This window comes from Nicotiana attenuata, unplaced genomic scaffold (genome assembly GCF_001879085.1).
Source record: "Nicotiana attenuata strain UT unplaced genomic scaffold, NIATTr2, whole genome shotgun sequence".
Classification (NCBI taxonomy): domain Eukaryota; kingdom Viridiplantae; phylum Streptophyta; class Magnoliopsida; order Solanales; family Solanaceae; genus Nicotiana; species Nicotiana attenuata.
This window is the reverse complement of record NW_017670241.1, coordinates 1,667,082-1,739,170: the sequence shown is the minus strand read 5'-3', so window position 1 is coordinate 1,739,170 and position 72,089 is coordinate 1,667,082. Positions and strand designations below refer to the sequence as shown.

The following is a 72,089-nucleotide window of genomic DNA, read 5'->3' as shown; positions in this document are numbered from 1 at the left end:
GGCTCAATGTCTAGTAGAGAAGGTGAATTGCCCAAGTACTTTCTTACGTGTTTCTTGTCACTTGAGGAAAGGTCCTCTCACCAATCTAGTAGAAATGGTGGAATGTTGCTGACCATACCGAATCTAGGGACCTCGTTCCTCATTTTCTGCAAAACAAAAGGGTTTGTCCCTTGTCCCCCACCAAACTCGACTATTTGTACATTCATGATTAGTATATTGGCATTTAGTTCTCCAAATTAAAGCACAGAACGTGGTTGTGTCCGTTGGGATTACGAAAACCCCGGTGGACTTTTGGATAAGGCTTGTCTTAAAGGACTATTATGTGGACAACATATTAATCCGGCTAGTTTTGACCATGATGCATGCACAATTTTAATCAGAGTAAGGTTACTATGGGTGTCTAGACTGGTACCCTCAAGTTGTCCACTTGAGGGGGAAAGGCATGGAACCGTCGACTGCACCGCTGATCGACTAGTTTTACCGCAAATAAGCCTTTCCGAATTTAAGGGTAATAAATTGGAAGAGCGCAACCACTCATCAAGCGTTGCTATATGATTTGATACGCACGAGTTGAATATGATGTGGAGTATGATATATGCAACAATAACAACATGTTGTCAAGTATTTGCACGTAAGAAAATAATAAATGCAGTATTTAAATAATTGAAAGACGGTTAAAGAAGAAAACAAAGAGACAAGTTAGTTTCAAGAAAAAAAAGAAATCATAAATGCTAAAAGATAAACAGTTAAATTCAAATAAGGGGAAAGGGTACGTGGGATAGAGCATGCTTGGACTAATTCATAAAAAAAAGGTTCGTTATGGTAAGAGCCTAAAATATCCCCAGCTGAGTAGACATGCTGTCGCGCCCCCTTTTTCCCTCCTCGCGGAGAACGTCCGGATTTCGATATTTCATGGGGGATCGACTCGTTTCCTTTTGGGAATTGGGTATTTGAAGAGTCGCCACCTAACGAATTATGGTGCGTCAGGGAACCTTGAGCAATTAACTCATGGACTAGTTTGCATTACCAGAAATTTAGGGTAAGGGCTCGAAATAACCTTGAGGGGAAGGTGTTAGGCACCCCTCGCGGTCCCCAACGGTGGGTCCCGGCCGAACTCATATGAATCAGTCATTTTGAACAAGTAAACAGTTTGACCACGTACTTGCATGTAAGGGCATGTTTTGACATTTTAAGCACATGTGTGATTCAAGTAATGAAACAAGGGAAAGAGTTTGAACAAGTTGCACATATATGAAGAAAAGTAAATTCATTTAAACAACGGGAGTTGGGAAAAGGATCCTAGGTTGCTTAGCCTACAGGATCATACCCATACAATGCCTGGCAATCACTCCTCAATGAGGGGCTACACGTGGAATTAGCGTGTAGTCATCATATCCTAACTACCCAATTCCCTCCCCTTGGTCATAGCGTAAAGCGTTCTAGCAATCTTGAAAGATACCCTATGCGTGCACTACCCGTCCCTTCTTTGTGGCCTTGGAGGTATTTAGGACCTCTAATTTGGGTAGTTCTAGACCATCCTAAGGTATTTAAAGGAGAAAAGTCTAAGCGTCAACCAAAACAATTAGGACTGCATTTAAAGGGGGGAAACAATTAAAGGCTCACATTTTACCTCCGCAAGCGGAAACAAATAAGTGCACGTCTCAAACAACTATTTAAGAGAAAAACCTTAGAACATGATATCTAGGTGAGCTGAGAGTATACAGTATTAAATTATGACCAAAGTGCCAAAAATCTATTCAGCTTGCCTACTGATTTTAGACCTATTGAATATGAACAATCACGGATAACAGAACATGATTTCACAGTTGCAGAATTTTAATTGCCCTATAGGCTTTCCTAGGCGTATCACAATGATGTCCTATGAACATGATATCTATTATTGAGCAGGGATGCAGTAAAACTGTAAACAGTTTCAAACGGGCGATTTGAATCCTATAGGCATGCTTTCTACTGACATTGATTGAGAAACGAGTAGGTTAGTTAATCTGATTCAGAACTTACAGGCGCGAGTTAAAGTTAGGCTGATTTTAGATCCTATAGGCATGATTTCTATTAAAGCCGTTTTAATCCTGTAAACATGATTTCTAAGGAGATGAATTTGACTACATGCTGTAAGGGAAACTGAACTTCAATCTATAGGCATGATATCCAATTATAGAGCTGATTTAGATCCTATAGGCATGGTTTCTAATTGTGTGAAAGCAAAGTATGCAGAATTCACCAAAGCAAGTCCTATAGGATATTATCTAACAAACACATTTTTTGAATTGAAACAGACCTTATAGGCATGTATTAGCTACCCGATTTTACCCACAATATGCAACTACCCACCCGTTTTCACTAATCACCCCAAATGTTTGTTTACAATAATTATTACAGAACAAGAACTGAATATAAATTACATAAATAAAATAGAAGCTAAGCTATCGGGAGCCTGCAGTAGGCCCAAATGATTTCCAAGCCTCCAGTAGTCTCAAATATCGAAGTTCCATAGCCAATTTCATGTCCAGATGTGTCAGAGTTCCCTAAGGGCCTCAAGGATCCTGGGCAGTGCTTACACCCAGACTTTCTCAAATAGTAACTGATTATTGTGCAGTGTGGAAGTGCCAGCCCTAATATGCCAAAGTTCAGAGAGATCTCAAGGGTCTCAAGGCAGTACACATATCAGAGGGGCAGAACCTAGTAATCTAAGAGTAAAGTGAGAGTGCTTGACATAGTTTTGAAAATAGTACAGAGATGACTCTAGGAGTGAATAGATTTTCTTAAACAGGAAATAGTTTGGTGGTAAAAGACAGTTTGAGAAGAGTACCAAAACTCTTTTGAAAACAGCAGATAATCCGTTGGTCATAAAACATCCAGATTCAAAAACACTCAACAAACAAATCTCACATGGGGATAAAGGGATTGGGGCACATAAGAGTCATATTGGCGGTACATGTGTAGGGTATAGAGGAAACATATAGTCAACAACTGCATAAAACACTTAGGGTCTTAGAGACTTAGCAGGCTAGTCATGGTCAGTAAATAGTTAAGACAGATATCACAGATGTAATATAGAAAACCTAACATATCTTGAGCAGGATTAAATATACAGGCAGGGTCGATCATATACATCAAATAACCAACATGATCACATAATTAAGGGATTAAACAGATATTCACAAACAGGCTGGTGAAGTATCAGATAACTAGGTGAAGTGTAGGCATGCTAATCATATATTGAAGAGGACAGAGTTTAGACATGCTAGGCAAATAAGTAAGACGGAAGACAGGTTGAATTCATAGCTGATGAACTAGTGCAGGAATGAAACACACGGGGTTTGGGTTTCAAAATTTAACTAGAGACATACCAGTTGAAGAAAAGAGTGCAGAATATAAAGAAGATGTAGTTCCAATATCTAGCCTTTGCTTTCAGCCGGCTAGACCAGTGGATACCACAAGTAGAAGAGAAGAAAAGAGAGTTTTAGAGTGTAATTGTGTTTCGTGAACTAATGTTCGTGTCTGAAGTGAGAATAGGAGGGAGTTTATATAGTAATATAGAGTTAAAAAAAATAAGATAAAGAATCAATCATGTAGTAATTAGAGAAATTCAGGGAATCAATCACATGTAAAATCAGTAAGTCCTCCCTTTAATCAAGGGATAATCAATGGTAAAAGCAAGACAGATAATTAAGGAAGGAAATCGAGTACGGAGTAGGTAATTAGGGGCGAATGCACATGGGTTTCAATTAAGGAAACAATCAGTAAGAATCAGCAAAAATAACAAATAAGGCAAGGGACAATTAATTAAGGTAAGCAGTTCAATTAAACCGAGTAGAGAGGTAAGAATCAAAAGTTTTGTTAATGAAAATTGTTCAAATCAAACCAGGAAACAAGGACTTCAGAATAATCAAGGGTTCAATCAAAGAGAAAATCACGAAAAGAGTCAGCAAGTATCACAAACAGCTTAAATAAAGCAAGAAATAAGAGTCAGAATTGAACATATACATATAGGATCAGTAGAAAAGTTGAACCAAGAAATTAGTAGAGGCATATTAGGATAAGATAATCACGAGACATTTAAATGGCTAAAGAGAAATCACAAAATCAAGGGCAAGAACACAGTCAGCACGCTAGTACTCAGAAACCAAACAATAAATGTCAAAAATTAGGGTTTTTAGTATAGACGAGTTAAGGTTGTAGCAAACTTACGAAATCAGTCAAAACATATAAGGAGCAGAAGATCAAATACTCAAAATTACCAAATGTTTTGGAAAAAGAAATTTCAGGAAACCCTAGTTTAGAGAAAGATGAAAAATCACTCGAAAATCATACGATTCTTGTAAAGAATCACAAGGTCATTGTAAAACTCATATGAAATAAGTCCAAATCATCTCAGATCTGTACAGATCTAAGAGGTTCAGAAGAAAAATTAGGGTTTCGAGGAGAACAACACAGAGGTGAAGAAACATGCTTAGTAACCCATAGATCATAGTCGATGTAGGACGATCTTACTCGGAATCACACTGGAACAGCCTGAAATAGGCGAGAAAGGGGCTATAGATGCAAGCCAACTAACCCTGGTCCCTTAAGGACCATGGAGATGTCAATACCAACGTGAGAGAGGTTACTAGAGGCCTGGGGGGTGGTGAGAAACCACCATAGATAGCCATAGCTGAGTGACGGTGAGGTTCGATTAGGGTTAAGCTTGAGTGTATTTGAGAGAGTTGAGGGATTTCAGGGCGGAAGGTGGGAAATGAAAGGGTTTGGGGGGGGGGGGTCGTTTAGGACTAAAAAAGGAAGGGTTGTTTGTGGCCGTTGATCTCTATGATCAACGGCTGAGATTGAAAGGGTTTTGGGGCTGGATCGGGTATTAGGGTTTGGGCTGGGTAAATTTAAATTGAAATTGGGCTGGTATTGGGTTGAAATAAAACTAAAATTGAAATAAAAATAGGCCAGATTTTAAATTGCCACTTTTAATAACTACATAATTTATAAAAACAATATATGAGTTCCAAGAAATATTTTCGTGTACTAAAAATGATCTAAAATAGTTATTTTATCATTTTAAAAATACAAAAGACCATTTTATGCATCAATAATGTAAATAAAATTGCAAAAAAGTGCACTTAAAATATTTAAACACTGTGTTGGCGTAAATAAAGAATTTAGATGACTAAATCATCACAAAAGTAATTTGAAGGATAATTATTGGATATTTATATAAATAAAGAGTAGAAATAAATTGATTTGGAGCTTTTAAGTTATAGAAAAATTATAAAAAATGTTTATGCATGCTTATAACTGCATATGTAATACTTTTGAAAGTATATATATATGTTAAAAAATATGTGAGGGAAAAATTGGGTATCAACACACTTCATCAAGGATTGCCATCTCCTAAAGCAAGATCACTACAAAAACAACTTTGACAAAGCAGCAAAGAGGAACTCGGTTCCTGATAAATGCTTCAATAGGAAAAATGTCGCTGACAACGTTGTAAAGCAAGCTCTTGCTGCATGGGGAGACTCCTCTAGCGAATCTGAAGAAGAAAACGATCATGGTGATAGTTCAATGATGGCATTGGAAAGTGAAGCAACTGAGTATGATTCGATCTTTGCCTTGATGGCTCAGTCTGATGATGAGTCGATGATAAGGTAAATTTTCTGGATGTTCAGAGAAATCTCAAATCTTATTCTCCTAAAAAAACTCATATCATTGGCAAATGTGTTAATTGATGCTTATCACAGTCTTATAAATGATAAAGATATTTTAACTGTAGAGTTAGGAGAAGGAGAACATACCAGAGATGACCTAGTAGTCGCTGTAGTTGATCTAAAGGAAACAATTGAGAACCTGAAGAAAGATAAGGATGCCTTAGATGAAAAAATTGCAAATGTAGAACAAGAAAGAGATGATCTAATGGTTGTTGTGGTAGACCTAAAAGAGACCATTGAGAGTGTAAGTAGGGAAAAAGAAGTCTTAATTGAGAGAGTTGCTAGCATTGAGTATGAGAGAGATGACCTACTGGTGGTGGTAGTGGATTTGAAGGAAGTAATTGGGAAAATTAAAATGGAGAGTAGGCCTGAAAATTGTCACGACCTAAACCTATGGGCCGCAACAGGCATCGGTGCCTTACTGAACCGAGAACTAACATACATATCTTTCTAATCGTACTCTTATTGGCAAATGGGCCAAACGGGCCGTCATGGGCTAACCGGAATAAACATAAGGGAATACTCAATATAGGGCAACCCAACCTGATATAGAAACTTATACATGTGAAATAGGCTGACAAGGCCATACAAGTATCTGTATACATGACATCTGTCTACAAGCCTCTAAGAGTACATAAATATCATAAAGGTCGGGATAGGCCCCGCCGTACCAATCAATACATGTACTAATCATACTGACCAAATAAGCAACTCTGAAGCAATGGAGCGCACCAACACCTTCCCCTGAGCTGATAGCCTATTTGGAGGACTCTCAACCTATCTATCAGGATCTGCGGGCATAAAACGCAGCGTCCCTAGGCAAAAGGGACGTCAATACAAATAACGTATCGAGTATGTAAGGAATAAAATCAGTAAATAATAGACATGAGAGAAACATAGAGTAAAAGACTCGACATGTAAGTCTGAATAACTCTGTGAATCATTTGATCTTTATAATGTCATGCATATGCGTATAAATGTCATATCATGCATGGGTAGATGTGTTCATAACATCATCAAGCCTCTAAGGGCATCCCATCATATCATCTCGGCCACTGTGGGCAAATCATCCACGTATACCAGTTGATCAGGTGGTGGTACGTATATAACGCCGTAACCTTTTCCTATATCCCATATACATTTACATACATATATACGCGTATATAATGCCATCTGGTCATGGGTCAATGTGCATGTATAAATGAATGCAATGTATTAGCATTACGTCAATAAAATCTTTCGGAACATCATACGACCATTATGCCTCTAATTAATATCATGAAATAAACTTTATCAACTTAGGTATTTTTTGAGACCCATGAACAAATGATAGAATAAGTGGAGGGGAATCAAGAACATAGGCATCTCTAGTATTTCTATGAATAGAGTCGTTTATGGAAATTGTGCATTTGCTCGTTTTGTTTGTGTCATATAGATCCTGCCAAAAAGAAAGAAGGGATAGCCTTAACATACCTGAGCCGATTCTCTTGGCAATACCTTTAACACACGACAATTGCGACAAAACTCGTAATGGCGAGATCGAAGTAGGGGAAAATCCGCATGATATTCTTGAGAAAGGTTGCACCGTGCTCCTTTAGAATTTGGAATTCACATTGCACTTCTAGGGGTTTATAAGAATTCCCTTGAGAATTCCATCCATTCCAGCAAGCCTAAGTATTTCCTTCTTAAATGATATATGACCATCTCTTAATTTTACGTGCATAGTAAATAAGAGAATAAATTACTAACAAACCTTCAAACTAATAAGAAGTCATAAAAGGTCATGAAGTAGTCATATGACCCTTGCTTAAGTTACCACTCTCCAAATTTTCCACCTTGTATGTGACTTTAAGAGTCACCATTCCTTAATGCAAGGCTGCCACGTTGATTGTTATCCATTCCCAACAATTAACCACCAATCATCTTAATTAAGTGTTAATCTCCCACTAAAATTAATAATTACCCGATTATCCACATAATTAAGAATTATCTTAAATTACTTATAATACTACTCACTTTTAACACACCTTATACATCTTACTATCATGGTCATGTGGTACCTTGTATGACACTAGTCCATGAATACGGGATATTATAGCTTGGACATTATTTTATCCCCCAAATTGCCAAACTTCAACAGAACTCATTTTCTTCGATTTGCTTACCCTCTCACCTTCACGAATTAACTTACCACTTGTTTGAAATAGGGTAATGCTTATTAACACAAAACAATCTCATCCCCGAACTTATGTCGATTAACTTACGCGAAACTTTAACATACGAAAATACGGGCTGTAACATCTTATTTCCGAGCTTCCATCAATTTACTTATGGCGTACTTTTACGTACGAAAACATGGGGTGTAACATCATTCCCCCCTTTGGAACATTCGTCCTCGGTTGACTGATGCACTTATCATTTTCATAACCTATGTCTTCCGAATACTTTAGTACTCCTCTTCCCATCTAGGCAACTGTTCTGTGAATGAATCCCAAAGGCCAGAGCATTCCCCCCCTTTAGGCCTCTTTCTCACACCCCGACTCATTGTCGGAATCCTTCCAATCTTTTAACTGTTACTACCTTTTACAATGCAGCCTGTACGACTATGACTTTGTAAGTGCGCCTATGCGACTCTTCTCTCCTTTTTCCTCCAGCTTTTAATCAATTTCTAGGCCTCACTTGGTAAACGTATACAGAGCTTAATAAGATGTCCCTTTCGGCATCTATAGGTATACTAAAGTTCTTCGCTCGGTACTTGTCGAACTTACGAATATTGTTATATCTTATTTCATAGGCCTGGTTATTCTTCCGTATGACTTTACTGCATCTTGATAGGTCATAATATACCATAACTCTTACCTTGGTTTTATTATTATCGAGTTCTGCTACCCAATTCCAGGTTACTCTCTCGCTTCATATCATAGATGTATAAATCCAAGTCCTTCAATGCTTCCTTATTATTATTCATCTAAAGGATGGAATCCTTATCTCCTCTCATATGCGGAACTTTATCTATCTATTGTCGAATTACCTTAACATTGATCCATAGTCTACCACTGATAACCTGGCCTCTTATGTAACACTGCCGCTAGGGGTCACGTCTCATCGTGGACATCTGGAGTAATTAGATTGATCCACCTAGGGGCGATACTATACTTCCATAACCGTATTTCATAGCATCCCAATGTGATTCACTTATGTGGTATTTTAATCCTGACAACTCTTGAAATACTTTTTTTCTTTTTTTCTTCTTCAAATGATTACTTAATTGAAAGCCCAAACGTCATCTTTTATTTGTCACAATTACACCCTCATTCTATTACCAGGGCAACATTCCATCTCTTCTAAATGCTACTAGTCTTAGACTCCTTTGAGTTCATTTAGGGTATTTCTATAGCTTAAAGAAACCATCAGCTCTCTTGTTTTCAATCCTGACGACTTATCCATTCTCATCACCTTCTCACTCGCCCTTTCTTATCCTTACTCCTGTCTTTTAGAACCTTGTCGCTTTACCATACAATAGCTTGTGACCTACACATATCTATCTATACTACTCGCAACTTTGTTCCATAGCCTGTGGCTATTTACAACTAGCCAATTAAGAAGTCTCAGATGCACTAGCACTGCATCTTTTATGCCGTCATTGATTCTCCCGAGAGGTCACAATTGCCGCGAGCAAACATATTAATGACGAGGAAGGCTTTTTTGTTATGCTACTAACCAAGGGATGGACAACGAAGTGTATCGATCCTCCCCGACCTCTTATCTTTTTAGTGGGTGAGGAGCTCTATAGTCCAAGTGCACTTCTTCGTAGAATTCCTAGCATCTCTCGGCGTATCACTAGTATCTCCTTCCGTTGATTCATCAATTGCATCTATGAGGCCTATTGCCAGTATCTCTTACCTGTTCGGGTCATTCTCCCATTCTTCGATATCTAGATCGAGTTGATAGCTTCTTGTCTACCAGTCCTGGATGTAGATTCTCGACGAATATAGATTTCCTTGTGTTATTCTGGAACATTAAGTGGGACATCACATCGTCTGTAACTCTTCTCTACTCTCTTAACTAGACCTCTTAGTACCTAGAAACTATAGGCCGGAATATGCCACTGATGACGCCGCTCTCATTCATGGATACCGAATTCCCGCACTTCTAGCCTTTTATCCGAAGTATGGACCACTCCCAACCTTCTGCATCTGAGTATCTCGTATGTTGTTCACTTTTACCTTTCTTAACTTAAAATCTCGTATCACATCTTTTATCTCTTTCATGACCTCCTTTCCACATAGGTATAATTCATATTCACAACTTGAAGCTTTATTATAATACTTGCACCTCTGGTGTATATACAATTCGGTGAGAGCTTCATATTGACTTCTTATAAGGCCGGTACTTTTTCTAACTGGCTTTCTTGTAGAGCCAATATAGAATATGGCTGTTGTATTATCTCTCGTACACCTCTGATATTAAGAGTGATTATGGCATGTTCTCAAGCACAATTTCTATAATTTTCTAGGTCCAATGATCAAACTCATGATTTACTTCGTTGATGTAACTCTTTAGTTTCCTCTTCCTTTTGATCAACCTTTATGTAGGCTTAAGCTATCTTCCGATCTGTGGCTCATGGTATTAGTCATTACTTTAGCCTTACATGGACGCTATGGAATATCCATGATACAATCTTCTAACAATTCAATCCTTTATCTATGACCTGGGCTCAATTTTTTCTTTTAACTTATACCGGAATCTTCTACGATTGTATGATTGTCAACATATATGCTGCATGGATAATATTCCGAACTCTTAAAGTGCGTTCATAACGTAACTAACTCTGGATCATTAATCGAATAATTCTTTTCATTCCTTCTCAGCTTTCTTTAAATGTAAGCAATTACTTTTCTTGGTCTTCCTGCCCCTTGTTGCGTGCATACTTAGCTTAATTTAGTGCCCACACACATTGGAATTCCATACAACTCATATGATCTTGCATATCATTTCTTATTTTACTCCCCGTTCATTAGCCACGGTAGGTGCCACTTTCTTATTGAGTGTATGCAATGTTGTTGTGAGACTGTTATTATAAGACCATTCCCTCTTTGGTTCACTGGGCATAAGTTGAAGCCTTCTTCCTTACTTCCTCAGCTAGTGTTTCATTGTAGTACTTAGGGAGGACCCTCTGACTCTTGTAAAGCTGTGAGCTTATTACGTCGTATACTCGACGGACCTTTTGATGTCCTTCCTTGCTTATAATTATCCGTAGTTACTTACCTCCATGCCATTGTGCTTGTAGGGTTGCTTCTTTACTGATATTTTGACTGTCTTCCCAGTGGAACTCTCTTTTATTCCCGTAACATTCATACGGTATCTTTAACTACCCCAACTCCTATCTGAATATACCTCAAGGGTCATGATGTCATATCTATGAGGTTGAATTCACTCTATTGGGTTTTACTATGTTTATCTTGCACGATCTGTTGCTTCGTCTGTATCCTCTTGTCTAGCTATAACTAGGTTCTTCCTGTATTGACTACTAACTACTCTTTGGCCCATTCTCATATCAATATTTTGCGTAATCTTTCTTGCGTTATTTCGTTTGTCTTAACTTATCTCTCGCACTAGCTCTTTATTTATCAATAACATCTCGAGCAGGAGCCCTTACTTCCTCTCCTTGACATCGTGTTTGCATAATGTTCTGGAATCGTGGCATATCTGTAGGATTTGAATATGTGCAATCTCATCCCTTTCTCATTTTTATCGCATTCTTCCTTTACCATCCCATAGTTACTAGAACCACTTAATTCTAACTTAATGTCGCATCACTCTGTATTCCCCTTTAAGGGGAGTACTATGATTTAGCGCTACGATGATCTACCTATAGATGTTTTACCTTTTCATCTTTGGCGTCTTCTCACATCATTGATGAACCTTACTTTCCTTGCGGTAATTCTTCTGTTCCAAGGATAACAAAATTCCTTACTCGCGAGGGTGACACTTAGTATAACTGGAACATACAGTCCCTTAAGCTTAACCATTGCTTGCTTTAGGGAAGCGTCTTCCTGAATGACCATTCTCTGAATTTCTCATGAATCTTCTTCTGTTGTCTACTCTATTATCTCCAGAACGAAATGTGAAATTCTCATGATGTCGACCATTATCAAATCACTCAATCCCTAATTCATGTTTAGTTTATCTTGTTCACCAATCCATATTGATTTCTAATACTCTGGGTCTAACTTTTCCTTCTGGTAATCGCATTGGAGTCACAAACTTATTTCTCGAAATGAGGATATGACTTTATGGCCTATACTCTTTTGTTATCTCAAGGCCTGCCAACTCTCGTCTTTTCCTTCATTTGACTATAGACTCTGTAATACTGTCATCTTTTTTTTTTTTTGATCTACTGTTGTCATCCATGTACCACATTTTACTCATAATGCTTCATTAATTCTCTTCTTATTTTCCTGCTAACATTTATGTCTATCACTTTATTCTGAAAACATCAACAAGATATTCTTTTGCTTTGAGCTCCCCCTTGCTCCATCCATTGGTTCTTCGGATTGCCTAACATTCTCTCTCTACTAGGGACGGGAGCCACACTAAGATAATATTTATACATTTCAGGCTTCCAGTGCTTATCTTTGTAGTACTTATATCTAGCTGTACTATATTAGAGTGCACCATCTGGGTGTCACATAAGGAGATCTATTAGCATATTTGCAATATCCTTAAGAAATGTCAACTAACGCAATCAATCCATCCACCATTTTGGGTTATTCTAACCCCAGCCGGATCCTGATATCCCGTCCTGTCTTAAACCATATTTGCTAGCTCCCATAGGGCATAACTGAGATCGGTGTGGCCAATTGTACATACCTCTATTACTGTTGAAGTTAACTCAAAAGGCTTATATTCCTCTGCCTGAATTGTAAATACTGATAATCTTCATTAACTGGGCGCCTCGTATTCTTCTTCATCTTGCTTCTTTTACTCTATCTTCTGAATCTCTCATTACCTTTCACCATAGGGGTGGATAGATATTATTGCCTTAAGGATCCTTATCAAGAAGCTTATACACACATGATCTACTGAAGACCTTACATTTACTCATCATATGCATGATGCAAAAATCGAGTTCCTCTGACTCAACTCTTCCACAGCTATATCTCTTACCAATCGTATGGATGTAGACATCGTCGTATTATGAATAAGATAGAGTTTTAGGAAATTGAGTTCTTACAACTGAGCTCTGGCACACGATCTAGAATAGGAAGAAAGAGTGACACTCCTAAATGCCCTATAGTCTCTTGCTTATAAGTGTGGTGCACAACACACCCATAAACAAGATTCTACTAGAAACGACTTGTAGACTCCCTAGGACAGAACTGCTCTGATACCACTTCTGTCACGACCCAAACCTATGGGCCGCAACGGGTGCCCGGTGCCTTACTCAACCAACATACATATATTTCTTATCGTACTCTCATTGGCAAATGGGCAAACGGGCCGTCATGGGCTAACCAGAATAAACATAAGGGAAAACTCAAAATAGGGCGACCCAACCTGATATAGAAATATATACATATGACATACAGGTCTATAAGGCCAACGTGATCCTTTCCACACTCAAAACATAGGCCAACAAGGCCATACAAGTATTTGTATACACGACATTTGTCTACAAGCCTCTTAGAGTACATAAATATCATAAAGGTTGGGATAGGCCCACCGTACCAATCAATACATGTACTAATCATATTGACCAAATAAGCAACTCCAGAGCAATGGAGCGCACCAACACCTTCCGCTGAGCTGATAGCCTATTTGGAGGACTCTTAACCTATCTATCAGGACCTGCGGGCATGAAACGCAGTGTCCCCAGGCAAAAGGGACGTCAGTACAAATAATGTACCGAGTATGTAAGGAATGAAAATCAGTGAATATTAGACATGAGAGAAACATGGAGTAAAAGACTCGACATGTAAGTCTAAATAACTTTGTGAATCATTTGATATTTATAATGTCATGCATATGCGTATAAATGTCATATCATGCATGGGTAGATGCGTTCATAACATCATCAAGCCTCTAAGGGCATCCCATCATATCATCTCGGCCACTGTGAGGAAATCATCCACGTATACCAGCTGACCAGGTGGTGGTGCGTATATAACGCCGTAACCTTTTCCTATATCCCACATACATATACATACATATATACGCGTATATAGCGCCATCTGGTCATGGGTCAATGTACATGTATAAATGAATGCAATGCATGAGTAGTACGTCAATAAAATCTTTTGGAACGTCATACGACCATTATGCCTCTAATTAATATCATGAAATAAACTTTATCAACTTACGTATTTTTTGTGACCCATGAACAGATGATAGAATAAATGAACATATGGGGAATCAAGAACATAGGCATCTCTAGTATTTCTATGAATAGAGTCGTTTATGCAAATTGCGCATTTGCTCGTTCCGTTTGTGTCATATAGATCATGTCAAAAAGAATGATGGGATAGCCTTAACATACCTAAGCCGATTCTCTTGATAATCCCTTTAACACGTGTCAATTGCGACAAAACACGTAATGGCAAGATCGAAGTAGGGGAAAATTCGCATGATATTCTTGAGAAAGGTTGCACCGTGCTCCCTTAGAATTTGGAATTCACGTTGCACTTGTAGGGGTTTATGAGAATTCCCCTTAGAATTCCATCTGTTCCAGCAAGCCTAAGTATTTCCTTCTTAAATGATATCTGACCATCTCTTATCTTTACAAGCATAGTAAGCAAGAGAATAAATTACTAACAACCCTTCAAACTAATAAGAAGTCTTAAAAGGTCATGAAGTAGTCTTATGACCCTTTCTAATGTTACCACTCTACAAATTTGCCACCTTGTATGTGACTTTAAGAGTCACCATTCCTTAATGCAAGGCTGCCACGTTGATTGTTATCCATTTCCAATAATTAACCACCAATCATCTTAATTAAGTGTTAATCTCCCACTAAAATTAATAATTACCCGATTATCCATATAATTAGGTATTATCTCAAATTACTTATAATACTACTCACTTTTAACACACCTTATACATCTTACTATCACGGTCATGTGGTACCTTGTGTAGCAGTAGTCCATGAATACGGGGTATTATAGCTTGGACCGTATTTTATCCCCCAAATTGCCAAACTTCGACGGAACTCATTTTCTTCGATTTGGTTACCCTCTCACCTTCACGAATTAACTTATCACTTATTTGAAATAACATAATGCTTATAATCTCAAAACAATCTCATCCCCGAACTTATGTCGATTAACTTACGCTGAAACTTTAACATACAAAAATGCGGGATGTAACATCTTATTTCCGAGCTTCCATCAATTTACTTACGGCGTACTTTCACGTACGAAAACATGGGTTGTAACAAAAATTCTCAAAAAGGAAATGAAGTTGCAAGCGAGATACACATTAAGCTTTAAAGTGAGTTAAATTCAGTGAAGTCTAGTCTGTGTGCTGAGCTTGAGAAAAACAAACAACAGCAGGAAGAACTAGGTAGAGTGAGGAGTGATCTTGAAAGATCACTTCATTGGACCCGGTCCTCTGATGCTATCACTGCCATGTACACCAACAATGGGGGAAACAGGCAGGGGATCGGGTTTCAAAGGGAAAAGATTCCCTACAACCCTCATAGCAACTACGTTACTGTACTTGACAATTGGCTTTGCACTCATTGCGGTATCAATGGGCACTTTAAAGAAAAATGCAAGGCTAGATTTCAGTCACAGCAGAAAAACAAATCATTTGCTGAAAAAGTAACTACTGGTAGAGAACCCGGTCCTTCATATAAAAAACGTATGATGCCTGCTTGGACCAGAAGATCTCTTATTCACCCCTTTCCTCATTACAAGGGACCCAAATTAGTTTGGGTTCCTAAAGCTAACTCTTGATTTTCTTGTACAGGGAATGGCGAAAGGATGTAGCCTACAATGGTACATGAATAGTGGCTACTAAGAGCATATGACTGGAAATACAAATGATTTCCTTTCACTTAAGATCCTGCAAGGAGGGAGTGTATCCTTTGGAAATGGCAAGAAAGGATACATTTCGGGAGTTGGAAGGATTGGGAAGTCTCTCTCTCACTCTAATGTGTACTACATGAACGGGTTGAAGTACAGCTTGCTAAGTGTTTCCCAAATCTGTGACAAGGGAAACAAGGTGGAATTTGTGTCAAAAATCTATACGGTCACAAACCTGGTAACTGGTGAGGTGGTGCTAGTGGCAAAAAGATACAAGAATATCTTTGTTGCTGATTTTGAGTCTCCGAAGAATGGTAATCTATGTTGTCTAAGTGCTATTGATGATGATGCTGAATTATGGCACAGGAGGCTGGGTCATGCAAGTTTCACGTTGCTGAACAAGTTAGTCAGGAAGGACCTGGTTCGTGGTCTGCCAAAGTCAAGCTTCAAGGATCACAAAGTATGTGATGTGTCTACCATGAAAATGGTAATAACAATTAAATTTGTTGATGGGACTCTAAAAATATGTGATCTATTTTTATGCTAGTTGTTTAAGCAGATAATGTTATATGAATGAAGTTTAGAGACGAAATGCGAGCTAAAATAGAGTTATAATTAAACCGATGAGCTAGCCAATCGGGGCCTTGGACTGACCGATACGGGGCCTCGAGGTTGATTCCTGGGCTCAGGCTCGAGCTATTAAGGGCAATCGGGGAAGGGCTAACAGTTGTCAAATAATCAACGAAGGCTCTTTATAACCAATGATAAGCAAGAATTGAAGAACAAGTATGAAGATAATAGATATGAGCAACCATATCGAGAGAGTATGTTACAGAGAAAAAAGAAACTTGTATATTTCGTATGAAGTAGTTGGAGATACCGCCCCTTTACATAATGGCAGGGATCCCCTTTATATAGGAGGGGAAATCCCTGTTCAGTACAAAATACATCAGTTACATAAATATGGGAATGGGACGGCTGACTGACGCCCTGATTTGAGTTTAGAGTAGGTCGGCTAGGCTCTGTCAGACTTAGCCGTGTGTCTTGGGAACTCCCTGTCTTTACCCTTGCCACAGTCAATATTGCCTCTAGGCCGGGTGTCGACGAGCCTCGAGGGAGGGAACTCGGTCACAACTTTGCGGCCTCGAGGCTTCGAGATGATCTTCTGGAATGCCTTAATGACGGGAAATTGGACCCTGCGATTTCACCGTATACAGATAGTCTTCGCGTTTCCTAGAACGAAGCGATGGGAAACGATTTTGACATCCGACCCTTCGGGCTTTCCGCGACGACGTCATACCGGTGACGCAACCTTTGATGTGGGCCTTCACAATAACCGGGACACCCCATGGACTTGTCTTTTCAGCGTCATTCAATGCACTGTCGATTCCCATTCTTCAAAGTGGCAGTACCGCCGTCGATTTAGTTTTTAAAGAACGTATTGATTGCGCCTTCCGATCCGTCTTTCAAAGGCATTTATGGCTGTGTTATCACCCCCTATAAATGGGGGCATTCCGGCACTATCTCTTTATCCAAGTGCCTTTCTCTATTCATTCACCCCTTTCTTCTCACTATCTTCCTCCATATCTAACCACCATGTTTGGGGTTTACGGCTTTAAGGTTGTATGTCATCATTTTCATCGGCTGTGTGGTGGCCTTCTGCCTGAGCTTCCCCTTGTCGAGCGAGATCATACCGTCTCGTCGCTATTGTTGTTGTTGTTACGCTTGTTACTTCTGTCGTTATTGGCTCGAGGTGATGATACAAGGGCGGGCAACTTTTTCCAATCTAGAAGGACGTTTGGACTCTACACCGCCGCTCGGGAGAGTGTTCGGACTATACACCGCTGCTCACTCTCCTACCCTGTCCTGGTGTGGCACTTCATTCTTTGGGTTTTTTCCTAAGGGATAAAATGGCACAACCGGCCGCTGAGGCTGGTGCCCGCCGAATCTTCAACCTTTGGCTTCGGCGGGCTATGTCTCTTTTTTTTGCCTCTTCTACATCCTTCCCCTTTCCTCTTCTTCATCTTCTCCCTCGGTGATATTATTCCGTGGGATCGAGCTGGGAACCTAGAAGAGGTGGCGGTCGAAGGGATCACCTTCGAGGATGCAAGTTCGAGGAGGTGGCGCTCGAAGATGCTTCTATCGGAAATGGACCTTCGAGGGCTCTCAGGCTTTTACTGTGGGTGTGCACCCCTTCGCTTCTTTATTTCTGTGTAAGGACCCCTTATGGGCTCTTGTAATCATATATAAGGACCCCTCGTGGGCTGTTTTAACCAAATGTTTATGAATATAAAGATATTTTCCCGACTTTCGTCTTTGATGCTTGCCATATTCTTTTTACATTTGTGGAGACTTCTGAATGTATGCCTCTGCTGACTATTGTCCATATCTAACCCGAATGCGAGTATTCTTTTTGGTCTTCGGTTGATAAAAATGTCACCTCTCGGAGCCCTCTGTTGTTCCTCAGGCCAAGCTTGAATTGATCCGATAGATTCGGACCGTCGGGACCTTAGGTCATACGAAAATAGTACCTCGAGCCTGGAAATTTTCGAGAGCGATCTCCGAGTGAGGGTTAGCTTTAGGCACCTGGAAACTCGCTTTGAACATGATGTAAATAGCCTTTAAGGCGTTGTATATAGGTCCCAAATGAGGGGTCGCCAGACTTTAGGCGATACCCTAAGGTCGAACCCTTATGGACGGAGCTCGAAGTGCTTATTTTTCTTCTTGAGAGGAGCCTTTAAGACAGGGTACCATCTCAAATCATGCAATGGTGCTAAATGCTTCCTGGAGTCTAACTTCTTATTGATGGAGGTCCTCGAGCTCGGGTACTACCTCGAGACTGGAGATGATGTCGTTGGCTTCTTAAAGCCTGGCTTCTTTTTGATGGAGGTCCTCGAAGTCGGATACCACCTCGAGACTGGGGATGATGTCGTTGGCTTCTTTTTGATGGAGATCCTCGTGGTCGGGTACCACCTCGGGATTGGCAAAGATGCCGCTTCTTCATATATATATATATATATATATATATATGTATATATAGGGTCGCTTCCGCTTATTTAGGGATCTCCCCATTTTAGATAGTTATCCTCTCGTTTCGGCATTGAGCCCTTCATTACCTTAGCGCTAAAGTATTTGTGCAGGTTCCTGCTTCAGTTCTTCTAGTCTCGCCATAGCCATGACTGTTACATCGAGGCCTGTTCGGCAGAGAGGGGAGAGCTCCACTCCCGATGCTCAGGATCAAAGAGAGTCTTCCTTGAAGATTATTTCTTCGATATGAGAGATTGCGGATGGGGGGAGAGAGTAGTGTTACAGACTCTTTCCCCGGATGAGGGATCTCGGATCATGTTGATGGATTCCTGAACGTGTACATGTATCTTTTCACACTGGGCCCCCTCGATAGGGTTGTGCTCGACTTCTGTTTAAGGTATCAGTTTACCTTGGCGCAGATACATCCGTCGTTTCGGCCAGTAGTGTTGATGATGAGGTTCTTTGCGGAGAAGGCGGGGCTTGAATTTACGCTCACTCATCTCATTAGGGTGTATCAGCCCTTTCACCATCGAGGTCTGCCAACCTTGCGGTGTCGGTCGACCACGCCCTTCATTCTTGACGTTGAGGAAGATGGAGATCGGGGGTGGATGAGTCGGTTCGTCCGGGTTCGGACGACTGACGTTATCCCCGTGGAACTTATGCCATTCCCCGAGGAATGGAAAAATGCACGTAAGTGGTACATCCCGTGCCTTCTCAGATTTGTTTATGGTGAAGGCTAGTTTGTAACCGTGTTTTTTCCTTTTCTATAGCAATTTCATGGGCGCCGGGCAACGTTCCTGATCTGCCTGGTTGGGTCCGGATGTTGGCGACCCACTCGACTTGTGATGAGCGTAGGTGGCGAGACGTGTCTCGGGGCAGATGGGAAGTAAAACATCACGGTATGTGTGTGTAGTACTTTTTCCTTACCCTTTGTTCATTCGGAGAGACATTTTCCCTTTTTGCGTATTAATCTTGCTGCTGTAGGTATCGGAGAGCCTTTAGAGGCGAGGTCGTGCTCCTTCGGAGAGGGGGAGGGGTTGCCAGCTTCCGGGCTAAAGAATGAAAATAATAAGCGGGAATTGCATTCGCAGGGCGATGACGCTCAGAGTAAGGCGAAATGGGGTTGGGGCTTCGAGACGGAAACACCGTTTGAGCCTGCCGCGCCCGTAGTTCCTGATTCCGGAAAGATTGTTTCTACGAGCGACCGTGCCTCGACCGGAGTCACTTCTTCCGGGGCTGAGGGGACTAGATTAACAGATTTGCCCTCGGTCTTCGAGGATGTCCGCCGGCTTCACTTTGCGGTGAGTTTCGACATGCCTTTTGAATCCCGCGTCTTGCTTTCCTTATCGAGTTTTCTTCTGCAGGCCTTTGACAAGCTTAGGTCTGAGCTGCTCCATCATGGAGCTAGGTTTCGGAAATCTCTGGATGAGGATAGATACCTTAGGCTCCTTTGCGAGGAAAAGGAAGTCGAGCTAGGACACTTGCGATATGAGGCGTGTCAGAGCTTGAATTACGAGAGCTACTTGATGGAGCAGGTAATTTTCCGTCCCGGGTACGTATGCATTCCGCCTTTTAGCTACTGAGGCTAGCACTTCGTTTATTCCAGTTGCAAAAAAGGACGGAGGCCCTGGAAAGTCTTCTGGATGAAGCCGACCGAATCAAGAATGACTGTGACGAGCTAAGAGCTCGGGCGGAGGTTCAGGCTTCAGAGGAGAAGGATGCCTTGGCTAAAGTTCCTGCCTTCGAGGTTCAACTCCGCTTAGCTTGTGATAATGCTTTAGTTCAAGCAGATATGATCACGAAGCTCGAATTCGAGCTTTCGAAGGTCAGGACTGAGATCGTTGATGCTCGGACCGGAGCAGTACTGAGCCAAACTATGGCTGATCAAGAGATGGCGATTTATTTGAAGGACGGTACCGATGCTCAAGACGAGTTGAAGAGGTTCCTCGATTGTGAAGATAGGATCAAAGAATATTCTCGTAGCAAGTCTCGAAGAAAGATTCTCGAGGAGATCCACGCCGGGGGTTTTGTCCTCTCGGAAGAGTTGGCGCAAGCGAGGGCGGACAAGCGAGGGCGGACGAGCGAGGGCGGACGAGCGTGATGCTCGGTTAATCCTGTCCGACATCGAGGATAGTGAGGATGAGGCCGTTAGGCCGTAGCTCCCAGGGGTAGGATGTAGATTTTGCCATTTTGTACTTAGCATTTCCAAAGCATGTTTGTAGATGGAGAATGTGCTTTTTCGTGTATGTGTATAAAAGAAAACCTTGTGGCTTTACTTCTTCTGTACCCCTATCTGTCTCTCATTTGGCTAGGTGAACTGGTCTTAGAGTCGGTGAGAATCCTTAGATTTGTGATATGGCCATGGGGTCATTAGGCTGGCCCGGGGGCTCTTACGCGGTAGGTCGATGCGACCTATAGTATAAGCTGGCGTTCGAGCTCTTATGCTTTTGCTCAACTGTTTTGGGTTTAGTCTTCGATTCGGGTTTCGACTCGAGATCGTTTGACCCTCAAGTTTTTATGTTTGCATGGGCTGGCGACAATGGCTCTTACGCCTTTGATCGAAGCGATCTTTTATGTGCGTGGCCCTGAGGCTCATTAGGCTGGCGACAATGGCTCTTACGCTTTGCCCTGAGGCATATGTAGTTAACTATTTTGGGTTCTGTCTCTAAATCGGGTTATGACTCGAGCTCATTTGACCCTCAAGTTTTCATGTTTGTGTGAGCTGGCGACAATGGCTCTTACGCTTTGGGTCGAAGAGACCTTTTAATGTAGGCTTTATTTTCTTCTCGTTAAGGACTTTTGAAATGATTTTGCCTGTCCCGTCGTCGGTTCGGGAAGAACCTCAATTTCAAGTCGTTTGCGGCGATGATTGAGCACCTCGGGAGGTTTGGCTCGGAGGCTGAGTAGCTCGAAGCCTGTGATTTGGAGCTGACATGGTCGAAGCTCTTTTTGCGTATGTCGAGGGTAGCCTGTTTAACCAGTTCTTTTCAAAGTAGATTCGAAGTAATGGCCTATGATTTTGTAGCGACGGTCGGGCATCCCCGAGTCGCGTTAGTTTGGCTAGTACAGCCGTATGACCGTAGTCATTTGTGTTTGGCGGGAGCCAATTTTTGTCCCGAGTGTAGTAGTTTAGGTGTCTATATCAAGGGTATGCCTTTTCAGGGATCTTACAAGTTCGATATATAACTTAAACTTCGGGATCGAGTTTATGCCTATAGTAAGGTCTTAAAAAATTTTCATGCCTTTGAGGTCTTACAGTTTTGTTGATACTTGGTACAAGAATGATTCATGCCTTGCTTGAGGTCTTACAGTTTTGTTGATACTCGGTACAAGTGTGATTCATGCCTTGCTTGAGGTCTTACAGTTTTGTTGATACTCGGTACAAGTGTGATTCATGCCTTGCTTGAGGTCTTACAGTTTTGTCGATACTTGGTACAAGTATGATTCATGCCTTGCTTGAGGTCTTATAGTTTTGTCGATACTTGGTACAGGTATGATTCATGCCTTGCTTGAGGTCTTACAGTTTTGTCGATACTTGGTACAAGTATGATTCATGCCTTGCTTGAGGTCTTACAGTTTTTGTTGTTTCCTTATATAGGTCTTACGAGACCGAGTCTGCCCGCTCGGGGTCTTATGGCCTCGGGTTTTTTACTGAATGGTGATTGGCGACAGTCTCCGAGTCGTCGAGGTTGTTTTGGCTCGGGAGTCGTTACTCTGCAGCTCGATATTGCCTCTTTGAGGGCTTACAATTTCGGAGATTCTGACCCTGAGGTCGTGCGATTTTTGAGTTTTCGACGCCATTCCCCGAGTGTTCGGGGCACTTTTGGCCTTGGAGGTGTTTCATGATTTTCACGCTGCCTCGTAGAGGGCATATGAGTTTTGAGTTTCGACCCTGAGGTCATACGGATGCCGAATCGTTGACGCCAGTCTCCGAGTATTCGGGACGTTTTTGATGGAGGAATCGTTTTGGCGAAAATGTTGAGTTTCCTTTGGAGTATGAGATGCTTTGACAAAAGGTATTCTTTGATTGCTTGGCACAAGTACATGTTTCTTCGCCCTCGGGGGCCCGGCTATGCAGACAGGGTTCATTCGACCGTTTGGCCCGGTACATCATTTTCATATTGGGACCCCATTTGGCATTTTTTGGCTTTTCCGAGGGGATGATCTTCCGGGGGGATGCCCTCCAGTGTTCGAGGTTGATTGCAAAAGAAGCCTTGAACATTTGTCTGGATCTTCCTTAGGTAGCATATAGATGTTGCCTCGTTAAAAACCTTGACGGTAAAACCCTTCTTGGGATGAAATACGGCTGAAGGAAAAGAGTACAACACATGCTTTCGAAACCTAAGTCCTTCAGGTTGGGAAGAGCTCTGGTTGTTTCGATCGGGTGCCTGCATGAGGGTTACTATGAAATATAAAATGAAAAGGGAGATGATTATACCTTAGCGTGGGATGTGCCAGTGATGTTCCGAGGTCTAGTATGTCCCTGTCGCTTGTAATGAAGGACGCGGTGCGGTCCTTCACTATGTTTAATTGGGCTTAGCCGATTATGTAGTTTGCTTGCCCTTTGGTTCTTTCGTGAGTGGAGATATTGGTGTCGGTGCCACGTCGTGCACCGCGAACATTTCTCTTGCTGCGTGCTTTTCCCCTAGACGGTTTTAATCCCGTCCTTTGTTGGGAATTTTATCATTTGGTGGAGGGTGGATGGCACTGCTCTCATGCAGTGTATCCACGGTCGTCCAAACAAGGCGTTGTACCTCATGTCTCCTTCGATGATATGAAATTTGACATTTTGGGTCGTGCCGGCCATGCTGATTGGGAGGGTGATTTCTCCTTTTGTTGTTTCGCTTGCCATGTTGAATCCATTGAGGACTCGAGTGGCAAGCACGATTTGGTCTAACAATCCGAGCTGCTCTATTACCCTCGACCTGATAATGTTGGCCGAGCTACCTGGATCCACGAGTTCACGTTTTATTTGAAATGTATTCATGAAGAAAGAGATTACCAGTGCTTCTTTAAGAGGTTGATACAAGTCCTCGGAGTCCTCTTCGCTGAACGTGAGGAAATCATCGGGTATGTACCCCCGAGTTCGCTTTTCTCTAGTGATGGATATTTTTGTCTTTCTCATGACGGGCTCCTAGGTATCGTCGACGCCTCCCAAGATCATGTGGATAACATGTTGTGGCTCGTTCGCTTCATTCTTTTTGGCCGCCTCTCTTTCTCGGAACTGATTTTTGGCCCGGTCGCTTAAGAATTCTCGGAGGTGACCTTTATTGAGTAGCCTGGCTACATCCTCTCGGAGTTGGTGGCAATCTTCGGTCCTATGGCCGTGAGTGTTATGAAATTCACATACTAAGTTATGATTCCTTTGGGAAGGATCCGACTGTATAGGCCTGGGCCATCTGGTGTCTCTGATTTTGCTGATGGGAAAAACGATATCCGATACACCAACGTTGAAGCTGTATTCTAATAAGCGCGGTGCCCCTGTTGGCCCTGTGTTCCCATCGAATCCGGTTCTGTTAATGAGTCCCCGAGGATTCTGTCCTCGGTTGATCAATCGATCGTTGCGAGGTGGGTTGCGCCTCGGGGCGTTCCTCCTGTCTTCGGTGTATGGCTAATATCTTTCCTTATTTGGCTTTGGCTTCTTCGTCAGAAGCCTACTCGGGTATACTGAGCCCGAGGGGGCTCCTAGTTGATCATCCTCGACCCTGATCTTTGACTGATATCGGTTGTGGACGTCCGACCAGGTTACGGTAGGATACTCGATCAGATTCTCTTTCAGCTACCTTGAAGCTACTGAGCTCCTCTCATTCAGGCCTTGAGTGAAGGCCTGCACCGCCCAGTCGTCGGAGACTGGTGCTAGTTCCATTCGTTCCGTTTGGAAGCGAGATACGAACTCTCGTAGCATTTCATTCTCCCTCTGCTTGATCTTGAACACGTCAGACTTCTTCGTTGCTACTTTGATGGCACCGACATGTGCCTTTATGAAGGAGTCTGCCAGCATGGCAAATGAGTCTATGGAGTTGGGAGCTAGGTTGTGATACCACATCATGGCCCCTTTCGAGAGCTAGCTATTATTTTTAGCCCCACAGTGGGCGCCAAACTATTTACCGTGAAAATAGTAATAATAATTAAATTTGTTGATGGGACTCTAAAAATACGTGATCTATTTTTATGCTAGTTGTTTAAGCAGATGATGCTATATGTATGAAGTTTAGAGAGGAAATGCGAGCTAAAATAGAGTTATAATTAAATCGATAAGCTAGCCAATCGGGGCCTCGGACTGACCGATACGGGGCCTCGAGGTTCATTTTTGGGCTCGGGCTCGAGCTATTAAGAGCAATAGGGGAAGGGCTAATAGTTGTAAAATAATCAGCGAAGGCTCTTTATGACCAATGATAAGCAATAAATGAAGAACAAGTATGAAGATAATAGACAAGAGCAACAATATCGAGAGAGTATGTTAGAGAGAAAAAAGAAAGAGTTCTTGTATATTTCATGTGAAGTAGTTGGAGCAACCACCCCTTTAATAATGGCAGGGATCCCCTTTATATAGGAGGGGAAATCCCCGTTCAGTACAAAATACATCAGTTACATAAATATGGGGATGGGACGGCTGACTGACGCCCTGAATTTGAGTTCAGAGTAAGCCGGCTAGGCTCTTTCGGACTTAGCTGTGTGTCTTGGGAACTCCCTGTCTTTACCCTTACCACGGTCAATATTGCCTCTAGGATGGGTGTCCACGAGCCTCGAGGGAGGGAACTCGGTCTGCTTTGCGGCCTCGAGGCTTCGAGATGATCTTCTGGAATGCCTTAATGACGGGAAATTGGACGCTCCAATTTCACCGTATACATTATGCACGTGTAAAAGGGAAGCAAGTCAGATCCTCATTCAAGCCCAAAAAGGAAGTCAGTACCTCCAGGCCACTTGATCTTCTTCACATGGATCTATGTGGACCTATGAGGGTGGCAAGCAGGCGAGGAAAAAAATACGTCTTCGTTATAGTGGACGACTACTCCAAATTCACCTGGACTCTATTTCTTAAAACCAAAGATGAAACCTTTGAAGTGTTTGTTGTCTTCGTCAAAAAGATTCAAGTGAAGATGGGTAATAAAGTAGCCTGCATTAGGTCTGATCATGGGACAGAGTTCGACAATGTCAAATTTGATGACTTCTGCAGTGAAAATGGCATCACTCACAATTTTTCAGCTCCAAGAACACCTCAACAAAATGGTGTTGTGGAGACGAAGAATAGAACTCTTGAAGACATGGCAAGAACAATGCTAATTGACAGTAGGATCGCAAAGAATTTCTGGGCAGAAGCTGTCAATACTGCTTGCTACTTGGTGAACAGGTGCATGATCAGGTCCCTTCTGAACAAAATTCCATATGAACTGCTGAATGGAAGGAAGCCCAAGCTGACACATCTAAGGACTTTTAGGAGTAAATGCTTTGTTCACAACAATAGGAAGGAAGCTCTTGGAAAATTTGATGCCAAAAGTGATGAAAGATGTTTTCTGGGATAATCATCTCAAAGCAAAGCTTACAAAGTATACAACAAAAGGACTCAATGTGTTGAGGAAAGTATACATGTGATCTTTGATGAAGCTCACCTCTCATGTGAGAAGGATAGACGTGTTGACCAAGATGGAGAGCCCTTATCTATACCAGATGAAGTGATTGACACGGCAAATGGAAATGCAGACATGATGAGCCATATCAAGTAATCCAGTGAAGATGATGCAAATATATCTCCATCTATTGGAGAGGAACCAGGTCCCCCGTTTACAACAACTGAAGCTGAAAACAAAGTTGTTGATGTAATCCAAGGTACTCCACTTGATGAAGTAAGAAGTGCCCAAGAACCTCAGTCAGACATACCTAGGTCCTCTACCAATGAGATTCAGGTACCAAATTGGAAGCACAAAAGCTCACATCCTCTTGACAACATAATCACTCCTCTTGACTCAGGAGTCCAAAACAGATCAAAAGCAAGAAAATCACTTGCCTTCTCAGACTTTCTTTCCCAAATAGGGCCCAAAATATCAAAGAAGTGTTGCAAGATGCAGACTGCATCACAGCCATGCAATAGGAGATACATCAATTTGAAAGGAACAAGGTATGACACCTGGTTCCTCGACATGCAGATCGAACTATCATAGGAACCAGGTGTATATTCAGGAACAAACTTGATGAGTTTGAAAATACAACGAGAAACAAGTCAAGGCTGGTTGTTCAAGGTCGCAATCAGGAAGAAGGGATTTATTATGATGAAATATTTGCTCCAGTTGCTGAATGGAAGCCATTAGAATTCTTATTGCCCTTCCATCTCATATGGAGTTCACACTGTTCCAAATGGATGTCAAAGCATTTCTAAATGGCTAGCTAAAAGAAGAAGTCTATGTCAAGCAGCCTCCTGGGTTTGAGTCACGAGCATCCTGAGCATGTGATCAAACTGGACAAGGCATTGTATGGGCTAAAGCAGGCTCCCCGGGCTTGGTATGAAAGGTTGTCAAAATTTCTTCTAGAAAATGGCTTTGCAAGAGGGAAAATTGACAACACTCTTTTTCTGAAGAAATGAGGGAGGAACCTGCTCATTGTTCGGGTATATGTTGATGATATCATTTTTGGAGCCACAACTGACTCTCTCTGTGAAGAATTTGCAAAACTCATGGGGAGTGAATTCGAGATGAGTATGATGGGAGAATTAAATTTCTTCTTAGGACTTCAAGTGAAGCAATCTCAGAAGGGAAAACTGATAAGTCAGCAGAAGTACATCAAGGAGCTACTGAAAAGGTTTGACATGGAAGCATCAAAAGTCATCGACACCCCTTTTGCCACAGCTACCCGTCTAGACATAGATGAACCTAGTTCCCTTGTAAATAAGACCATGTTTAGAGGGATCATAGGGTCACTCCTGTATCTCACTGCAAGCAGACCAGACATTGTTTTCAGTGTGGGTCTTTGTACAAAGTTTCAATCCAATCCAAAGGAATCTCATCTGAAGGCTGCCAAGAGAATACTGAGATATCTCAAAGGAACACAGGACTTGGTTCTCTACTATTCCTCAGGTGACAGCTTTGATCTTATTGGGTATGCTGACGTTGATTATGCAGGATATCTAGTGGACAGGAAAAGCACGTCTAGAATGGCACATTTGCTGGGTTCTTTCCTAATCTCATGGGGTACAAGGAAGAAAAACTTGTGGCACTCTCAACTGCAAAAGCAAAATATGTAGCAGATGCTTCTTGCTGTGTTTAGTTGCTGTGGATCAAGCAGCAGCTGGAAGAGTTTGGAGTGTTCTCACACTGTGTGCCTCTCTTATGTGACAACACAAGTGTACTCAATATGTCCAAAAATCCAGTTCAACATAAGAGAACCAAGCACATTGATGTGCTTCATCACTTCCTTAGAGACAATGCGGAAAAGGGGCTCATTTGCATGAAATTCTGTAGCACAGAAGATCAGATTGCTGATATATTTACCAAAGCCCTAAGAAGAGAACACTTTCAGAAAATCATCTGGCATTGGGGTTGATAAAACCTGTTTACCTTGAAAATGGTAATAACAATTAGATTTGATTTTGTGGTTCTAAAAATACGTGATTCATTTTATGCTACTTGTTAGGCAATAGATGCTAAGAGAGAGACTAGAAAATAAGATAAGAACTCAAAGACGGTATGTTTAAGCATACCGAGTGGACGAGAATCGGGGCCTCGAGCCTGGTTATACGGGTAAGTTATGGATAGCCGGTAAAGGACTAACAGCTTTGGGAGTTTTGATGAAGGCTCTTTATGATCAATAATGAGCAATAGATGAAGAACAATTAATAGAACACAATAAATGTAAGCAATAAATGTAAATAATAGAATCAAGGGAGAATGTATTTAAGTTAGAGAGCAGAGAATGTTCTTGTATTCAATATTGTGTGTTGTATCTTGTATATCTCTTACAAAATGACAAGGATTCCCTTTATATAGGAAGGGAAATCCCAACATAGTAAATGAGTAATTATTACAAAGACATATAGCTGGCACAGCTATTTACTAGTCTGGTACAGACTAGTGTTTCTCTTGCAGGTTTTGTCAGTTCTGGTCACGTGCCTTGGGAACTTCCCATTTTTCCAATATAACAGTCGATATATGCTGCCCAGAAGTTGGTCATAAAGAAACATCGAACTCGAAACCTCGAGCTGTGCCCCCGAGCCTTCGAGGTGAAGCTACGGAAAGACATAATGATCGTAAGATTGGGCTCTCCGATTTAACCCGTATACAAAACCCAATTGAGAACCTGGTCCCCGACTCCGAAATGTCGGAGATTTGTTCTCCTGTTATAGTACCTTTCGATCCTTTGTTTTTGGGTGGCCATTCGGACCAGCGAAGCTTCTCGCTTTTCATCCAATAGCTCGAGAGCCGCAATCATGGCTTCGTTGTTTGACCTTTCGGTGGCGTGTCGGACCCTGGCGTTTGGTTCTTTGACCTCGACCGGTATCAAAGCCTCGGCGCCATATACCAGAGAGAAAGGCATTTCTCCTGTGCTTGATTTTGGAGTTGATCGATATGCCCATAGTACTTCGGGTAATATTTCTCTCCATTTTCCCTTTACAGTTTCTAACTTCTTCTTCAAGTTTTTAATGATGGTCTTGTTTGTGGACTCGGCATGGCCGTTTGTGCATGGGTGGTAGGGTGTTGACAGGATTCTTTTGATTTTTTAGTCCTCGAGGAACTGTGTTACTCTGCTTCCGATGAACTATTTTCCGTTATCACATGTTATCTCGGAAGAAATTCCGAACCGGCACATGATATGGTCCCAGATGAAGTTAATGACTTCTTTTTCTCTTATCTTCTCGAATGCCTGCGCTTCCACCCATTTTGAGTAATAGTCAGTCATAAATAGAATAAATCTAGCTTTACCTGGCGCCGTCGGTAGGGGTCCGACGATGTCCATTCCCCAATTCATAAACGGCCATGGTGACAAGAACGAATGTAGCTGTTCAACGGCTTGGTGAATCATCGGTGCGAATCTCTGGCATTTGTCGCATTTTCGGATGAATTCTTTGGTGTCTTTCTCCATGTTGTCCCAATAGTAACCTGCTCTGATCACCTTTCAGACTAAGGAACCGGCACCTGAGTGATTTCCAGAGGTGCCCTCGTGGATTTCTCGGAGCACGTAATCTGTGTCCCCCGGACCCAAACATACTGCTAGGGGCCCATCAAAGGTTCTCCTATACAGGGTTCCGTTTTGATCGAGCGAGAATCGGGCTTCTTTGGTTAGTAGAGCCCTCAATTCCTTTGGGTCCTTGGGTAGCTTCCCACTGTTCAAATAATCGATATATTTGTTTCTCCAATCCCATGTCAGACTGGTGGAGTTGATCTCGGCGTGGCCTTCCTCTATCACTGATTTGGATAGCTGAACAATAGCCCCGGGAAGTAAGTCATCTTCCTCGACAGATGACCCCAGGTTTGCGAGGGCATCGGCCTCGCTATTCTGCTCTCGAGGTATTTGGACCAGGGTCTATTCTTTGAAGCGGTGCAATGTGACTTGAATTTTGTCTAGGTATCTTTGCATCCTGTCTTCTCGAACCTCAAAGCTCCCATTTGCCTGATTTACTACCAGAAGGGAATCACATTTTGCTTCGATGACTTCTGCTCCTAGGCCTTTGTCCAATTCCAGACCTGCAATCATAGCCTCATACTTGGCTTCGTTGTTAGTCTATTTTATCGTTTTTATAGATTGCCTAATCATGCCACCCGTAGGTGGCTTCAGTACTATACCTAGTCTGGACCTTTTCACGTTCAGGCGCCGTCGGTGAACAAGGTCCATACCCCCGAAGTTATGCCCATTTTAAGTAGAAGTTATTTCTCTACCTCGGGCACGAGGGCAGGTGTGAAGTCGGCCATAAAATCTGCCAGAATTTGGGACCTGATAGCCGTTCGGGGTTGGTATTCGATATCGTACCCCCCGAGTTCGATTGCCCATTTGGCTAGATGGCCCGACAGTTCGGGCTTATGCAATATGCTTCGGAGAGGATATGTTGTTAAAACACAAATACGATGGCATTGGAAATAAGGCTTTAACTTTGGAGATGCACTTATTAATGCAAGAGCTAACTTTTCTAGGTGCGGATACCTGGTTTCGGCTTCTCCCAGGGTCCTACTTACATAATAGACAGAGAATTGCGTACCTTGCTCATCTCGAACCAGCACACTCCTTACCGCTACCTCGGACACATCCAGGTACAAATATAGTGTTTCATCCTTCTTTGGGGTGTGGAGTAAAGGTGGTTTCATCAGGTATCGGTTCAACTCCTCTAAAGCACGCTGGCATTCTGGAGTCCATTCGAAGCTGTTTTTCTTTTTGAGTAGGGAGAAGAAATGATGACTCCTGTCTGACGACCTTGATATGAATCGGCCCAAAGCTGCTATTCGCCCAGTCAGCCGTTGCATGACCTTTACATTGTTCACCACCATAATCTCTTCCATGGCTTTGATTTTATCGAGATTGATCTTAATCCCCTTTTTGACACCATGAAGCCTAAGAACTTGCCAGAACCCACTCCGAAGGCACATTTCTCGGGATTGAGTTTCATATTGTAACTTCTGAGGATGTCGAATGTCTCTTGCAAAAAGGTTAAATGGTCCTCTGCACGCAGGGACTTAACTAACATATCATCAATATAAACTTCCATGGAATTGCCTATTTGGTTTTCGAACATCTTATTAACTAGGCGTTGGTATGTGGCTCCCGTATTTTTTAGCCCGAAGGGCATCACATTATAGCAGTACGTACCGTACTTCGTGATGAACAAAGCTTTTTCCCTATCTTCGAGGTTCACCTGAATTTGATTATACGCCGAGTAGGCATCGAGAAAGGTGAGGATCTCGTGGCCGGCTGTAGCATCGATCAAGCGATCGATATTGGGCAACGGGAATGAATCTTTGGGGCGTGCTCTATTAAAGTCTTTATAATCTATGCACATTATTAACTTATTCCCTTTTTTGGGAACTACCGCCATATTGGCCAACCATTCGGGATATTTTACTTCCCTAATAGATCCTATTTTGAGGAGTTTTGTTACCTCATCCTTGACGAACGCGTGTTTTACCTCGGACTGAGGTCTTCTTTTTTGCTTCACCGGTTTGAACCTAGGGTCGACACTTAGTCGATGGGTGGTTATTTTTGGCGGAATCCCTGTCATATCTAAATGGGACCACGCAAAGCAATCGATGTTATTAATAAGGAATTGAATGAATTTCCTCCTGAGTTCGGGGGTTAATCCCGTTCCCAGGTATACCTTCCGATCCGGGAGATGCTCGACCAAAATGGCTTGTTCCAGCTCTTCCACTGTTGATTTTGTTGCGTCTGATTCTTCGGGGGCAATGAAGGTTCACGTGACTAGGAAGTCTTCTTCATCGTTCTCGGGGGTCTGTTTGTCTTCTGGCTCTGCCGAGGTGGAGGGTATCGAGTTGGTGGCTCCTCATGAACCACAAACATCTCCCTCACCACATGCTGTTCTCCATATACCGTTTTTATACCGTCTTCTGCCGAAAACTTTATCCTCTGGTGAAGAGTTGACGATACTGCCCTCATGTTGGGTATCCACTGTCTTTCAAGTAATGCATTGTATCTCATTTCACCTCCGATGACATGAAATTTTGTGTTTCGAACTGTATCGGACATGTTGACCGTGAGGGTGATCTCCCCCATCATTGTTTCGCCGGCCATGTTGAAATCACTGAGGACTTGAGAGGTAGGTATGATTTGATCGAGCAATTCGAGCTGCTCCACCACCTTCGACCTGATTACGTTGGCCGAGCTACCTGGATCCACGAATACATGTTTAATTTGAACGTTATTCAAGAGAAATGAAATTACCAGTGTGTCGTTATGGGGGTAGGACAAGGTCTCGAAGTCCTCTTCACTGAAGGCAAGGACGTCCTCGGGCATGTGGCCCCGGCTTTGCCCTTCCATTTCGATGGAAACCCTTGCCCGCTTGATCACGGGCCCTTGGGGAATGTCGTTCCCTTCTATGATCATATGAACGATGTGCTGAGGTTTTTCTATTCCGTTTCTCCCGTCCGCCTCTCTTTCTTCCCGGGCTGGATTTTTCCGAGCATCCTATAGGTTCTCTTTGCGGATACTCCTGTTGGTGTGGGATCTTATATCGACGTGTTTGGTGTTGCGCAAGACCACGTCCACGGGAATTGGTTCTGGTGCATCCTCAGGATTTCGCGGTGGTATGCCGACGCCTGAAATAGCTACATCATTCTCGCCACGGTCGTCAGGACCGTGGTTCTCATGTGCATTCACTGAGTTTGACATTATGACCTAAAATCAAAGATTCTTTGGACAAGAAAAAGCCTGAACGATAACTTGCGTTATGTAGTAAACCAACAAGAAAACAATCACTATTATTTTTAGCCCCACGGTGGGTGCCAAACTGTGTACCTTGAAAATGGTAATAACAATTAGAACTGATTTTGTGGTCCTAAAAATACGTGATATATTTTTATGCTAGTTGTTAGGCAATAGATGCTAAGCGAGAGACTATAAAATAAGATAAGAACTCAAAGACGGTATGTTTAAGCAAACCGAGTGGACGAGAATCGGGACCTCGAGCCTGGTTATATGGGGCCTCGAGGTCGAGCTCGATACTAAGTTATGGACAGCCGGTAAAGGACTAATAGCTTTGGGAGTTTTGATGAAGGCTCTTTATGATCAATAATGAGCAATAGATGAAGAACGATTAATAGAACACAATAAATGTAAGCAATAAATGTAAATAATAGAATCAAGGGAGAATGTATTTAAGTTAGAGAGCAGAGAATGTTCTTGTATTCAATATAGTGTGTTGTATCTTGTATATCCCTTACAAAATGACAAGGATCCCCTTTATATAGGAAGGAAAATCCCAACATAGTACATGAGTAATTATTAAAAAGACATATAGCTGGCACAGCTATTTACTAGTCTGGTACAGACTAGTGTTTCTCTTGCAGGTATTGTCAGTTCTGGTCATGTGCCTTGGGAACTTCCCATTTTTCCAGGATAACAGTCGATATATGCTGCCCAGAAGTTGGTCATAAAGAAACATCGAACTCGAAATCTCGAGCTGTGCCCCCGAGCCTTCGAGGTGAAGCTACGAAAAGACATAATGATCATAAGATCGGGCTCTCCGATTTTACCCGTATACAAAACCCAATTGAGAACCTGGTCCCTCGATGATTGGCTATGAAAGAAATGGTCAGGTAAAATTAGCTAAAATGTTTTTTCTAGCAAATTCTATCTCATCTCTATACCGTTATAGGTAGACATGCGTGATGATTACAGAGCAAATAAGTAGTTGAGTCAGTATACGCTGGTAAAAAGGGCAAAGCTTACAGATGCAAGATTAGTCAGGGAACATGGTTCTCCTGACACAAGTTAGTAGTTTCTCTGTTCTCTCATGCACAATTTCGAACGGTTAAAATAAGTGCCACGTCATCAGCATGTCAGTTTTAGTCTTGTGTCTTTTGAACCCAAACGTCTCACACGTTAATAATCTACCCAACTCCCCAAAAACTGCCGCCCTTTCTAACCGGTCCCCCATCCATCATAAATACATATACCATTGTCATAACACTCTTCACATCAACACTTCAAACTTGTTTCTTATTTGTTCTCTCTTCCGTCTACCAAATCCTTTCTCTTCTTCTCACCATGGCTGGAAATCAAATAACTTCTAGTGTTCCAAGCAACACCCATACTGAGTCCTCACCAGTTGAAACACCAACACTAGACTCCTCTCTCCATACCACTGCTAGCCAAAACCCTAGGACAGAGTCAACCCTTCATTCTGTCTCCTCTCCTACCCAATCGAGACTGCTCATGATTCTATGTCCACGGGTAACACTTCTTCCTCTCCTGAGTTTTCCATGGGTGAACTAGAGAAAGAAGCAATAGAGAATATGTTGTCCATCTCTAATGAAGGGGTTTTTGTTGAAAAAGATAAGGATGGGTCTGAGACTTAAGTGGAAGAGTCTTAGACTGTTGGAGAGGGTAAATAACTTGTACCCATTGAACCATCTACACAGGAAGGTGCTACTGGGAACCTGCTGGAGGACCTGATCCCTCTTTAGAGAATCCAACTCATGGGTCCTCTCAGAAACCCCAGGCCAGTACTGACCCTGCTCCTTCTCCTTATTTAGATACTGAGCCTCAGAGTATGGTTGTGCCTGAGATGAGATCTGTGTCTGAAGAACAAAAGGAGGATAGTGATGAGGATTCTGATGATATGCCGATTGCCAGCTTGCCTAGGTGTAGATCAGTTACTGATGAAAGGACAACTCCTAAGTGACCCACTACAAGGTTGCAAAAGAAGGAGGCTCTTGCGTCTGCGCTTAAGAACAGTCAAGCTAAGTCAAGAAAAAGTAATTTTTTGAAAGATGGCAAGGTTGTGAATGAGAAGATAGTGCCTGTTGTGAATGTGGATGAGGAAGAAGCCGAGGGACCTGGTTCCTTGACTAGAAAGCTCTCACAGAAGCATCGCCTCCCCAAGCCAAAAAGGGGATCTTCTGTGTCTGCTAAAAGTCTGACTAAGTCTGATGATGATGTTGTTAGTGAGCATGTGGTGAAAGAATCTGGTGATAAGTCTGTGGAAGAGTCTGGTGCCGTTGTTATAGAAGAATTGAGTGAAAAGTCTGTGAAGTCTGATGAAAAAGAGAAGATTGTTCGCAAGTCTGCTAAAAGGAAAGCTGATACTGATGAGGAACCTGGTTCCTCCAAGAAGGCCAGGGTTGGTGAACCAAGGAGTGTTGGGAAAGAGAGACTGAGGAGCTAAAAGGTGCTATGGAGCCGCATATTTGGCCCTGATATCTTGGAGGAGGCCGGTATGAGATAGCTGGTTGAGATCTGTGAGTTCCAACAGTGGAGACATTTGTTCATAAATGATGCTCCAAAGGTGTATGAGGAGGAGTTCAAAATTTCTATGCTGACTTATTCAAGATTGAGGACGATCACATCTGCGTGCTGGTATATGGAGTTGATATGGTAATGGATTCTGCCTTATTGGGGTCTATTCTTGGTGTGCCTGCTGAAGGGCTGTCCAATGTTCAGGGAACCTGTTCGCAAAATTTTAGAAATGCAATCTTGAAGGACAGGCAGTTCAACAGGGGGAACGGGTTCAGAAGAAGGCCCTCCTTCTTGTATACCAACTGCTATTTGAGATGGTGAATAAGGTATTGCTTCCTCGAGCTGAGAGAAGATCTATCACCTCTCGTGCAGACCTATTCCTCATGGAAGCATTGGACAAATTTACTACCATCAATCTACCTGCGATCATGATAGGTCATGGTAGTGAAGTTGAAATCCTACAAGGGTAGGTCATGGTTTTTCATCCCGTTGAGCTGGGAATTTTCCACATAAAATTTCTCATGTCATTTATTTACTGCAGTGTGCGCGTGTTCTATTGAACCTGATAGAGAACCTGGTTCTCTATATTGTTTGGTGGACCCTTATATTCTATCAATGTTTCCCACATAGTATGACTGTATGTTATCAATACAAGAAGTATGAGGCTAATCAAACTTTTAGTTCAGAAAGAAGTTTGTTGAGTTCTAAAGATTATGCACATGAAAGTGTAATCCAATTATCATTCATTCCTACATTCTTTTAGAATTGGCTTTGTACTATAAAAATTAAAAGTAAACTCAAGTTTTTTGCACTAGTGTATATAGTGAACACTTGTTATCGGTTACAACGTAGTTAAATGTAAAATGTACATGTGAATAGTGCACGTACCATATAATAAGTGTTGGAAGAGGAATCTATTGAACATTTATTTTACCGTTACCTAGAGCTAGCCTTGCAGGGTAACTTAGTCCTGTAAGGATAATGTCATGTAAAGTATTGTTGAAGTGTATTTGTATAGAGTTGGTGGAATTATTATTTCATTAGGAGTCCTAAGCAATGACTACTTTGAAGTCTTATTCTCCAAAAAACTCCTGTATATATTTATGTATTTGCACAGATAACTCCTGTGCTGAGAAGTGTGTTCTGATCTATCATGGTATCAAGAGCCATCAGAGGTTAAACCAACCCAAAATCCTTTTTTTCTCAGCAAAAGAGAGAGAGAGAGAGAGAGAGAGAGAGAGAGAGAGAGAGAGAGAGACCAACACGCTTCCATGGGTGAAAACAGCTGCTCTTCCATGATTTCAAGCCTATCTATTGTCTCATCTTCCCCAAACCTCACACATCAATTTCCAGTAAACTCACATTTTCCAATTTTCTATTATGGAAGACACAATTTACGCCTATTGTGAGCACGTGATTTTTGCCCTATGTGAAATACTCCTACAAATTAAAGAAGTAGATTTTTTCCAATTGTTTGCAGTTTTATAGGATATTTGTAGGAATTTTTGCTAATTGTTTGCATTTCTATGCATGTTTGCTTTTATTAAAATCATGAAAAAATACCAAAAATACCATGCATTGCATTTAGATTTTGTTTCCATGTTTTTAGGATTAATTAGATAATTAATTGCTTTACTAAAATGAAAATCACAAAAATTGCTCATTTTTATATTTTTAGCTTTTAACTTTAGATTAGTGATTTTTCTCTTTTAATTTAGGATCAACTAATTGTTATAAATATTATAGTTTGATAATTAGCTTAATTTTACAGTTTAGATTAATGTAGAATTTTAGTTTAGGATTTTTAATTAAAGAAAAAAAAAGGAAAACAAAAAAGAGGGAATTGAACAAAGGGTTAATTTGAAATTGGGCTGGATAAATTAACCTGAAATCAGCCCTATACCCGTTCTCAAATCGACCCAAACCGAGGCCCAAGCCCAGCCTTACTCGGTCCAGTCACCCACCATCCTAAAACGACCCCGTTTTGCCCCAAAATGTTCCCGGCCGTTGATCATCACAAATTAAACGGCTGGGAACTAGCCTTGACTTAGCATATAACTGTCCGAAACCTTTCACCTCCCCCATTTGAACCCCTTCATTTCAATCTCTCACCCAAACCCTAGCCAAACCCTAGCCGCCCTAGAACTCTCCGCCGTCTCCGCCGCCAACCGCCCACCGGTGCTCCAAACCTCCCCAAATCTTTACCAGGCAACCACCTTTCCCTCCCCTTTATAAATCCACAAACCTCTTCCCAAAAATCCCCATCCAAATCCTCCAATTCTAGATCTAAGAATCAGACCCCAAACCCGAGTTGCTCCAAACCTCCCCAAATTGATACCATGCAACCCCTGTCCCCTCCTCTTCCTAAATCCATCATCAATTTCCCCAAAAACACCCTCAAATTCCTCGAATTTCAGATCTGAGAATTGGAAGAAAAATCATAATTCTTCTAATTCCGACTGTTTGCCTCCCAGAGCTCGATTCAACTCAAGACTCGTGTTAAGCAATCGTTCTCGTTGAGAACCCTTGATTAATACGAGTTTTGGTTTGTTTTCGAGAGTCACAGCCTCTTGACCAAGCCATTGTACCCCGCCGAGTTCTTTGCCCTCCTTGTTCGTTGGTTCAATTCAGTCACTAAGCTCTTTCCGGTTAGCCAGTACCTCACCTCTTCCTCTTTGGTTTTTGTTCTTTGTTTGTTTTCTGATTTTTCTTTTAATTTTAACAGTCTGTTTGTCTAAAGTTGTCTTGGTTATTTATTTGTTTGAATTTGTCATTATTATCTACTTGCTCGAATTATTTGGTTTTTTGTTTGTTTGGTTATATATTTGTTTAGATTAATTTAGATTCTTAGTTGTTTAAGTCAGAGTTAGCATGATTTTCTATTTTATTCTAGTTCTTCTTGTTTTTCTATTTCTGTTTCCTTTATTTTAATTGCATAATTTAGATATTAGGGTTTTGTGATTCAGTGATTTAAATGCTCCATATCTGTTCTTCTTTTGTTGTTTGTCTCTTAGAGTTAAGTTGTGTTTAGGATTAATCCAGATTTTCGGATATTCAACACCCTCGGTTCAATTGCATTTCTGTTTATTATTTGATTTGTTTTCCAATTCTGCTTGCTCTGATTTTGTTTGCCATGATTTGTAAGTTGTTAGAAACTCCTAGGGTCTTAAGTGAATAAATGAAAACTTAGAAGGTTAATTTGGGAATAGGAAATAAGATTCTCACATGAGAAGCTTCTAGAATTTGGGGCAGCTGGCCCTATTTGGCCAGCACAAAATGCTGAAACCAATTAGAGGTTGACAGCTGTCCCATTTTTGTTAAAAAAAGATGCTGTGTGAGGGAATAATTCCCATTATGTTTCTACAGCACATGGCACTCTTAAGGGCTATATATAGACGCTTTCCTTCACACACAAATTAGAGAGATTCGGACCCTAGAAAATACACAAAAGTTTCTGCATTACTTTCATCTAAAATTGGTTAGAATTGTTCCCTATTTTCTCTTTTAAGCTTTCGTGGGATTTTTGGATTTCTGGGTATAAAGATGGTCAAAAGAGGCTGAACATTGCTATTGACTTGCTGCTTTGCTCGCTTTTCTGCTTATGCTGAATTTCTTACTCCATTTTTGCTTTTGTTCTTGATTTCCAGATATGTTCATGAGCTCAAAGTGCTAAAAATGGGCTTGTAATCTGCTGACTTGGAATTGGATTCACTATATTTATCTAGCTCGATGTTTTCTATGCTATTGTTCTTCATCACCTAGAATCTATAACTGCTTTAGTTCTTGCTTAAGTACTGTTGATACAGATGTTGGTATATTTGTATAGTTTAAACATTTAAGCTGATTTAGTTCATTCATAGGCGGTTTAACAATTTGCTATACATAGTAATTGTAATTATTTGGGACTTTGTCAAAGTTTGTTGAATATACATTCATATGTTTGGAGTGTTAAGCATGATATTATGTGTAGATCAAATGTTAGTCCATGAATGAATCTCAGAAAACTGATCTCCTGCTAATTAATAGCAACAGAATGCTTATTAGAACCATTGTATATGCAATAGTATAGTTAATGAGTAGTTTCATAATCCAGGTTCATTAACAGTAACAAAATAATTTAAAGGTTTAAAATATGGTTGTTTAGTGTTGTGATTTTCAGAATTTGCAAATTATATTGTTGTGTGTGAATTATAGTTAGTTGGGCCTCATTAGGGCCTTAGTGTTTGAAAAATCCTTGCTAAAATGTTTGGGGTTCAGGGCTGGCCCAAATAGGGCCTCCTGGATCAAGGCTGGGTTCATTTGGCTTTAATTATTTCCCTTCCTTCATTTGAGCTCAATCTCGAGCTCAACCTCCATCAACCTGTATTTCCCCAAAATAGCTTATTTTAAATAGTGCAGAACTGGGCCTGGATCTATTGGCCCACTTGAAAATAACTGACTGTCTGCCTGGCTTCACCTCTGGGCTCGATTTTGAGCCCAGTTTTCTTTCAAATAGTTTTGGGTTTAAACTCAAACCAGGATCTTCTTAAATAATTAAAGGCCCAGCACATGTACACCAATTTTTTTATAACTAATAGTTATATATTGAGTTTAAACCATTTGTAAATAAGAACATCCTTAGGCCTAATTAAGTATAATTCTTAAAAATGGATTGAGGTGTGCCATCCATAATTAGATCACCTATGGCCCTCACATATATTATAACTTAGATATTAAAAAATGAATGTTCGTAGCTTGCTTTAGGCACGTTTAATGTATCGTCGTGATTGTGGACACGTTCGCGTGACATAATTATGACTCTAAAAACAAAATCGGAGAATGCGTTCGCGCAAATTCGACTAAACTTTCTTAATATTAATAAAGCGTTATTAATTGTGGAAACGTTCACGTGACATGATTTTTGACGCGCCAAACGAATCGGTACACGTGCGTGTGACCTATTTTAAGATAATTTCTTAATTAAAAGAGGCAAATGCACATATGTTCTAAAATGAGTAATTAGACAATTTGACTAAGCCAAGTATGATCAAAGCGGTCGTGCTAAAACCACGGATCCCGGGAATGCCTAACACCTTCTCCCGGGTTAATAGAATTCCTTACCCCGATTTCTGTATTCGCAGACCATAAATAAGAGTCAAATTTTCTCGACTCGGGATTTTAAACCGGTGACTTGGGACACTATAAACTATCTCAAGTGCTGACTCTGATTTAATATAAATAATCCCGTTTCGATTGTCACTTAAATTGGAAAAAACTCCCTTATCCCTTCCGGGGTAGAAAAAGGAGGTGTGATAGCTCTGGCGACTCTGCTGGGGACAAGAACCCAGAATCTCTTGTTCAGGGTTCAAGAATTCGAGCTTTTAATATGATTTTGCTTGGCTTTATTTATCCCTTTCGGGGTAAAATGCCTTCTTGCGCCACCCTTCTGAGTCTTCTAAAATTTGGTGCACACGTACGCGTGGCCCACTTTCTGTTAGAAGTCATACCAATTAGAACGAGGCTTGGGTCAGCAACAAGACCGGGTAGACTTTCGTGCTCCCGGTACGTTGCTCCCACCTCGGCTCAAGCTGTCCGCTCGGGTAAGCCCAGTCTAGAACACAACCCCAGGTTCAAACCTAGAATAACATAACCTCATGCCGGATCCCTAGTAGAAACGTTTGTTTGCATCACGTGCATTTGACTTAGGGGACTCAACACAGGGGTTGGGTCCGTCTAGGACAGGTGTACCCAAAATAACGGACCATCCTAATGCATCTTACGTGCTATGTGAACATTTATTTGTTTTGGCTTGCATGCTGACCGGATAGGAAAAGAAAAATCAAGAGAAAAACCAAGAGTGATGCAGGAAGGAAATAAAACCCGGTTCTGGAAACCCCGGTATTTGAAAATGTCCTAAAACTCTGCCGAATTTTTTTGAAAAAAATAGAAGAGAGAATTGAAAAAGAGAAAAAGAGTCATTCCAAAATAAGTCACTCATGTTTTTTTAAATTATGTCAAAACTGCCCGAACTACGTGGGTCTGATTCTCACTGATGTGAGATACGTAGGCAAACCTCATCGGTTCCGGCCCACAATTTTGAAAAAATCCAAAAATATTTTCCATTACTTCATTCTTTAGAAAAGTCCTTCTTTGTGACCCCTATTTTTTTTAAATAAAAATCCAAAAAATATTTTAATTTCTTCTAAAAACCGAAAATATTTTCATTTTGCTTTAGAAGTTTTTCTTTCGAAAATTGAAAAGAAAATTCAAGATTCAAAAATATTTTCTTTAGAAGTCTTTCTTTTATAATTTTGAAATAAAAGTCAAAAACCAAAGGTATTTTGTTTCTTCTTTAGAAGTTTTTCCTTCGAAATTTCAAAAAATGAAAATCAAAAAAAATTCCTTTCTTCTTTATAAGTCTTTCTTTCGAAAATTAAAAAAAAAAAGAAAAGAAAAAGAAAATTCAAAATCCAAAAAATCCAAAAAGATTTAGTTTATTTCCTTTATTCCTAATCTTCCTGAACTACGTAATGATCAGATTCATGTGGCATGATACGTAGGCAATCCCCATAGGATTCGATCATAACCATAAAATGAAGAGGTAAGAAAAAGAGAGGAAATAAAAAGAAAAGAAATTTAGTGGGAAGAAAGAATGTGTCACGACCCAAAATCCCTACGAAGGAGCCATGATGGCACCAAATCTCTAAACTAGGTAAGTCTAGCATTTACTGAAATAATATTAGCATTTACTGACTTCAAATTAAATAACTCTCAATAAATCACAATTCCCCAAAATCGGTGGTACAAGTCATAAGCCTTTCTAAGAGTAGTTATATAAAGTAAATACAACACTATTGTAGAATGAGAAGGAATCAATGGAACGTAAATACAAACGAAGGTGACTCCGAGGCCTGCGAAAGCAGCAATAGGTTACCGTGAGTCTCCACCGCGACCATCCGCACAGCTACTATCGATCAATACCTGGATCTGTACACAAAAATGTACAGAAGTGTAGTATGACCACACCACGGCGGTGCCCAGTAAGTATCAAGACTATCCTCGGTAGGGTATTGACGAGGAACAGTCAAGACACCTACTGGTCAAATGAAATGAACAAGATATGATAGTAAAATATCGAGATAAAGACAACGAGATAATATCAACAATGGAGAGAAATCAAAATACAAACAGTAGGAACAATAAAGGGAGAACACGGGTAGTAACGAACGATAACCATGTAAATTAGATAACCAAGTAAATCAGATAACCAAGTAAGTCAGATAACCAAGTAAATCAGATAACCAAGTAAATCAACACTGACATAACAGGAACATAGACAAGTAAGAATGTATTCAAATAAAGAAGGCAATACCAACTCAATCAATCACATCATGTCTAATACACAATCCCGACCATATCACTCCTCGGTTTCTCATATCATAATTCCAACTTCCGAACCTTCAGCACACATGGCATCTTGTGCCCCCATAATTTCTATCTCACTTCTAACAACAAAATCTACATGCTATGCAATACATAATGTTCACAAATGCACTCAAGATGTTCAAGAAGTCTCATTTATCTAATATAAGTAAATTACAATTTCTAAACTAATTAGGAAAGCCAGTGAGAAAAGATCAAGTTGTTTCTTTTGAAATCAATTGAGTAAAGAAGGTACCCCTTTCAATTAAAATACAACATCGAATGGATTATTACCTTTAACATTGGAGTTAATAACATAAAGCTTAGTAGAAATTCCTTTCTTAAGCAAAATACAACCTCAGGCGGTTTAAGGGGATATAATTGAGAAACTAATTGAATTAAAGATATAACAATTATTGAAGTTTGAAGTATTGGAATGTATATATATAAATATGGCGAGGTATTGAAAACACTGTAGGTTCCAATATAAAGGATCACCACAATAAAGGGATTTAAACAGTTAAAGCACTTGAATTGATAACAACAAATAAACACAGCAACAGAAAGTGCACAGCATCAACCTTCATGCTTTTACTATCGTTCTCACCATAAGAATCAATATTCACTTTTATTCTTTCTTGTTGCAGCGTGCAACCCGATCCCAAATCATATAATACCGTTGCGGCGTGCAACCCGATCCTATTTTACATAATACCGTTGCGGCGTGCAACCCGATCCCATTTAACATAATACCGTTGCGGCATGCAACCCGATCCTATGTTACATAATACCGTTGCGGCGTGCAACCCGATTCCATTTAACATAATACCGTTGCAGCGTGCAACCCGATCCGATTTCACATAATACCGTTACGGCATGCAACCCGATCATATTTCACATAATACCGTTGTGGCGTGCAACCCGATCCCATTTCACATAATACCGTTGCGGCGTGCAACTCGATCCCCAAATATAATTCAACATCAAGCATAAAAGAATCCCGGCAAGGGAACAAGAGTATAACAACAACATCCCGGCAAGGGAGACAATATCGTAAATAATAACATCCCGGCAAGGGAATCAACAAGTACATCATAAGGGTCACGGAAAAGAAATCAAGAAGCACGATAACCTCAATAAAACAACAAGACATAATAAGCACATGATACTACACCGGTAACCACAACAATTGGACATGTAACCTATTTGCACGAAGTCATAGAAGAACTCACAATCAAGAAGTATCCAAAACAATAAGGGAGGCAATCACTTCAATTAAGGCAATTAAGGGTCACTGTGACACGTAGGAATTAGAGGAAAGTTAACAACATCATATGAAGCATATAGAGGCAATTCAAGCAATTATTGAACCCAATCATAACAGGATACTTTCCACATAATGGACATAAGGACCTAAGAACCCTAGAGGCAAATTTCTCACAAATAAATCCGAGCACACACTCGTCACCTCACATGCACGGACTACAATTAGCATAGAAGACTCAAATCCTAAGGGGAAGTCTCCCACACAAGGTTAGGCAAGATACTTACCTCAATCCGGCAAATTCAATACTCAATTTAGCTTTTCCTTTACCAATTTATCAATGCTAGGCTCAATCTAGCCAAAACCGACTAGAATACATCAAACAATGCAAGAGAAAACAATTTCAATTAACAAAACTATGATTCTTATACAATTTGCAAAAAGTTAACAAAAGTCAACTCCCCGGGCCCGTACCTCAGAACCCGACAAAATTTACAAAAATTGAACACCCATTCCGCTACGAGTTCACCCATACAAAAATTATCTCATTCCGATACCATTTGGTCATTCAAATCATCATCTTACATTTTTGAAAGATTTCACAATTTTTCCCAAATTTTCCTTTAGATTCTCATGAATTTGATGTTAAATCTAAGATATAATTACAAAATATAGTTGGAAATTGATTAGAGACACTTACCCAATGATTTGGAGAAGTTTGGTTCTTTGGAAAATCGCCTATGGAGGTTTAGGGTTTGAGAAAATTGAAAAATGGGTGAAAATCCCGTCAAAAACCTGACTTAACAGGCCTCAGATGTCGCATTTGCGACATTGCGAACCCTCGCAAATTGCGAACAATGCAGGGCTGGCAGAAGTCGCATTTGCGACAAAAAGTTCTCATTTGTGATCTGGGCATCGCAAATGCGATGAAAAATTTCGCATTTGCGAACACACCAGAAACCAGCAATTTTTCCCGACACGAAAATGAGCATAACTTCCTTATACGATGTCCAAATTCGATGATTCTCTTTCCTATGGCTCCATAATTTCGATACAGCTATAATGGTTTGAAACAAAACTGAATTTGGATCTCATTTGCTCAATGTGGTATCATTTTTCTTGAAGAAACGACGATGAAGCATCCAAAAACAAGCGCAACATAGCCTAAACCTATCCGAAACTCACCCAAGCCCTCGGGGCTCCAAACCAAGCATGCACGCAAGTCGAATAACATCATACGGACTTGCTCGTTGCAATCAAATCATCAAAATAATATCAAAAACTATGAATTTAACATCAAAACTCATGATTTTCTAACTTTTCAACCGGACATCCAAATCACGTCAAATCAATTTCGATTCTCACCAAATTTCACAGATAGGACTTAAATATCATAAAAAACTTGTATCAGGCTTACGGGCCCGATACCAACGAGTTCAAACATTAATTCATTTATTTATTCCCTTTAAAAACCAGCACAATAATTTTCTTCAAAAATTATTTTCTAATGCTAGGGACCTCGGAATTCAATTCCGGGGATACGCCCAAGTCTCATATTTTAGCATGGACCTCCCAGGATAATTGGAACAGAGATCCATGTCCGTTTACCAAAAATGTTGACCAAAGTCAACTAAAAACCAAATTTTAACTCTAGAAATTACAATATTTTTCATATTTTCAGATAAAAGCTTTCCGATTTCACGCCAGGACTGCGCATGCAAGTTGATACACATAATATGAAGCTACTTGTGACCTCAAACTTCCGAACCGGACGAAATTATTCAAAACGGCCAGTCGGGTCGTTACAGAATGCCAAAACAAAGAAAACAAAAGTGAGCTCAAAAAAAAGAGCGACAAGAAACCAGTGGGAAAATCAATAGTGACTAAAGAAAGGCATGAGTGAAAAGAAAAAGAAAAGAGAGAAGAGAAAGTGCAAAGTGAAAGAGTTAGTTAAGGCCGGGATGAAGTATGCAACTGTTCAAATACATAATAGAAGCAGTTAACTATTCAGGTGCATTGCATCCCAAACGTGTGGTCGCCTATCTGTTAAATCTTAAACCCTAACAAGTTTACTGTTGTCATTGAGAATAGGAAGGTGGTTAGTTTGTTCGGCATTCTGGCAGCCTACCCATACAACACCCGGTCTAAACATAGGGCAACCATGACTAGTAGGGAATTGGACATAGGTGTTGTTGATCTGTCAAGGGGGATTGTGGAATCGGAATTTGAGTTGAAAGAAGAGGCCCGAATGTTGAAACACCAGATAATAGAGATGTACCGGGCTTGGATTAGTGGGCATCCTCTACCCTCATTCCCCACTAACTACATTGGAAATCTTGCTTCCGTCCCACTACCATCACAATTCCAGATTCCCACTGCTGCTGATCTCTCCCCACAACAAGCCCCAGGCTTTACCCCTTTCCACAACTACCCTGGAAACTTGCCCCAGCCTTTTCATGCCCCACCATCCAATATAGCTTCATATCGCGCGACATTAGCTACTCCCATTGCAGCTCCTCCGCATGCCACCATCCCTCTATCTTCTAGTGGAACCTTGTTCGAAGTTCCTGATGCCCAATACTATGCTACAGAACCAACTTTCAAGACCTCAGATCCATACTGTTGCACTCCTCGTTTTGGGCCTCCCGGTGAAATTGACAAACCCGCTAAGATTGTGGAGCAAGATAAGGTATTTAGAAAACATGTGCTGTTTGCAAAAGGGTATTCGAACGGTGTTGGGCAAAGTCGAAAAAAGCCAAAGTTGGTGGTACCAGGAATCCCAAGCAAGCTTGTTATAGTTGTAGGGTCTCTCATTACCCCTGTTTTTATTAAATCAGTGACTCAGTTGCCAGCGGTTGAGACAAAGGATGTCCCGTGGAACTACAAACGAGCAATAATGACATAGAAGGGAAAAGAAGTGGAGGAAGAATTTGTTGATATAGGAGGACCGACTCATTTCGGGGGATGTTTTACCTCCGAAGAATAGAGGAAGACCAAGATCTCCAAGGATAGCCAAATGCCAGTGAAGAAACCAGTTATCGAGGAAGAGGCCGAAGAGTTCTTGAAAAAGATGAAAGTGCAAGATATTCCATGATTGAGAAACAAAGGAAAACTCCAGCTAATATTTCTCTATTATCTTTGTTGATACATTCGGATGAACATCGCAGGGCCATAATGAAGATTCTGAACGAGGCACATGTTCCTGATAAGATCACAGCGAATCAATTGGAAAAGATTGCTGGCAGGATCTTCGAAGCAAATAGGACCACTTTTGCAGACGATAAGCTTCCTATGGAGGGTACGGAACCAATCGAGCTCTTTATATCACGGTGAAATGCGAAAATTATTTTGTCACAAGGGTGTTGGTTGATAATGGCTCCAGTACAAATATTTTCCCTATGTCCACTTCGCAAAAGTTGAAGATCGGCACTGAAAGAATCCACATGAACAGTGTATGTGTTCGAGGCTTTGATGGGGAAGGAAAATATTCTAGTGGAGATATAATGCTTGAATTGGTGATAGGTCCAGTTGGTTTCAGTGTGAAATTTCAAGTGCTAGACATGGTTGCCTCCTATAATTTGTTATTGGGTAGGCCTTGGATAATGCGGCTAAGGCAGTACCATCTTCTCTACATCAAATGGTAAAATTTGAGTGGGACAAACAAGAAATAGCTGTGCATGGTGAGGAGAATTTATCTCTTTATGAAAATTCATTTGTTCCATTTGTTGAGGCTGGAGATGATAAAGGACCTTTAGTTTACCAAACTGTCGAAACAATATCCATCGAAAAGATTCCTGAAGGAAAATGCATTACAAGGCCCGAGGCTATCACCTTCGATTTTCATGGTAGCTAACGAGATGTTGAAGTATGGATTTGTGCCGGGTAAGGGTCTGGGCGCGTCTTTGCAAGGTATCGTTCTACTAGTGTCTCTACGTGAAAATCTGGGTACATTTGTTCTGGGGTTCAAGCCTACAGGGAATGATGTTAAGAAGGATAAAAAGTTGAAAAAGAAAGCATGGTCGCTCCCTAAGCCTATCCCACGCCTCTCCAGGTCTTTCGTCAAGTCAGGGGTAGTGAAGCGTCCGGTGTTAGCAGTTCCAAAGCCTGTGGTTGTCTTTGATTGAAAGGGTCCAAAGTTTATTTGATGAGGTGAACACGGTGGAAATTGGGGAAGGTTTTGGTGATGAAGAGGTGCATTGTGTTGGGCCAAAGGTGAAGCTTAGCAATTGGGAAGCTGCTCCTCTCCCCACCCGGGAGGAGTTTTGGTAGTTTGCTTCATTTTCCTTTCTGTTATCTGGATTATTCAAAGGGTTGTAACCCAGATTTCACTTCTGCTTGTTTTGATGGTCAAACCCTCTCTATTCTTCTATTTTCAGTGGAATCCAATTCTTCTTCTTTTATTGTTATTCCTAATTTATGTTTCAATTTGTTTTCCTTTATACAGTTCTTGTTATGCTGGTTCTAATGACATGACATGCATGCGGAGTTTTTAGCCAGATCTTGAAAGCCAATCTAATCATGGAATAATGAAACATAGTTTTGAATATGATAAAAGATGCGTTTGAGGAAACAAATAAATATTCACGCATTTTGAGATAACCTGAAGCTTGAATTGAATGAAACTGAGGCGGTTAGTCTGGGAAATCAAGAGGTTGATAGGAGCATACAGCAGAGAAATGTCTCCGAAACAGTTTGAGGTAGATCAGTCAGTGTTAAAATGCATTCTTCCACGTCAAGTTGAAGCTAAAGGCAAGTTTGCCCCAAATTGGTAGGGGTCGTTCATTGTAATAAGAGTGTTGTCCAATGGTGCTTTGTACTTAACAGATATAGAAGGCAAATGTGTAGATATGGCTATCAATTCTGATGCAGTCAAAAGATATTATGTATGATTTCTTTGGTTTGTCTAATCGTATTGTTTGTACTTGGCATGTTTTGAAGATTGGAATGATGAAGGCATTTTATTCTGCTATCTAAACACTTTAGGGAAAAAATTCAGATTTGTCCCTCTACTATTTTATATTGTTAAAATTTGTCCCCCGTTATACTTTTTGTCTATTTTCGCCCTTACCGTTAACAAACTCTTCATATTTACCCGCAACCCTAACAGACCTACACTATAGCAGCTGACCCCTCTAGTGTTTGTCCATGTCAGCTGCCAAGTCAGCCCTTTCTTTTTTATGCAAAATTTAATCGAAAAATAAAATCCCTAAACAATTCTTTTTCTTTTATCCTCTTTCTATCTACCCTACAACTATTTTTGTGTCTTTGTATTTTGATTTCTGTTAATCCTCTTATTAAATTTGTGAAACTTTTCGTTCATATTTAAATATTTCTTGATTGTCAATTCCTAGCTTTTTGTTTGCAGAAATGCCTCTCTATGTTGGTAATTTACTAGCAAACATGAATCAGCTAGTTATTAAGATTCCAGTGAAGGTGCTATGAATTTTGTAAAAAAATTAGGAGAAAGATTGCTTGAGTTGCCAATAACATTGAAGAATCGTGTTAATCTGAGGGAAAATAAGAATGGAAAAAGTCAATACTATCGATAAACCAAATGCTTATCGGCTTCTTCATCATCTGATTCGTCGCTGGAACTAAGTACTCATCCAAAGGAGTTTCTCGGAGATTTATATGTAAAGTCCGAACCAAATGCTTCCCTATCTCCTAGTGAAACCCAGTAGTAAGTTTAGATCTATGCAACATAGTTTAATTTGACCACAAAAAGTTTAGATCTTAGAGGTTTATCAGCAATGTATACCTGTAAACTGAAAAAGAAAAAGAATGAGAAAAATACAACTGAAAAAAATTTAGGATGGGGTCATGTGGAGCTACTCCGGTGGATTTGTCGGATTCTGTTGGCCATATACTACGACAGCTCCTTTTTATACCTTTTTTTTCTTGGGGGAGAGTATTTCACATGAAAAATGATGGAAGAGAAGAGAAAAAGATGATGGAGAAGGTTTCCGACCCCACTCCGGCCAGATTCCGGCAAAGACTCTACCGCCTATTTCTTCCTCTCTTTTATGCCGTTCCCTCCTCTGGGTCCATCTGACTTGGTAGGTTTTTTTGTTTTTTTCTAATATGACTGGCAGCCGACATAGACAAAAAGTAGAGGGGTCAGCTGCCACATTGTAAGTTCGTTAGGATTAGGGGCAAATCTGAAGAGGTTGTTAACGGTAGGGACAAAAATAGATGAAAAGTATAACGAGGGACAAATGTAAACAATATACAATAGTAGAGGGACAAATCCGGACCTTCTCCCAACACTTTATCCTTTGTCACCCCTTTTAAGCCTTATTTATTTTCTTTCGTACCCCTCTTTTGGAATCAGAAGCAAATTTCAGAAATACAGATACAGAAAATATAAATAAAGAAAAGAGAAGAGAAAAAAAAGAGAAAAATGGAAAAAGAGAAAGAAAAAGAAAAGAAAAGAAAAGAAAAGAAAAGAAAAAAAGAGAGAAAAGAAAAAAGAGAAGAAAAAAGAGAAGTAACAAAAACAAAGCAATTCCTATGCCATGAACTACGTTCGACCTGATTCCTTCTAAGGATACGTAGGCAGCCTCACGGTTGGGTCCCATCAAAATAAAAATTCAAAAGTCCCCAGGCAAAGAAACTGGGGCAGAAGTTGTGGTTTTTGCAAGAGATCTGATTCCAAAAGTTGTAATTCTGAGCCCTTTTAAGCTGCTTTGAGCCTTTATGATATCCTTTCTTTCTGACCCTATCCATAAGCCTACATTCCGGTCCAAAGAAAGACCTTCTGATCATTCTTTGAGAATGCCAAGTCAAGGAAGATAGAGTTATGATTAGTCAGGGGCAACACTCCGTTCTACACAAGGAAAATGAATAAATGAGAGTGTCTTATTGGTGAAAACCCTCACGGGCACCGTAAGGCGATGGAAAGATGAGAGAAATTAAAATGAGAGAGTCTTATTGGTGAAAACCCTCAAGGGCACCGTAAGGCGACGGTGAGTTGAGAGATGAACAAATGAGAGAGGCTTGTTGGTGAAAACCCTTCAAGGCGCCACAAGCCGAATAAGGTTATTGACTTTGCAGAGAAATTAGATTATGGGGAACCCGGGCATAAAGTATGAAGACTGAAAGGTGATTTACTGAATGGACTAGGCTGATTAATCCGAAATGCATGTCATGATCATTGATGCCAGCTGCCTCACTCAGATAAGTTTCTTTTCCTTTTCTTCCTCAAATAGTCATCCTGTTTCGAATTTTCTTCTTTATTCCTAACTCTCGCAGTCATTGAATTTCATTTTCTTTTGGGTTTACTTCTCTAAGTCTTTTCAAATGTTAGCCTTGTTAAGCAAGAAAGAAAGGATTTCAGAGCTTATTACCAACTTCCAAATTGCACAAAGCAAAGTGCAGCCACAACATACTGGAAATAACATGATGCAAAATGGAAAATAAGGTGTTAGTGGAAGTTCAAGTGGTCGAGTGGTTTCGTGAATTTTGGGGAAAAATACAGAGGTTCAAATTGGAAGGATAGAAAGGTAAAACAACAGGTTGAGTGTGGGGCGCTCGGGTCATTCAGGGTCCTGTGGTTGAGGTTCAATCAAAAGGTCAAACAATTCTTTGCCAGTCCAAGGCAGCTAATCAGAACAAAGCATGGCAGTGGAAAGGCCACCTCAGCAAGAATGCCGCAAACTAACCACCACAGTTTCAAACTGATAAGATTTTCTTTGATTGAAACAGGGACAGGAAATTTCATTTGTTCCGAAGGAACCCTCCGTAAGGAGAGCATGTGCCAGACAGGTTCGGCCATAAATTTCAGGACCCTCCTGGATAATGGGACCTAGTTAAATTTCAAGACCTTCATAGATAACAAGATCTGATGTAAGTTCTACCTTTAGGAAATATAATTTAGCTTTAAAGTTTTCACTCTTGAGATGAGATTTAATTTAAAATTTTCAGATAATGGGATGTAGTTTTTAAATTCTTAGAGCTTTTTTGGGTAACATGATTCGATTAACACTCACAGATGTGCCCAGATACCAAACTGGGGCAGAAAGGTTTCTTTTGTTTTGTCTATTTTGTTGTAATGGCATGCGCCCACCTGGAGAACAAGGGAATACAGTTCAAGTCTTCGGCAATCAGGCGCCCACCTGGAGAACAGGGAAGACAGTTCAACTTTCGGCAATCAGGCGCCTACCTGGAGAACAAGGGAATATAGTTCAAGTTTTCGGCAATCAGGCGCCCACCTGGAGAACGAGGGAAGACAGTTCAAGTTCGGCAATCAGGCACCCACCTGGAGAACAAGGGAAGACAGTTCAAGTTTCGGCAATCAGGCGCCCACCTGGAGAACAAGGGAATACAGTTCAAGTTTCGGCAATCAGGCGCCCACCTGGAGAACAAGGGAAGACAGTTCAAGTTTCGGCAATCAGGCGCCCACCTGGAGAACAAGGGAATTCAGTTCAAGTTTCGACAATCAGGCGCCCACCTGGAGAACAAGGGAATAAAGTTCAAGCTTCAGGAATCAGGCGCCCACCTGGAGAACAAGGGAATTACAGTTCATGTTTTAGCAATCAGGCGCCCACCTGGAGAACAAGGGAATACAGTTCAAGTTTAGGCGCCCACCTGGAGAACAAGGGAATACAGTTCAAGTTTCGGCAATCAGGTGCTCACCTAGAGAACAAGGGAAGACAGTTCAAGTTTCGGCAATCAGGCGCCCACTTGGAGAACAAGGGAAGACAATTCAAGCTTCAGCAATCAGGCACCCACCTGGAGAACAAGGGAATGCAGTTCAAGTTTTGGCAATGAGGCTCCCACCTGGAGAATAAGGGAATACAGTTCAAGTCTCGGCAATCAGGCGCCCACCTGGAGAACAAGGGAATACAGTTCAAGCTTCGGCAATCAGGCGCCCACCTGGAGAACAAGGGAATACAGTTCAAGTTTTGGCAATCAGGCGCCTACTTGGAGAAACAAAGGAATTCATTTCAAGTATTGGCAATCAGGCGCCCACCTGGAAAAACAAGGGAATCCATTTCAAAGTATTCAGCATTAGGCGCCCACCTGGAAAACAAGGGAATTCATTTCATAATTTAATTCGAGTCAGCAACGAAAGAAGCTCGCCTCGAGAGTGCGAGTCAATAGTTCAAGATGCACAACAGAACTGCAGAAGCTGCAAGATCAAGTTTGAAGATGTGTAGATAGGATTCTCTTAACTCATAGATCATAGATTAGTCTAGCTTCTTTTCATTTTGACTCGGTGTAATAAGGAGTTCAGCAAGCAATAGCAGCAGCAGCAGCAACAGTTAAATCACAGCTTCCCGGTAGTCCCAGCTACAAAAACTTCCAGAAGTACACTGACCTGATTCCTTTATAGCCAAGGATATGTAGGCAACCTCGGAAGCAAGGTTCGGTCAGATCTTTCAAAAAATTCTTACCACGGAGTATTCAAACGGGCAAAAATCGCTCGTATCCGCTCACTTTATCTTTGCCCGAAAACTCTTCGTGTTTCCGAGCAAAGAGGGGGAGCTATGAGCACGTAATTTTTGCCCTATGTGAAATACTCCTACAAATTAAAGAAGTAGATTTTTCTAATTGTTTGCAAATTTATAGGATTTTTGTAGGAATTTTTGCTAATTGTTTGCATTTCTGTGCATGTTTACTTTTATTAAAATCATGAAAAAATACCAAAAATACCATTAATTGAATTTAGATTTTGTTTCCATGTTTTTAGGATTAATTAGTTAATTAATTGCTTTACTAAAATGAAAATCACAAAAATGGCTCATTTTTACATTTTAAACTTTTAACTTTAGATTAGTGATTTTTCTCTTTTAATTTAGGATCAACTAATTGTTATAAATATTATAGTTTGATAATTACCTTAATTTTACAATTTAGATTAATGTAGGATTTTAATTTAGGATTTTTAATTTAAAAAAAGAATAAAAAAAGGAAAATAAAAAAGAGGAATTGAACAAAGGGTTAATTTGAAATTGGGCTGGATAAATTAACCCCAAATCAGCCCTAAACCCTTCCCCAAATCGACCCAAATCCAGGCCCAAGACCAGCCTTACCCGGTCCAGTTCCCCACCCACCTAAAAACGACCGCGTTTTGCCCCAAAATGATCCCAGCCGTTGATCATCACAAATCAAATGACTGGGAACTAGCCTTGACTTAGCATATAACAGTCCGAAACCTTTCAACCCCCCCCCCTCCATTCGAACCCCTTCATTTCAGTCTCTCACCCAAACCCTAGCCAAACCCTACCCGCGCTAAAACTCTACGCCGTCTCCGTCGCCAACCGCCCACCATAAATCGCCTCACGGCGTTTCCGGTGCTCCAAACCTCCTGAAATCTTTTCCGGGCAACCACCTTTCCCTCCCCTTTCTAAATCCACAAACCTCTTCCCCAAAATCCCCACCCAAATCCTCCAATTCTAGATCTAAGAATCAGACCCCAAACCCTAGTTGCTCCAAACCTCCCCAAATTGATACAATGCAACCCCTGTCCCCTCCTCTTCCTAAATCCATCATGAATTTCCCCAAAAACACCCTCAAATTCCTCAAATTTTAGATCTGAGAATTGGAAGAAAAACCCTAATTCTTCTAATTCCGACTCTTTGCCTCCCAGAGCTCGATTCGACTCAAGACTCGTGTTAAGCAATCGTTCTCGTTGAGAATCCTTGATTAATATGAGTTTTGGCTTATTTTCGAGAGTCACAGCCTCTTGACCAAGCCATTTTACCCCGCCGAGTTCTTTGCCCTCTTGTTCGTTGGTTCGATTCAGTCACTAAGCTCTTTCCGGTTAGCTAGTACCTCACCTCTTCCTCTTTGGTTTTTGTTCTTTGTTTGTTTTCCGATTTTTCTTTTAATTTTAACCGTCTGTTTGTCTAAATTTGTCTTGGTTATTTATTTGTTCGAATTAGTTGTCGTTATCTACTTGCTCGAATTAATTGGGTTTTTGTTTGTTTGGTTATATATTAGTTTAGATTAATTTAGATTCTTAGTTGTTTAGGTCAGAGTTAGCATAATTTTCTATTTTATTCTAGTTCTTCTTGCTTTTCTGTTTTTGTTTCCTTTATTTTAATTGCATAATTTAGATATTAGGGTTTTGTGATTCAGTGATTTAAATGCTCCATATCCGTTCTTCTTTTGTTGTTTGTCTCTTAGAGTTAAGTTGTGTTTAGGATTAGTCCAGATTTTCGGATATTCAACACCCTCGATTCAATTGCATTTCTTTTTATTATTTGATTTGTTTTCCATTGTTTGCTTGCTCTGATTTAGTTTGCCATGATTTGTAAGTTGTTAGAAACTCCTAGGGTCTTAAGTGAATTAATGAAAACTTAGGAGGTTAATTTGGGAATAGGAAATAGGATTCTTACATGAGAAGCTTCTAGAATTTGGGGCAGCTGGCCCTATTTGGCCAGCACAAAATGCTGAAACCAATTAGAGGTTGACAGCTGTCCCATTTTTGTTAAAAAAAGATGCTGTGTGAGGGAATAATTCCCATTATGTTTCTACAGCACATGGCACTCTTAAGGGCTATATATAGACGCTTTCCTTCACACACAAATTAGAGAGATTCAGACCCTAGAACATACACAAAAGTTTCTTCATTACTTTCATCAAAAATTGGTTGGAATTGTTCCCTAATTTCTCTTTTAGTAAGAACTTAAAGCTTTCATGGGATTCTGGATTTCTGGGTATAAAGATGGTCTAAAGAGGCCGAACATTGCCGTTGACTTGCTGCTTTGCTCACTTTTCTGCTTATGCTGAAATCCTTACTCCATTTTTGCTTTTGTTCTTGACTTCTAGGTATCTTCATGAGCTCGAAGTGATAAAAATGGGCTTGTAATCTACTGACTTGGAATTGGATTCACTATATTTATCTAGCTCAATGTTTTCTATGCTATTGTTCTTCATCACCTAGAATCTATAACTGCTTTAGTTCTTGCTTAAGTACTGTTGATACAGATGTTGGTATACTTGTATGGTTTAAACATTTAAGCTGCTTTAGTTCATTCATAGGTTTTTTAACAATTTTTTATACATAGTAATTGTAATTATTTGGGACTTTGTCAAAGTTTGTTGAATATACATCCATATGTTTTGAGTGTTAAGCATGATAGTATGTGTAGATCAAATGTTAGTCCATGAATGAATCTCAGAAAATTGATCTCCTGCTAATTAATAGCAACAACATGCTTATTAGAACCATTGTATATGCAATAGTATAGTTAATGAGTAGTTTCATAATCCAGGTTCATTTACAGTAACACAATGATTTAAAGGTTTAGAATATGGTTGTTTAGTGTTGTGATTTTCAGAATTTGCAAATTATGTTGTTGTGTGTGAATTATAGTTAGTTGAGCCTCATTAGGGCCTTAGTGTTTGAAATATCCTTGCCAAAATGTTTGGGGTTCAGGGCTGGCCCAAATGGGGCCGCCTGGATCGAGGCTGGGTTCATTTGGCTTTAATTATTTCCCTTCCTTCATTTGGGCACAATCTCGAGCCCAACCTTCATCAGCCTGTATTTCCCCAAAATAGCTTATTTTGAATAGTGCAGAACTGGGCCTGGATCTGTTGGCCCACTTGAAAATAATTGACCGTCTGCCTGGCTTCACCTCAGGGCTCGATTTTGACCCCAATTTTCTTTCAAATAGTTTTGGGTTTAAGCTCAAACCAGGATCTGCTTAAATAGTTAAAGGCCCAGCACATGTACACCAAATTTTTTATAACTAATAGTTATATATTGAGTTTAAACCATTTGTAAATAAGAACATCTTTAGGCCTAATTAAGTATAATTCTTAAAAATGGATTGAGGTGTGCCATCCATAATTAGATCACTATGGCCCTCACATATATTATAACTTAGATATTAAAAAAATGAATGTTCGTAGCTTGCTTTAGGCACGTTTAATGTATCGTCGTGATTGTAAATACGTTCGCGTGCCATAATTATGACTCTAAAAACAAAATCGGAGTATGCGTTCGCGCAACTTCTACTAAATTTTCTTAATATTAATAAAGCGTTAGTAATTGTGGACACGTTCGCGTGGCATGATTTTTGACGCGCCAAACGAATGGGTACACGTGCGCGTGACCTATTTTAAGATAATTTTTTAATTAAAAGAGGCAAATGCACATAGGTTCTAAAATGAGAAATTAGATAATTTGATTAAGCCAAGTATGATCAAAGCGACCGTGCTAAAACCACGGAACCCGGGAATGCCTAACACCTTCTCCCGAGTTGACAGAATTCCTTACCCAGATTTCTGTGTTCGCAGACCATAAATAAGAGACAAATTTCCTCGACTCGGGATTTTAAACCGGTGACTTGGGACACCATAAACTATCTCAAGTGGCGACGCTGATTTAATATAAATAATCCCGTTTCGATTGTCACTTAAATTGGAAAAAACTCCCTTATCCCTTCTGGGAAAGAAAAAGGAGGTTTGACACCTATGCTATATGCATGTGGTTTGAACCATCATAATGATGGTAGTAAACCGATGCCAACACAATTTCTGGATGATACCAATACCAAACCCAACCCGGACTATACAGTTTGTCTATGTGAGTACCAACTTGTTTCAAGTTGGATTGTTGCTTCTGTTTCAGAAAGCATCCTGCCTCAGTTGGTTGGAGTAGCAACTGCTCGTGTAGCTTGGGAAAAACTCATTGCTGCATATGCTTCAGGATCAAGGCCACTAATTCGTGACATCAAGATGCAATTGCACGATTGGAACCTGATAATGCTAATATTCAATCGTATGTGCAAAAGGCAAAGGGAATAGCAGATAAGTTGGCTACATTGCAGTATCCCATTCCCAAAGATGATTTTGGTGGAATTTGTTCTTACTCGACTAGGACCTGCCTATCGTCCTTTTACGAGGTCTCTTGCACACGTCAAGAGGATATTAGTTTTGATGCACTGCATGGATTGTTGTTGAGTGAAGAACGACAATTAAAAAGGCATAAAGCACATACTGTCATTGCACTTACAACAACGTTTACTCAGAGTTCCTTTTCTACCACCCGTGCACGTGGTAGAGGTCGAGGGGGTCGAGGTCGTGGACGCTCCTCCAATCAGGGGTTCACCCAATCGTCTCAAATTCGTGGTGTTCAAGAACTTTGCTCAGACCAATACTACTCCTGCTCATGTTTCAACCATGTCTTTAATTATTTGCCACAATTGTGAAGGTAAAAGTCATCGTGCACGCGTGTGTCCATCTCCTAGGATTAACAATGACAACAACGCTTATGGACCACCTGTTTCTAATTTAGCAAGAACCTCTTCTGCTCAAGATTGGTTAATGGATAGTGGCAACCACACATCATCTCACAACTGATCTTAATAACTTGGGTATTTATTCTAAATATCAAGGCCCTGAAGAAGTTGCGTTAGGTAATGGTTCAAAACTTCCAATTTCCCACGTTGGTAAAAGTTCAGTTATTATTTCCAATAAAAAGTTCACTCTTGATGATATCCTACATGTTGCAAATGCTACTCAAAATTTATTATCTATTAGTTCGTTTACTAAGTCTAACCAAGTTTCAATTGAATTCGTTCATAACCATTTTTTGATTAAGGACTTGGCGACGAGGATATTACTGCATACAGGCTAGGATAAAGACGGATTATATTCTCTTCCTGTGTTGAAGTCATCCTCACCTACTTCTTATGCTGCGTCCCTTGGGGTTTGGCTTGCTCGTTTGTCTCATACATCCTATCCTACAGTTCATCAAGCATTATCGACTAGCGTCATTGTCCCTTTATTTAAATCTTCTAGTTTATGTTCTACTTGTGTTGTTAATAAGAGTCACAAAATTCCTTTTCGTGAGTCTAGTTTTCAAGCCTCCGGGCCTTTATATTTAGTTTGTTCAGATGTTTGGAGTCCTGATCCAGTTATTTCTAATGAAGGTTGTAGGTATTAGATGATTTTCTTTGATCACTTCAGCAAATATACATGGATTTATTTTCTTCAATTAAAATCAGAAGCCTTTTCAATTTTTATGCAATTTCGTAAAATTTTTGAAAAATACTTTCGTCGTCACATTAAAAGTTTTCAGGAAGAGTGGGAAGGAGAGCATCAAGACTTAACAAATAACTTGAGAGATAATGGAATTGTGCAGCGTTCCTCATGTCCATATGCCCCAGAACAAAATGGTTGGGCCAAACGAAAACATCGGCATATTGTTGAATCTGGTCGATCACTTCTACATCATGCTAAATACAAATTTTAGACAAGCGCATTTGATACCACTGCGTATGCTATAAATCGTCTACCAAGGCCATGTTTAAAAAATAAAACCCAATTTTATGCATTGTTTAACACCAATCCAGATTACTCATTTTTGCGTATTTTTGGGTGCCTTTACTTTTTGTGGCTTCATCCTTATACCAAGGATAAATTGTCTCCTCGATCCAAATCGTGTGTGTTTCTGGGTTATAGTAGGTTGCACAAAGGGTACAAATGATTTGACCCAGTTTCATCAAAAGTCTACGTTTCTCGTCATGTAATCTTTGATGAAAATGTTTTTCCTTTCGTTCCACAGGGTATTGTGGTGCCTCCACCCATAACCAATACAAAATCAGAACCTCTCAATGTTCAATTGCCATTGTAGCCTTTGGTTGGCCCTTCTAGCATTCAACCAACTCTGTCGCAACCTTTTGTGCTGCTGCACACATTCTCGTCACATGTCGATCCTATTCCTGGACACACAACTGCTACTGATCAGCTTTCACATGATGAAGTTTCTCATGGTGTAGACTTATTGTCACCAACTCGAGCCGAATAAAATCCTCCATCTACTGATACGGTGAGCTCTAGTGCTTTTGGAGACACTTCAACTACTAGTGCGCTACAACCAGCAGCACCTCCTTTGCAAAAGATGGTCACAAGAGCACAAACATGCTCATTGAAGACAAAGAAGCCATTTTTAGTGTCAGCTGCGACTCCAACGTCAACAATAATGGAACATTCTTGCTACTCGCAAGCTATTAAGGATGTTCACTAGCGTCGCACTATGTCATATGAGCATAATACGCTTATTCAAAATGGTACTTGAGAACTAGTTCCACCATAGCCATCTCAAAATGTAACTGATTTTAAGTGGGTGTTCAAGGCGAAGCTAAAATGGGATGGTTTATTGGATCGCTATAAAGCAAGGCTTGTGACAAAAGGATATCATCAATGACCGAGCATCGATTTTGTTGATACATTTATTGCAGTGGTTAAGCCGGCTACAATATGGTTGTTTCTATCCATGGCCGTGTATCACCAGTGATACATCACTCAGCTAGATATTTTCAATGTGTTTTTTCATGGGTACTTAGACGAGACTATACATATGTCTCAACCTCTCGGGTTTGTTGATCCTACTCATCCAAATCATATTTGTTTACTTAAACGATCTCTCTACGGACTCAAATAAGCTCCACGCATGTGGAATAAACGTTTAGCTGATGTGCTTCTTTCTCTAGGCTTTCTGGGATCCAAAACTGATAGTTCTCTCTTCTATATGTTGAATGCCGACGAGAAGTTTTTCTATTTAGTATATGTCGATGACATTCTACTTTTAGGTTCTAACTCTGCTCATATTGCAGCTCTCATTTCCAAATTGCAAACTCAATTTGCTATTAGAGATTTGGGAAAATTATCTTATTTCTTGGGCATTGAAGCTAACTGGACACATGAAGGATTGCATTTGTCACACGGTAAGTATGTCACAAACCTCCTTAATCGTGTGGAAATGGGGTCATGCGGTCCTGTCTCCACACAAACTTCATCATCATCCAAGCTTTCCACCACTGATGGTTCTCCATTTCATGACCAAACTCTATATAAGAGTACTGTTGGAGCTTTACAGTACTTGACGTATACTATACCCGATATAGCCTATGCGGTAAACAAAGTATCACATTTTATGCATTGTCTTTTGGATTCTCATTGGGTTGCCATCAAATGTATTCTCCGCTATGTCAAGGCCACCTCTCATGGTTTATTTCTTTCTCATGGATCCTATACCTTGGTTCATGGTTATAGTGATTCGGATTGGGGAGGTGATATTGATGATCGCAAGTCCACCACTAGATTTACCATTTTTCTTGGCTCCCATTTGATTTCATGGGCATCTCGGAAGTAAAAATCTGTATCGCGGACGAGCACAGAGGCTGAATATCGTGCATTAGCTGCTGCTACAACGAAGATGACATGGGTTGAGTTCCTCCATCGAGAGATTGGTTGCTTCACCTCCTCTATTCCTATTCTTTGGTGTGATAATCTTAGTGCAACCTACTTAACATCTAATACCATTTTTCATTCTCGGAAGAAACATATGAAAATCGATTTTCATTTTGTTCGTGACAAGGTTTGTGGAAAGTCCTTGTCGGTCAGGTATATGAGTTCTCATGATCAAGTGGTCGATGCTCTCACCAAGCCTTTGTCCAAGGTCCGATTCCTGGACTTGAAGAGCAAGTTGACAGTTGTTCCACACCCTGCTCAACTTGAGAGGGTATGTAAGGATAATGTCATGTAAGAAATTGTTAAAGTGTATTTGTATAGAGTTGGTATAATTGTTATCTCATTAGGAGTCTTAAGCATTGACTACTTTAGAGTCTTATTCTCCAAGAAACACCTGTATATATTTATGCATTTGCACACAAGACTCGTGTGCTGAGAATTGTGTTCTTATATATCTAATTTTTCTGTGTGGGAGTTCAAGCTTTATAAATAATTAATTTAGCGCGAATTCATGCATCTTTTAACCTATCATAATTTGAAAAGCTAGAAATTCAACAAAAAATATTTGTTGGTGATATTTTTGGATGCTTTGGGTTCACTTGCTAAAACATTATTTTATATTAATGAGTTTGATTCAATTTGTAAGAATGCCCTTTGACAAGAGCACACAAGGCACATGACTCTCACAGTTATCTTGATAGGATTCTATTAATTATGATGCAAGAATACACACTAACTTACAGAAGTTGACTGTGTATTGAAATTGTAGCGATGAATGCCTTGGGATTTTAGCTTCATGTCCAAGCCTCTCAGATATAATTTCTCGGGAAAACATTGATCGATGAAGCAATGCACATAAAAATGGTCATCTTTTTGAAATTGTGAAAGAGTAGAAAAAAGTGAAATCTCTTGGTCAAATGCTATAAAAGCTAATTGCACTAATTGAAAAATCATGATCCATACGCTATTTGAAGATATTTGAGAACTATGGAGCCTTGCAGATTGTAGTGTACTTGTTAATTGTTATTTTTGGTAAATAAACGTTAGAAACACTTATGTGTGGCTATAATTTCATATTTTAGTACATTATTTACCTTAAATTTTATGTGCTTTAATGTTAAACTACACTTTATTTGCGCGTAATGGAGTTTATTTTATGTGTAGGTGAATTGGAGATGAAATTAGAGCAAAAGGAATATGTAAAGAATAAAGTGTGCTCGAAAATTGTGGAAAAGAAGAAAGAATGAACTAAGCAGTGAAAAGATGAAGAAACTCGCGAGGCGACCCTTTGATCTTGCGTGGAAGCTGGCGAGGTGAGCCTCTTAGCTCGCGTAGGAGCACGCATCGCGAAGGATGAGGCGAGCTCGAGCTCGCGTGGGAGCTGGCACCACATAGTGTTAGGCGAGGTTCATCTTGCGCGGAGCCTCGCGAGGCATGGTCTGAGGCGCGCGTACTCCGGATTTTGAAGGTTTATTTCATCTTCTGGTCTGACTAGGACTTGGCCTATGTCGTTTAGGTCTTTCCCTACGCATATAAATAGACATTAAACACAACTTTTGGAGGAGTTTTTGCGACCGGAGGCAAGAATAGCTCGTGGAACACCCGTTGCAGATAGAATCATCGATTTCTACATTCCTTCATCTTTATTTTGTAATTTATTTATGCAAAATACTTGGGATATTGTTACTATGAGTATGAGTAGCTAAACTCCTAATCTAGGGTTTTGATCGAACCTATTGGAGGATGATTTTCCTATTACGTTAATATAGATTTGTCGTAGTTTTTCTTTATTTGTTCAACTACGTTTATATTGTGGTTGGTTGAAAAGCTCTCAATCAACTGTGCCTATTTAGTGTGTATTACGCAGAAGAGAGTGCATATTTAGGTAGTTGTTAAACAACATCACCCCTAACGTATATGAGGGATCAATACAGAGGGTTTAAAGGTGAGATTAGGAATAACGAAACCTTGTTGCGATCCAAGTGAGCCGTATTTAGTGCCAGCTAGCATAATTCGGAAGAATATGTCTAGTAAATTGTGGTAGTTACTCGGGAGAGAATTACGATACTCAGAGAGCTCATGATCGCTAGAGAAAACTTCAAAAAAATTATAGAAAACATAGCGGAAAGGATTCCGACAATAGGGGAAATCATAACCTTGGAGCATTCCAATTCTTGTCTACAACCTGTTCGTAGTTAGTTACTGCATTTTCATTACGTGATATTTTGTTAGTAAACATCCAATTTGTTATTTAAATATTTATGAAGATTGACTGCGTGAATTTGTGCGAGTCTAATAGTTGTGCTTAATAGGTTAGTTTCCTGTGGGATTCTACTCCGGACTTGTTAACCGGAGTATATTTGCAACGACCACTTAGTCCTTTTTACAAGGCATAGTTGGGCGCGATCAAATTTTGGTGCCATTGCTGGAGAATTAACTGTGTTATTAATTGCAGCTAAAAGAAGTGCTAGAATTCTTAGTGTAGTCAAATTTCTTCATTTTAAATTAAATACATTGAAATTCTAACGTCTGTAGTCTTGGGTGTTACAGGTGCATGCCTAGAAACTTCTCAAGAACTGGTGAATTGTTTGAAGCATTATCAGATCCTAAGAAAGTTTTCAAGGCACTCAATGGTGCAAACAAGAAGGGCAAACAACAACAGAACAAATCGAACCAGACATGGATGACGGAATAGAAAATCCAAACAACAGAAACAATGCGAATGATTGGAACAATCAGGGTGTGGTGCCTCTTGTGCCAGAAGCAGCATTGTTGATTGGGCACAACCCAACGTAAAAAATTTGGCAATTGCAATTGCAGTCCCTCAGATACAAGAGGAATCATTTCAAATCACAAACAACATGCTACATTTGTTGCAGAACATGGGACTGTTCTTAGGATCTTACATTGAAAATCCTCAGCAGCTTCTGAAAAATTTCCTGTCGATATGTGTCACGCAAAGACAACCTAATGTGACACCGGAGGCTCAGACATGGCTTAATTCACTCCCCATAGACTCCATCACTACTTGGGAGGAATTAGTCAAGCAATTTATGAACAAGTTCTACCCACCCAATAAGACTGCCAAACAAATTGATGAGATATTGAGTTTTAGGCAGAGACCAATAGAAACATTACAAGAAACGTGTGAGAGGTTCAAGGGTACGCTGGTTAAGTGTCCACATCATGGCATTACAGAGCAGATGTTGGGGCAGAGGTTCTACAAGGGATCGGCAGACAGCTTAAAGGCCAACGTTGATGCTTCAGTAGGTGGAGCATTTTTGAGCAAATCATTCAGAGAATGCAAGATCCTACTTGATAAAATGGCTCAAAACTCAGGATGGATGACAAAGGACTCTACGATCACTCTTGTAGTTCACTCAGTGGCTTTGGACCCAATCAACTCCATAGACGAAAATATGGCCACTCTGATGATACAACTGAGTATCCTCACCAAAAAGATTGATAAATTAGGCCAGAAGTAGCAGGCACACATAGTTGATGCGACTAATGGGGGTTTGTGTACACCATGCATTAACCAACCATATGTATGCTCTTGGAGTGCGGAAAGTGATAACCAGCACTATCAGGAAGATATGAACTATGTGGCCAACTATGGAGGACAGAGGCAAGGTGGTCAGAGTTGGGGGCAACAGAATCAATAATATAGACCAGCACAGCAGCAGTACAATAACAGCATCAATCTTTGAGCTATGCGACCATAGAGTCAAGTTGTGCCTCACCAAAGGCAACAGGGATACAACCAGCAAAATCAGCAGCTATCTTATCAATAACGTCAACAACAATAGATAGTGAGACAAGATGATGGGTTGTTTGAAATTAAAGAAATGCTGCAACAACTGATTGGGTCCAGTAGAAAAATGCAAGAGAGAGTGTACTCACATGAATCAGCGATAAAAGGCATTGAGATTCAATTAGGACAGATATTCTCTGAATAATCACCCCCAAGGGACGTTACCTACAAACACACAAGCCAATCCAAAAGAGTAGGCCCGAAACAGCTTATGGCAGTGAGTCTAAGAAATGGGATAGACCTAGACCTAGAGCAAAAAATTGATCACAAAAGCCGACCAACTGAAACACTTGTGCCAGTACCCATTGAGGTAGATAACTCAACAGGGTTAACTGAGGTGGCGATACAACATGCACAAGAGAGCACGAGCAAAGAAAAAGAGGTTGCGAAGGAAACTGAGGTAGCACAAAAAACGACAATAGATGTAGTGCCTGAGCTGGATAAAACTCAAATCACAGGAAGGAAGTGAGCTCCAACACCATTCCCGTAGAGATTGGACAAATATCAGAAGGATGAGCAGTATAAGAAATTCATGGAGATGCTGAAACAAATCCAGGTGAACATTCCACTAATTGACGCCTTAAGGGAGATGTCTGGTATGCCAAAATGATGAAGGATTTGATGTCTCGCAAGTTTGACTTTCAAGACTAGGCCACTGTTACACTAACCCAGACCTAGAGTGCTGTCATGACGAGACCCATAGCTGAGAAGTTATCAGACACAGGAGTGTCACAATCCCATGCACAATAGGTAGCTATGCTTTTGCTAAATCATTGTGTGATTTGGGGGCAAGCATAAACTTGATGCCCTTGGCTATCTACAAAAGGTTAGGAATTGGAAGAGCAAGACCCATATCCACGTTACTATAGCTAGCCGATCGGACAGTGAAGAAGCCATTAGGTATTCTCGATGATGTACTAGTGCAGGTTGGAAAGTTTGTGTTTCCAGAAGATTTTGTCATTCTGGACTACCGGGTTGACGAGGAGATTCCCATAGTTTTGGGAAGACCATTCTTGGCCACTGGGAGAGCTTTAATTGATTGTGAAACTAGAGAGCTAAAAATGAGACTGAACGATGAAGAAATAACATTCAATGTGTAGAAGTCTATGCGGCGACCAAGTGAATTTTCTAATTGCTCTCTAATAGAAGTTGTGGATGTAATTTTGGAGGAGGAAGATAAGACTCTGAAATCTAAAGACCCTCTAGCAGCGTGTCTCATTAACTTAGAAGAAGTCAACAGAGAGGACTTGGCGGAGTGGGTGCTGGCTCTTGAAGGCCATGGATTCTGGAAAAGGGAGCTCGAATTTGAGTCTTTGCACCTAGAAGAAAGAAAGACTCCTCCAACTAAGCCATCGATCGAAGAGCCACCACAGTTGGAACTGAAACCTCTACCACCTCATCTCAGGTAAGGTATGCTTTCTTGGGACCTAACTCAACTTTACCTGTTATTATCTCATCTGGTTAGTTAGATGTGCAGGAAACAGCTTTTGCAGGCATTGATAGAGTGTAAAACTGCAATTGGGTGGACCATTGCAGACATTAAGGGTATCAGCCTGGCCTTTTGTATGCATTAGATTTTACTGGCCACAAGCTTTTTAGAGAACATCAGAGAAGGCCGAACCCCAACATGAAAGAAGTTGTGAAAAGGAGGTGATATAGTGGTTAGATGCGAGGATCATTTTCCCCAAATCAGACAGCAACTGGATTAGCCCAGTTCAATGTGTGCCAAAGAAAGGTGGAATGACTGTAGTGCAAAACGAGAACAACGAGTTGATCTCAACAAAAATAGTCACGGGATGGCAAATTTGCATGGACTACAAAAGGTTGAATAAGGCCACCCGAAAAGACCATTTCCCCTTGTCGTTCATTGATCAGATGTTAGATAGATTGCTTGGGAGGTCCCACTACTGCTTTCTGGATGGATACTCGTGGTATAATCAGATTTCTATTGCCTCGGAAGATAGAGAGAAAATGTCATTCACCAGTCCATATGGCATCTATGCTTTTTGGAGAATGGCGTTCGAACTATGCAATGCACCCGCCACATTCCAAAGGTGCATGATGGCCATCTTCACAGATATGGTAGAAGATATTATGGAGGTCTTCATGGATGACTTCTTAGTGGTGGGAGACTCATTCGATGAATGCCTAAGGAATCTGAAAGGAGTGCTGAAAAGATGTGCGGAGACTAATCTGGTGCTCAATTGGGAAAAGTGCCATTTCATGGTGCAAGAAGGTATAGTTTGGGGCACCTAGTGTCAAGTAAGGGAACTGAGGTGGATCGTGCAATGGTTGATGTGATAGAAAAGCTACCACCACCCACTTCCATCAAAGAAATAAGAAGTTTCCTTGGCCATGCCGATTTTTAAAGACGGTTTATAAAAGATTTCTCCAAAATTGCTAACCCCTTGTGTAAACTTCTTGAAAAAAATCACCCTTTTTTGTTTTTTGATGATTGCAGGATGGCGTTTGAGGAGTTGAAAAAGAAACTGGTGACTGCACAAATCATAGTGGCCCCCGACTGGGGCAACCTTTCGAGTTGATATGCGATGCAAGCGACTATGCTGTAGGAGCAGTTCTTGCGCAGCGAAAAGATAAAGTCATGCATCCGATCTACAATGCAAGTAGAACCATGAGCGGCGCCCAACTGAAATATATAGTGACAGAGAAAGAGATGCTAGCTGTGGTGTTCGCATTCGATAAATTCAGGTCATACTTGATAGGGTCAAAGGTAATTGTTTACACCGACCATGCTGGCCTCAAGTACCTAATTGAGAAGAAGGAGTCAATGCCGCGCCTAATTTGGTGGGTGCTACTGCTACAAGAGTTCGACATGGAAATCCGGGATCGAAAGGGAACAGAAAACCAAGTCGCTGATCATCTGTCCACGCTCGAAGGAGCGGAAAAGAAGGTTGAGGTGGAGGAGATCATGGAGACTTTCCCGGATGAACAACTCTTAGCCACGAGCCTCAATGCTACACCATGGTATTCAGATATTGCAAGTTACCTGGCAAGCGGTATTGTTCCTTATGACTTGTCTTCCGTGCAAAAGAAAAAGTTTTTTCGTGATTGTTCTATGTATTTCTGGGATGAAACAAATTTGTTTAGGATTTTTGTTGATAACATGATTCGGAGATGCATTCCCGAGATAGATCAATGTTCTGTTTGGCAGGCATGTCATGCTTCACCGTATGGAGGACATATTGGAGGTGTAAGGACAACGGCCAAAGTGTTAGAGTCAGGTTTTAATTGGCCGACGTTGTTTAAAGATGCACACTTCTGGGTGAATAATTGTGATGAGTGCCAATGGCGGGGAATATTCTCCGTCGACATGAGATGCCCATGAACCCAATTCAAGAGGTAAAAGTATTTGAGTTATGGGGAATCGACTTTATGGGACCATTTACCAGCTCATAAAATAACAAGTACATACTTGTAGCGGTGGACTATGTCTCGAAATGGGTAGAAACCTGGCACTTCCAACAAATGATGCGAAGGCAGTTATCAGATTCCTGAGAAAGAACATCTTCACCCGATTTGGCACTCCAAGAGCTATCATCAGTGATGGGGGCACCCACTTCTGCAACCGAGCCTTTGCAAAGCTGTTGGAGAAATATCGCATTCGCCATAAAGTTGCTACTCCATATCACCCACAAATAAGTGGGCAAGTCGAGGTGTCAAACAGAGAAATCAAGAGTGTTTGAAAAAAACTGTAAATGCTACTCGGACTAATTGGGCAAGTAAATTGGATGATGCGCTATGGGCTTACCACACAGCATTCAAAACTCCGATTGGTATGTCGCCGTATAAATTGGTGTTTGGAAAGGCATGTCACTTGCGGTGGAGATAAAGCATAAATCCTTCTGGGCGTTGTGATAATTAAATCTGGATGCGGAGGGTGCTGGAACTAACAGAGTCACAGAGCTGTACCAACTTGATGAGTTTCGTTACCATGCTTCTGAGAGTACAAGGATATATAAGGAAAATATGAAACTAGTGCATGACAAAGACATTCTTGAGTGAAATTTTAAGCCGGGAGACGTGGTACCATTATTCAATTCAAGATTGAGGTTGTTTCCGAGCAAACTGAAGTCAAGATGGTCAGGACCATTTCGTGTGCTAGAGATTAATCCCACCGGAGCCGTAGAGATTGCTTCAGAAGATGGCTCTTGCAAGTTCAGAGTCATTGGGCACAGGGCATGGGTGACACGAAATTAGTGTCCGTGACTCATTTGCTAGAGCCACCAATGTTGAGCGAGCCTTAAGTCGATTGCATACGTCGTGCCGCGGCGTTATATCAAGCACTTTGTGGGAGGCAACCCATTGTAATTTTGTATTCGTCATGCCGTGACGTTAACTAAGGCGCTCGTTGGGAGGCAACCCAATGTGTAGTTGATTATTAGTGCAGTTAGAATTTTCTTATTTTCATGTTTAGGTACTAATATGTTTGCAGGTAATTTCAGCAAGTTGTACAGTGCACTGTGCGTCGCCTGGTCCCCAACGAGCTAGGCCAGGCGTTAGGCCTAGCATCTCCTAATGGAAAGCTCGCATGAGAACTTGCCTCGCGAGGGATAAGGCGAGGTGCATCTGACGTTAAACCTTGCATCGCAAGCCCATGAGCTCGCGCTGGAGCTCGCCTCGCGAGGGGTAAGGCGAGGAAGCGATCACACGTCGCCAGGTAAGTGAAATTTTTGGCTTATTTTATTTTTTTCCCCTTATTTCTTTTAACCCCTCCCTTAAAAACGTAAGTTAAACGCCCAAACCCCACTGCTCACAAAACAAACTCAAGCACACAACCTCACACACTCACGCAAGAACACTGCCAAACCCCCTCCCTCACAAACCCATTGAAGACAAGCAATCTTCTGCTCTTTCCTTCACCTGCAACAGCAATTCATAGGCAAATCCCTCCTCTTAAACACCTAAGGTATGATTTCTATCTCAATTCTTGGGCAATTTCGAGTTGGGTGAATGCATGACATTGGACACAAATTTTGGGGTTGTTCTTCATTGTAACAATATGTTTGTGTGTCCCAGCCCCATGAACCCCATAGGAATGGTGTTGCTATTGTGTGAACAAGTGGTAGTACAAAACTCCCAAGCCGATTATGGAGGGTGAGGCAATCCCTCACCCCTACAAGCACTCTCATGGCACTAGTGCATGCTAAGTGTTTGTTATAATGCCTCAAAGGCATTCTTTGTCCCCATTGGAGCCCGAGTCTCCAAGATTATAAGACTAGTGCTATGTAGTCATACACCACTTTAAAATCTTAAGTGTGGGGTGGCTCAACGGTAGCCTGATGCTTCGAAATTGGAGGAAGCACCCATGTGTCATTTCATGATTCTCATGCTAAGAAAATATGAGGTGAAGTCTGAGTAACCTCAGAAATTGTTGAAAATCATGTGTTAAACTCTTAAGTGTAGGGTGGCAAGACCATGTGTTGAAATGTTGCAATGCAGCGTAAACTAATTAATGCTTACTTGTGTAGGAACGAATATGCTTCCAAGGAAAGACACCAGTAAAGGCAAGGCCACATCCACTGCTCCGTCTAAGGCTAAGGCTACCTTCGCACCTCCCCCGAAGAAGAGAAAAGGGGGAGAAGCTACTTCAAGTCAAGGTGAAGGACTACAGGCCGTGGCAGCTCTAGCAGCCACTCGTCAACAACCTCAAGGGCAGCGGGAGTTTTGCACCAAAAGCATGCCCCCACATGTTAAGGATTGGTACAAGCGTTGTAGGCCAAAACATATACATGCGGAAGATGCTATTCATGAGCGTCGCCTGAAAGCCAAGTACCAAGCTATTTGGAGAGGCATCAATGAGTTGGGGTTGAGTTATGTGTTAAAAAATACAGGGGATATAAATGTCAATCTTGTGAGGGAGTTTTATGCCGGTTTTGACCCAGAGGATCCTGAGCAGCTGGTGCCTATTCGGGGAAGGTTGATCGATTTTTCAACCTCGGCGATATGCAATTTCTTAGGTGCGCCGGATGCTCCCAGGGACCCTTAGACAATTTCATCATCCGTCCTACTTATCGAGAGCTGAGACACACTCTTTGTAGTGTCAATTCTATGGCGGCTTGGGTGCGGGATAAGAAAACCAATCGCCATAGGAAATTCCCAAAGAAGAATATGAATGTAGAAGCGCAGGTGTGGTCGAAATTGATTAATACACGGCTCCTACCATGCAGCAATGACACTCTTATTAGCCGTGAAAGGACTTGCGTGTTATAATTCTTAATGATGGGCCAAAGGGTGAATGTGGGTCACTTGATCCGTTACCAGATGACCCAAGTGCGAACTAGCAAGAAAATTGATCAAATGCCCTTTGCAAACATGTTGACTCAGTACTTGCGCCATCCCTAAGAATAATGGACCTCACAAATGTCCGGGCTAAGGAGGAGAATACCACAACTTCACTGACAGGGGCTGAGCATAATGCGCACGATGACAGCTTTATGGCCCATTTATATGGGATGATGGACTTGCAGCTTCGGATTGGGGGACGACCGACCACTATGGAAAAGAGGACCATATTGGAGGAGCGGTTCCCGCTCAACGCTCATGCTCAGCAGCTGGTTGGGCTAGGTGATAAATACAAACTCCCAGCGGATGAGGATGTTAACACACCTGAGCAGTCCGAGGCCGAGCCGGAGCAGTCAGATGATGAGGACGATGATGATGAGGAGGAAGCACAAGAAGAGGAGTGGGCAGCCTCAGAGGCGGAAGGCGATGACGTAGTTTGATCA

The 72,089-nt window shown here is 40.9% G+C and overlaps 1 protein-coding gene and 1 pseudogene across 1 annotated transcript; both read left to right on the top strand.

The window, feature by feature from the left end:
- The first annotated feature begins 27,455 nt into the window (after positions 1-27,455).
- Positions 27,456-28,004, top strand: LOC109236498 (uncharacterized mitochondrial protein AtMg00810-like). The gene is made up of 2 exons (XM_019402688.1): positions 27,456-27,732; positions 27,838-28,004. Exons 1-2 carry the CDS (start codon positions 27,456-27,458, stop codon positions 28,002-28,004), a joined length of 444 nt encoding a protein of 147 aa, XP_019258233.1.
- A 29,790-nt stretch (positions 28,005-57,794) lies between these two features.
- LOC109236497 lies at positions 57,795-61,824 on the top strand (annotated as a pseudogene).
- The last annotated feature ends 10,265 nt before the right edge of the window (positions 61,825-72,089 follow it).

Excerpts from the sequence above, each read along its gene's own strand:
- LOC109236498 (XM_019402688.1), top strand. The coding sequence starts at position 27,456 with ATGAGTATGATGGGAGAATTAAATTTCTTCTTAGGACTTCAAGTGAAG. Across the intron at positions 27,733-27,837 it reads TGTTTTCAGTGTGGGTCTTT|GTGACAGCTTTGATCTTATT; the intron begins GTACAAAGTTTC and ends ACTATTCCTCAG.